This window comes from Mustela erminea, chromosome 4, assembly GCF_009829155.1.
Source record: "Mustela erminea isolate mMusErm1 chromosome 4, mMusErm1.Pri, whole genome shotgun sequence".
NCBI classification, from domain to species: domain Eukaryota; kingdom Metazoa; phylum Chordata; class Mammalia; order Carnivora; family Mustelidae; genus Mustela; species Mustela erminea.
Window position 1 is genome coordinate 137963471 of NC_045617.1, and position 72089 is coordinate 138035559.

Genomic DNA, 72089 nt, shown 5'->3' on the forward strand with positions numbered 1-72089 from the left:
TAACCATCACGTAGTGTAGATTTATTCCCACCCCAAGTGCATAAGGCCTGTTTAGCCGGGGAATCAATGAACTCAGCTGGCAGGGCTGGGATAAAAGAAGAAACCATGAGTCAGAGTGGATCACCTTCTCAGCGCCGCCCTGGCAAATCTCCAGGGTGCCTGGGCACCCGGCAAGTTTCCCAGTGGCAGCTGCTGGCACCATGATCTCCGTTCCTGACAGAGGGAAGTACACATCCTACCCATAAGCTGCTGGGCAGATGTTCAATTGCCCTCTGGGGTAGCCTGACCCTGCCTGAGCTGAAATAGGAACAAATAAAACCTGGAACCAGAGATTCTTCTTATATCTCACCCAAAGTTAGCATTTGTGGCAGGTTATCAAAGAGTCCTGTACAATGTCTTTCCCTGGGGGATTTTAAGAACAGGATGGCTAGATCCTGCAGATTTTGAGATATTTTGGTCCTTAAAATAACACAACAGTATTACAGTTTTGGGTCTTTCAAAGTGTCTTGAGGCGAGACAATGGATTGGGTGCCCTTCTGCAGCCCTGTGTTCCTTGGATTCGTTTCAGAGGAAATAAACACGCAGTGAGCTCCCAAGCAACAAAAGGAAGGAAGAGATCGCCCAGGAGAACAGGCTAAAACAGTGAAGGAGAGAAAAAAAAGAGACCCTATTAGCAGGATGAACTGTGTGCCCGACCAAAGTACCAGAAGTGTGAGAATCTGCTGGAAACCCTGTTTGTCCCCTCATGGTCCTGGTCCTGGTCCTGGTTTTGCCCCCATCCTGGGACCCACCTCTGGCATTTTGTGTTGTGGTCTTCTCTGCGTTCAAGGGTGGGCTGTTGAGCTCAACATGGTGGGATTACCGTTAAGTCATCAGACGCACCCTTGGATGTGGCTTTTCCATTTACAGTAATTAAAACCAACCACTCAGCTGCCTTTTTCTTTTGACCCGGTTCCTGCCTCCCCTCCGCTCTGGGCTCTGCGCTCTCCGACTCGGGCCCTGCGAGGAGCTACCGATGGAGCCTGCTTCTTCTACCTGCTGCAGGCAGAGCCCGGCTGCCAACACGGACAGGCCACTGCCAGGAACTTCATTATTCTTTTTGTTTTAATCCTCTTATGTGGATCCAAGTGGCAGTTTCAGTCCCAAGGCTTTGGCACAGCAACAAGTGGCTGGCGCGGGGGAGGGGGAGGTGCGGAGGGGAGGACTCGGGCTCCGGATGGGGTCCCCGCCCGCTGTCCCTCTGCCGTCCACCCCGCCGCCGCCTCCCACCGTCCCCCGGGGTCACTGCTTTGGCGCATGCCAGTGGGAAAGTCCTATTTTAAAGCACTTTGCTATTTTTAATCCCTGGCCGCTCCCTTCGCGGCCAGGGGCTCCCTGCCCGGGAGGCGCCCCAGGGCGCGGCTCCCTCCCCGCCCCGTCCGGCCCCCGGCGCTGGGAAGCCGCCCCTCTCCGCCCGGCCTCTCCCGCCGGCAGCGAGCGCTCGCACCCGCTGACTCGCGCGAACTCGCGCTCCCATTGGCTGCTGCCTGTTGCTAACCCACGTGACCGGCGCCGGCGCGCCCCGCCCCGAGCCCCGCCCCCGCGGGCTTCCGCTCCGCGGCGCGTTCCTGCGGGCGGCGCGGGGCAGGCAGCGCTCGCCTGCTCGACCCGCCGACAGCGCCTTCCGCGTGGCGCCCGATCGGCCGGCGGCGCCCACAAGGTGGCAGTGCCGCGCTGTTTGTGCCCTTAGCCGGGTCCGTGCGAGCAGCCAGGGCTGTCGGTGCCCGGGCATCCCTCCTGCAAAAGTTTTCATGAATGCAAATGCACTGGGTCCTGGGGCTTTCCCGGGCCAGCTGCCCCGCGGCCCTCCGGTTTCCGAGTGCCTCGGGGAGACTTGCACTTCGAGGCCCCGATGGCGTCTTCTTTGTCCCCAGCTCAGAGCTCCGGGATCTGGGGCCTGTAATTGAAAGCAGGTCCGCTGATGCTTTCAGGAGTGTTTATTTTTCTGCTGTTGGGCACGTACACTGAGAGTTGATCCTTACAGAGACAAGACACCCCGACAATTATTCTTTGTCCCTCTTCCTGAGAGCTTACCGCACCAGATAGGCAATCTGCAGCCTTCCTTTGCACTGGCGAAGGACCTAACGCACCAGTGTTTCCGATGGTGCTTGCAGGTCCCGAGTCCTGGGATCCAGACCTGCTTAGCAAGAGGAAGACAAGGGGAAACTCCCGCTGTCCCGGTTGCCCTTAATCCCCTGCACACGGAGAGATAAGCTCCTCCGACCTCATTTGACCCCCCTGCAGGCACCAGGCGCCCTCATTTAGCATGAGAGGCCTTGGAGGGTCGACTTTGTTTAGGCTCACTGGAACGTTTTTTTTCTTCCTTCACCTCTGTCCTTGGACGTGGCTGGTCCTACGTTCCCTACTGCAGCCTTACCCCTTCCACCCCCTCGCCAGAGGGAGGACCCATGTTTGCCTCTCTCCTTTTTCACTTTAAATAAAATGTTCTGAGGGTTCTCTGGGTCCACAGACCCTGGGAAAGAGGCAGGTTTGGGAAGAGGAGGGCACCTGCAGGTGGAAATGGGAAGAGAAACACCCCAGTTCTTGCACTGTCCATTTCCTGGCGGTCAGACCCTCCCTGCTAGGCAATGGAAGGCTCCCTCCACGTGCCTAGTCTGTTTCAACTTAGCATTTATCTGCTGGTAAGAGGATGCTAAAGGGTTACTCTTCCCGCGGGCTGGAGTTTCTGTGCAGACTCAGAGTGTGTGCAGGTGAGGCCACTCACAGTCTCAAGGGAAACTTGGCCCACTCCACGGAATCGCTGGGGGAGCAGGGCCATCATCCTTTACCTCCAGGCCACCTGATAGGAAGCCAAGGACCCAGGAGAGGCCAGCAGTGAGCAATTGCTTAAGACAGGTGTGCTTTTCTATCTAGGATAAAATAAATGAGGAGGGCCCTGGAGAACTACCTAAGCTGCTCCTGGAGTATGCGGGCAGCGCAGGGACTAATAGGACCTCAGAGAAGAGAGAGCGGTTCACAATCGTGAAGGAGATTTTAGGAACAGCCTCTAATTCCAAGAGCTGGCAAGGCAAATGTACACTAACCAGTCTTCCTGTTGGCAAGGTGGATCTACTTCCCCAGATTGGGGTGGGGGCAAGGCGAGCAACAGGGGCGAGGACCTCTGAGGACAGAGTGAGTGGCCAGCTGGCAGAGGCCACCCGTGGAAGGGGACTTCTGACCATGGGAAAAAACTCATCTGTACCGCACAGGAGAAGAGCCAACATTTGCATATCTGCCACCAGCCCCTCATCACAGGAGAGCTCTCCTTGAAGAGCCTGGTTCTTTGGTTTGTGAGAGACCGTAGCCACCAGCTTGTGTTCGGAGAAGGCGGAGGATCCAAGAAGGAACAAACATCGATCGTGTTTCCCTCCCAACCACAAGTTTCCAAACCTAAGTGGCCTATAGTAGTTGGTGGAGAGAGAGAAGCACTCATTTCAATGTGATGGTCAAGTTTTTGCTTTCGATTGCATCGAACTTTTTAATATCTAAAAAACGAGGCAAGGCATGAATCCCTGATTGTGACCAGGTGAGCTGGTTGATGAGATGTCCCTCAGCGGTTGGGGAATCATAATAATATGGATACCAGTGAACATTGACATCCTACGTGGCATTTCACCCGTGTTAGCTCATGTCATTCTGGCAACAGCCTCGAGGGATGAATGGTTTCATTCTTTCTGTTTCATAGATGAGGAGGCTGAGGCCCAGAGAGGGTAAGTAAATAATGCCAGGCCCACAGCGACAAATGGCAAAACTTGGATTTGAAGGTAGACTTCAGAGCCTAAGGACAAAACTAAAGTGCTTCCTCATCGCTCACCTTACCTAACTCCAACGCTCAACTCCGTCCCCGTCTGGCACACCCCTTGCCAGCTGATGGAGCCTCTCCTGCTCTGGCGTGTTTTCTGGGATGCGTTCATGACAGGGACCTGGCCATCACCCTCCGCAGTGGGCACGTCTTCTCAGGAATCGGCTCCGGCACCTGCAGCACGTTTAGTAAATACCTTCGGTGCTGGCAGCTGTTCCTCTGAAGGTGAATAGGACCTTTGCAACCATCCTGAAGCCATTCGGAGTCCGGGTTAAAACCAGCGATCAACCTGAGAGAAGCCAGTTTTGGTAAAAGGAAACAGAGTACACTCACGGAATGGGGCTGGTTTTCTTCTGTGGCTTAAAAACAGGATCCGAAGGTCATTCTCCAAAGAAAGTTCACCCAAAAGGTGAGTCACGGCAGCCCTACTGGGTTACATACCTACAGTCCTACTGGAGCATGTATTCCAAGGGATAGAGGCAGCACAAGACTCATTTGGAAATATACATATCTGTTTTGTCTAATCATGCCCATCACTTTATATCAGTTTCAATTACATTCTTTCTGTACAGCTGATTATAAAATGCGAGGAATGACACTATCTTTTAGTTCTTCATAGTCCCTTTCACCCCAAGTATATAACTTGGTGACATGCAGGTAGTAAATGCAGAGTTAAGTATGTTAGATGAGGAGCCTTGTGTATTGGAAGAACTTTCTAGTTGAGTAGAATTCAGAGGGGAGTCCAGATGAGTTGGAGTGCCGGTTTGAAGAAAAGTTACCACGGCAGAGAGTAACGTGAGAAACGCTTGGCCTCCCGCACAGAGCATCTCATGGAGGTTTTACTGTGTCTCATAGAGTTTATTTAGTGGGGTCATGCGAGATATAATTAGAAAGGGATGTTTTATGAGCAGCTTAGATCTTTACCTTCTAGGTCAGTGGCTTCTAATTTTTTTTAATCATTAGAGATTTCCCCCTGCTTCTCCTCATAAAGACCCCCTCCCCCCCCCCCCCAAACAAAACACAGTATATAGAACAAATAAAAGTAAAAAGTATCTGGCTGAGGTTGTGGGGGAGGGGGCCTGGGGCTCGTCTCCCATAGTGTGCTCCTTTGTACACACACCAGCTACCTCTGAGGAATCCCAGGGCTCTTGCCAAGCAGTCGAACCACTAGTGTAAACGTCGGGGAGCCCCTGAACTCTGTGTCCCTTTTGCATCTCTCCAGAAGTACATAGTTCCTAGTTTCCTGACACTTCCGGATCTGCTCCTGACAACATTAGACCTCTCTTCTCTCCAGGGAATACTGTGGGGTCCTATCCCGGTAGGATACCCTGCCCAACAGCCACTCCCCTTTCTTGCTTGCTAACAGAACCCAAGTTTAATCTGGGCAGTGGTGTATGCAGTGACACTGATGAATCGTGATTACTCCAAGGCAGGGATTGGCCAAATCCAGCTGCCAACTCTTGTAGTAAATAAAGTTTTATTGGAACAAAGACACTCAGTTGTTTACCTCTTGTCTGTGCTGCTTTCATGTTCTGAGAGCAGAGCTGAGTAGTTGTGGCAGACTGTATGGCTTGCAAAGATGAAATTGTTTACTATCAGGACTTTTACAGAAAAAGTTTGCAGGCAACCATGGTGATTCCATTCTCCTTTGCCAGGATTAGGGGTAGACATATAATCACTTGGACCAAGGACATGTGGAGTCTGTTGGAAGCATCTGAAAAAGATTTTTCTGCCTGATAAGAGAGAGGAACGTGAGAGGAACATGAAGAGAAAGTTCTGTTGTTGTCCTCTTCCCTCGCATTCCATCACTTGAAGATGTGATGGCTGGAGCTGCAGCAGCCATGTTGTAATCATGAGAATGAACGTGACTGATTTCTTGATGGTGTTGTCAAGTCACCAAATCTACCATAGGGCTATTTAGTTTCAGACTTCTTGTTAAGCAAACAATAAAAATACCGATGGTTTAAGCAACTCTTCATTGGGTTTTTGTTACTTGCTGCTACATGTAGAAGAACTGGGTCATTTTGTTTAAAGCCTAACAGCAAAGGGCAGAATGTTTTCGTGGCAGTTGTGCAAAGCAGTGGAACATTGAAAATCCAGTTATGATACTAGTAATGATAGCTAACAAGTCTTGAAAACTTACAGCATGCCAGTTGCTATACTAAGTAGTTTACATTTGTTTTCTCATTATACAACCCCATGGGCACATTTTCCTTATTGTCTCCATTGACAAATAAGGAAGAAAGTGAGGTTTAGAGAAGTTTAATGATTTGCTCAGTTAGGTGGCAAAGTTCAAATATGAAGCCAGGTCTGCTGACTTCAAAAGTGATGCCCTTTCTATTTTTAAAATTCAAGTTAGTTCACATATAGTGTGGTATTAGTTTCAGGGGTAGAATTTAGTGATTCATCAGCTGCAGTGCTCATCACATCTCGTGCCCTCCTTAATGCCCATCACCCAATTACCCCATCCCCTCTTCCCTCCCCTCCAGCAACCTACTCTTTGTTCCCTAGAGTTAAGAGTCTCTTATGGTTTGCCTCCCTCTCTGTTTTTATCTTATTGTATTTTTCCTTCCCTTCCCCTGTGTTCACCCGTTTTAGTTTCTTAAACAGCACATGAGTGAAATCATATGGTATTTGTCTTTCTCTGACTTACTTATTTCACTTAGCATAATACCTTCCAGGTGTGTCCACATCATAACAAATGGCAAGATTTCATTCTTTTTGAGGGCTGAGTAATAGTCCATTGTGTATGCATACCATCTTTTCTTAATCCATTCATGTGTTGATGGACATCTGGGCTCTTTTCACAGTTTGGCTATTGAAAAGCCACACTCATAATCATGAGTCTACACTGCCATTTCTATCCAGAGACCTGAGTTCACCCACCTTGGCCACTTAGCAGGTGCTAAGTCACTTAGCAGGTAAATGACTTAACCTTCTTAAGCCTCCATGACCCTCTGATGATGTGAAGGTCATGCCTTTCTCAAAGTGAGAATACTTCTGCTATCGTGTCCAAGACATGGGTTTCACTGTTTTTAGTGTATGTGCTTGGTTCATTAGGGATAGGTGGATGGCAGTAAATGAGCCTCAGGGGTAACTAAGAAGCAGCCAAGAGAATAGCTAGGGATGTAAATATAGACTCAACTTAGGGGACAAAGGCACACCAGTTCCCTGAAAACTTAAAGGAGGCTGGCCTCAGACCTGGAGAAGTGTTCCTTATGGTTAGTGGTGGCTTGAGCGCCCCCCCTTCTAGCCCATTGTCCTGGCATCAGGTGCTTTGAAAAATTGTAAGGAACTAAACAAAAAGAAATTCCTTAAGTTGTTGGCATCACTCCCCTTAGAGTAAAACAGAGCTACCTCGCAGGAGGGAGCATTCTACAAAGTGTGGGTCCCGGTCTGCGTTGGTGGTATAGTGGTGAGCATAGCTGCCTTCCAAAGTGTGGGTCCCTGGGGCTGATGGCCATCAGGACGTTGGTGTTTTTCTTACTGTGCTAAGACCGTTGGCCCACAAAGAATGGAAGTCTGAAAACTCTGAGGATAGATCAGAGATTACCTCTGTGGTTCTGGGCTCCATTAGAGCGATTTCTTCCCTGAGCGTTACTGTACAGTTTTTATTGGGAAAGGGTAATCAAGACTGGTTCGCTCAATGACCTTATGGAAAATATATGAAATAAAGAGCTTAAAAGCCAGATTTAATTGTCAGGAATATTTTTAAGAGAGACCAAAGGAGAGCAAGAAAAACGACCCTAATGGCTTGTTATGCAACATCCAGATGTTTGGCCTCAGACAGGCCAGATGAGGGAGTGACTTTTTCACTCTTCATCTGGTTGCTTTGGCCTCGCTATAGACACCGTGAAGGAGAGGGTTATGTAAGAAGCTGGCTGGCGCGGCCTTGTCCTTGCTCTCCACTTGCCCGTGCAGAGACCCGTGAACACTTAGCTGTGAGTTCAAGCCCAGATGCGACAGATTCTTAACGAACACGTTCCTTTGACCCAGCATAGGTTCGAGAAGCTTCTGGAAATCGTCTAAGGAGGGCTCCAGGTAGACAAAGCAGTGGGTGAGTGAGACTTTCCCTTCTCCTTCAGATGTTTTCAGGCTCGGGTAGATCTGGCATCGTTTCATTATCAATATATGGATCTAACATCGTATTAAAATATGCTTGTGGGCTTTTAAAAAGTGACAGCTGCTCTTCCGAGTGATAGATAGATGTCCACATTTCAGCATGCTTTGTTTGTCAGCCTGGACATTTGTGCTTGCCAGAAAGGCCGGTGAAGGGCAACCGGCACGGTTCTGCTAGAATCCAAGCACCCAGACCTGATTAGTGTAAGCGTCTGTTGAAAAAGCATTTCCGCCACGCACTAATCTCTACATATCCTGCGGGGAAATCCTCTCAATCCTATACCCGATAAATAAATCTGGCGAGTGAATAAACACTCTGTAAGGCTCTTACTGATATATAATTCCACCTGTTATGTGAGTTCTGCTGGCCTCTGAGCTCAGTCAGCCTCGTGCACCTTGTAGACTGACCCGGAAGAAAGCCCGTCAACGCAAACAAGTGTGCCTCGACCTTGCCAGCACCAAGCACTTGACTCCAGCCTTTCACAGGCATCGGTGGGGGGAGGTGTCGAGGGCTAATGCTGACGTCCCGGATTATGGTTGTTTTTATTTGGTGCTTTTGGAATGCTTGAATACTCCACAAGGCGTCATATAATACTGCAGATCCAAAACCTCATGCTCTGTTCCCTTCTGGCTTTCCACTTAGGGCGAGGGGAGGGGTCCTGAAGAGGCTACAAAAGTCCTTTTTAAAAAACTAGAACTGAGTGTCCGTGCAATTAGTCTGTTCTGTACGGCCCGGGCCGTCTCCCGACCCACCTGCAAGAGTCTCGGAATGCTGCCCCACTACAGTTTGCACAGGACTATGTTAGAGTGATTTTCCAGTAGGTTCCTGAGAGCACAGGTGATGCCTTCTCGTCTTAGAAAGATTGATGCCTGGCACATTCATTACTCATCGACTATTCGTTAGTAATTAGCGAATGCTGAATGAATGAACTTCAGTTCTTTGTAAGTTTGTGTGTATATGTGTGTGAGACGTTGCCAGAGAATGACAGGTCGGTCCTGTTCAATTAGGAATTTATTTAAAAATGAATCAGGAAGATTCTTTGTCAAGTCCTCGATACGACCCTCAAAGGCAGTGTGCACTACACCAGCACCCTCCGGGGGGCGGGCCTGCTGGATCTGAAGGAAGACTCCCTAGATGGAGCCCCAGCTGTCTGGATGCACATGTGCACACACTGAAAATACCTTTACAAACCCCAAAGGACTCAGGCTCACTGCTTAATATGTACCATCAGTGACTACGCGAGATGTGGAAACAGGTTTCCAGATGATACTAGTTGAAGAATCCGACAGACGGATACCTTAGCAACGAAAGAGCTTCTATTCGTTTTCTATTGTTGCGTAACAGTTTACCCCCACACTTAGTGATTTAATACGACAGATATTCATTATCTCACAGTTTCTGAGGGTCAGGAATCTGGGCGGGGCTTAGCTGGCTGGTCTGGCTCCTAGTCTTTCAGGAGCCTGCAGTCAGAATGTCAGCAGGGCCCAGAGTCACTGGAAGGTTTGACTGGGGCCGGAAGATCTGTTTCAGGATGGTGCCCTTCCATGGCTGGCGGAAGCCTCCGTTCCTTAGTACGTGGGTCTCTCCTTAGGCTGCTTGAATGTCCTCGCAATGTGGCCATACATTTTCCCCAGGGTGAGTGATCCGGGAGAAGGAGCAAGGAGGACCCTGCGGTACCCTTTATGATCTGGCCTCTAAAGTTGCACATCACCACGTTCGCCTTATTCGGCTCTTTAGAAGTCCCTAAATCCAGCCAGTACTCGAGGACAGAAAAACGAGCCTTCACTTCTTGCAGGAAGGAGCATCAGAGACTTCTGTGGACATATTTTAAATCTATCACGGAGCTGCTGTTTTTGGATTTGCCAGGTATGTTTCTGCGCACTAGCTGGCCTTTCCAGATGTGTGTGTTAAATATGTAAATCCTGCTTACATCTGGAGGGAATCCACACCGAGCTGCCTGATATGAGAAACAGGTTGTCTGGAAATCAGGACCTGTGGTTCTGAGTGTTTGATCTCATACCTTCGCTTTGAAACTATTTCTGTTCTCTGTCAGCAGCACGGAGAAGTCTTTCCCCAAGATCCACTGGCAACGTCTTTAAAGAAGAACAACATTAGCATTCACTATTAGCCATGCTTATGGGTTCCACAATTTCATTAAATTCTCACAGCCACCCAATGGGCTAGACGTTCTTAGCATCATCTTTATTTTACAGATGGGGATTCTAGGGGCTGATGTCTTCTGCCCAAAGTCACCTAGCCAGTAAATGGTAACACTGGGATTTGAACCAGTCCGTCTGGCTCCAGGCTCTGGGCTCTTATTTTCTCCAGTGTATTAGACTGCCCCCTCCTTTAGCTGGACCGACTCTCTGCAGCCAAGACCCTAAAGCTGGTCATACGTATGTTGTGCAGCTTCTACTTTGAGTCAGACCATGTCAGAAATCCTCTGCCACGTAGGAAGGGGTGGAGGTCTGGTATTTCCAGCCATCACCACCACTGGGCCCCAGTGTAGACCTCCCTAGAGGCATGCCTCATTCTGGGTTTTGGAAACCATTCTGTTTTCTGCACCTTCAGGTTTGGAAATAATAACAGCTCCTCACTTGAGATGGGTGAGATAATGACACCCCCCCCACTCCTGCCCCAAGATGTCCATCCTAATCCTTAGAACCAGTGAATATGGCAAAAGGAATTCTGCAGGTATAATTAAGGATTTTGAGACGGGGAGATTGTCCTAGATAATCCAGATGTACCCCATATGCAAAGATTCTTAAGAGTGAGGGTCCAAGTAGGGCAGGGGCTAGAAGATGCTCTGCTCCTGGCTTTGAGAACACTGGAAGGGCCACGAGCCCCAGAAAGTGGGCAGTCTCCAACAGCTGGAAAGGGCAGGGCAACAGACTCTCCCCTACAGCTTCCAGAAGGAGTGGCACCCTGCTGACATCTTGCTTTTAGCTTAGCGAGAACCGTTTCAGACCTTGGACCTCCAGAACTCTAAGATAATACATCTGTGTTGTGTTAAGCCAAAAAAAAAAAAAAAAAAAAAAGAAAAAGAAAAATCTGGAATGAGGATGAAAATCCACTCTGCTGTTTTTACATAATATGATGACAGACAAAGAGACTACCCCACTACTTGCTATCCGAGAAGATACAATTATATACATGTAGCCCAGGCTTATTGGAGTTCCAGGCTGTGGGATGCAAACCCTGCCTTCGAGAAACTTAGAAACGCTTTGGCAAGCAAGGTGTACCCGCACAAAGCCAGCAAAACATCTTTATTTCCGGGCAAATGTGTGCAGTGCTGATAATGAGCGTGGGGGAAAGCACGGAACCAGGTGTGATCCTCGAGGATGGCTGGCCACCGAGTGTCTTCTGAAACTCTTGCGGTCACCCTCTTGCCGTATGAAAAAGGCCAGCAGGAAACCAGCAAATAACCTGCTGAGAGGCGGTCCCCAGGCACACAGCATACTGCAAGGGAGGAAACAGTTCTTGACTCTTCTCCTTGGTCCCCCTCTCCGTGACAGAGAGCACCTCCGCTGAGTCCCCTACCACCTCTGCTGTCCCCGTGTGTCTGTGTTATGCTCCCACCCTCTCCTCAGCATCTGTGCCATCCTGCCCAGGGTCTGTAAGGGTCCCGAGGCGTGACTCATGCTCCCAGCTTGGTGCTGGGTGGCCCAGAGATTCTGATGGTGCCTGGCTGGCCTCAGTTCTCCCTTGCTCTCAGCGTGGGTTCAGCAGCCTGCGGAGGCCAGCGTCCACAAGATAATGAAGCTTCCTTTTCCCCATTGCAGTTCCTCCCCAGCCCGACCCTTACCCCCTCCCCCCAACAGGCGTGCAGAGGGATGAGCGGGACGGCGAGGACAGACCACGAAACCAGACCTCTGCATCCAGCTGGTGTCCGGATCCGCCCAGCTCTGCAGAAGGCCTGGGCTGAGGGTTTAGGAGACCAGGACAGAACGCGCTCTCGGTATTCTGCTACAGGAACCCTAAGAGTTACTGCCAGGCCTTGGAAATAATTAATATACTTACTACTCAGAATCACATCCCCGTGTACACACATAGGTCCCAGGGCACGCGGCTTGGCTATCTGTCACATTTTCCAGGAGGCTGCCCGGAGCCCCACGCCTGCTGGGATGTTTGCAGCTGATGGCACAGGTGTCTAACCACGTTAGCGCTGAGCCTGCGGCCGGCTGTCACCAGGGGTCCCCCCAAGAAACCTTTGTCTGTTTCTCTAATATTGAGAGCTGCACCCTGGGCTCCTGCTATGTGGGCGTCAGATATAAATGATTTCAACCCCGGTCTTTGAGTGAGTAGAGACCAAGCCCACGAGGACAAGTATTTCCTGGTCTTTCCAGAGGAGTTGGACCTCGTCTTGCTCCTCTGAGGCAGAGGGACCTTTCTTTGGTTTCTCAGTCCTGATAACGGAGAAGGTGATCTGTCTCGGAGGCCTTATCTCCTCCAGCATTTTCACCACTTTTGCAAGTGGGAAGGAGGATATTCACATGTACTATAAATATGCCGGGTCCTTACTAAAAGATTTTTTAATTTAAAGTGGAATTTAGTGTAGGAAGTTTCCTTCTTGGACTCCAGCCAGTGAGTTTTCGGGGATTACCCTAAGGATTTCGTTCTGAGATGGAGCCACTTGGAAATTACTCTTACGGGGAGGGGCTCCAGTAACGCAACGGGGCTGTGGAGTAACGGAGACATGAGAAGAAGTGTTGGGACCTGGTCCCAGTCGATGCTGCAGTGGGAGGGGAGACCCTGCTAAGTAGAGCTGGGTTCATTAGGTAACATGCTTACCACTTCTAGTCTTCTTTAAATGGTGCATTTTCTGCTCTCCAGCTTTCTGATGTATGATGTGGCTTCCAGAGGGAGACAACAGCTACTTCTGTCTAAGAGCGCGTGTCCTGGAGTCGGCTGGCCGGGATTTGGAATGCAGCCCCATCTTCCCTGGCTGGGACCCCAGGGGCTTCCCATCTCTGAGTCCTGGTTTTATGAGCCGGGACGTGGTGATACTAACAGCCACCATCATACCTATCTCCAAGGCTTTTGTTAAAAACTAAATCATGATAATTTCCATGAGTGGTTTAGTCCCTGGCCCATCATAAGCAGCCCAAAGGCTATCTTTCGTTATTTGTAAGAGTAGCAGTCATGTTGTCCTGTTTTTGTAATGAATTAGAAGATTGAGGGTGCACAAAACGGAGATAGTGCTGAGGAGGGCAACATTTTTCAAAAGGGGCGTAAGGCACCCAGAGTTTTAGATAAAGATCAGGAATGAAGTGTTTGCTCTGTCCCTGGGAGGCCTCAGCACTGGGTTCGGCTCTGTGCGAGTTTATTACCAGCTGCAGAAGAAGGCTGTACCTTCTTTGGCTTGCACACACATGGAAGTGTGTGTGTGTGTGTGTGTGTGTGTGTGTGTACATATGTATCCTGCTTCGTGTCGTGTACCACGGCAAGATGTAGAGAGAAGCATTATGGCTGTGAATAAAAATGTCACAGAAAAAAAGATTTCTCTTCAGTCCTTTCAAATGGACCACAGCCCAGCGAGGGGCCTTTTCTTTCCTCAAAAGCCAGCTAAAGGCATTGGGCCTGATCATTTCTCAACATGCTTTTTTCTTCTTCTGTTTGGATTGTTCTAAGCATGGTCCCCAGGCATCTGGAAAATTAAATGAGAGAAATAAAATAATTCATCCTTTTTTTTTTCCCCTTGGAGTGAGGACCTACAGAAATAAAGGGAACCAAGATACTTACAATAGGATCCCTGTAGGTTTTAGGGAACAAAGAGTGACAACAATCACGTATGGCTTGAAATAGCTCCACTTCAGGGTAGAGCTATTCTACAAGAGAAATTATACCGGTGGTATTCTCAGCCACGTAAAGGAAGACACGATCTCCACTCACCATCATAAAAAGATTTGCTTTCTGATTGCAAGTCTCTCACTTTGGCTATGAGACAGCACCTGCCAGCAACATGGAAGACAATGGAGTTGGAAAGGGACAGGGAAGTTGGAGAACAAAGAGGGGGACTAATGATAGTAATTGGAGTTAGCACCTCTGATTCATGAGGTTTTCAGTGTCACTGGTCAGGCCTCTTCAAAGAGTGGGCACAGTCGTGATCTGCAGGCGGGTTTGGGGAAACAGCTGAGCAAGATGGAGAGGGAGTCCCCTGGTGCTCGTCTGTGCTTTACTGTCAGTCCTGAGAGCTGACAAGCACACGAGGACAGCTGAGAGCAGGATGCTCCCAGCACCCTGTCTCAGGGGAGCCCCAACTGTTCCAGCAGCGTCTCTCACGCCATGGAAAAAAAACAGGTGGAGAATCAAGAATGTTCGAGGAAGAAGAAATTGTGGTCTCTAACCTAGGAAGGCTTTTTTTATGCCTTTGGGAAACTGGGGGGAAACCAGCGGGAGTGGGGCCGAGGGATCAAAGGTGGGGAGAGCCGGGCAGGACCCATTCTGGCCACTCCTCACGGGCCACGGGAAGGAGTTTAGATTTCTGTTGTAAGTAAACCGAGGACTTTCAAGCTGGGGCATCGCCAGTTTTCCGATATATATATATATTTCCAATGAGGAAGGTCTCGAAGGAAATTCAGGGCCCTCTCTGAAATGATTAAGTTTTCGACAATTCTCATCAATACTTCCCCCAGGCCAGTTGGGATAATAGAGGCCAGCCCATCAGCCAAGATCATCAAATCTGCTGGAGGGCACAGCAAATGAGAATTTGGAATGTCTATCATTAGATTCCATCTAACAAAAAGCTAATGTTTTTGTTAAACTGTATTTGCCGTATATAGACCCTAAAATAAATTTAGGGTTAAGTGAAAAAAGAAAAGGGTAGAAGGTGTAGGGTTCTTAGGGCATATTCTCATGGAAAGGAAGGTTTGATATTAATCAGGTGATATGCCTGTGCACCTCGTTAGGTTATTATTAGTATCTAAAGGGAGCAGAAGGCAATGACGTCTTTTCTTTACCATCTTCCAGTGCCAACGGATCTTTATTTGAAACTGACTTATTTTCAGTAGGGTGGGGGATTCTTAACCCAGTTCCAGCTTAAGATATCAAAGAGGAAGTTCACAGATGAAATTTCACCTTCAGAGATTTTCCTGCATTAGAGAATTCCAAAAGTATAACAAAGCTGGAGACCTTTGAGAGAGCACCTGAGAGTTTACGAAGTCTTGCAAATGCCTCTAAAGTTTTCCCTGGGTCCTTTCGACACTGGGTCCAAATCCCATTATGATGATTTGTAAGACAGCAACAGACCCTACTCATGGTTCCACCTGTTTGAAGTGAAAATGGGTACAATATAGTGATATACTTTTATCAGTCAGCCTGGGTTTTGTATGCTGTGGTAACAAACAGCCCCCAGTGCTCAGCATCTTAACAAAAACAAGGCCTTTTTCCTCGACAAGTCATAGTGTGCAGGCAAACTATGGGCTTTGCTCAGGGCTGTTTTTATTCGAGAACCTCAACGGAAGGAGCAGCCCCATCTGAGACATGCTAGCCTCATGGTGGAGGGAAACACCAATGTGTGTTAGGCTGTGTGTTGATTTTGCGTGTTCTGGCAGAAGCAGTATGGGCCACTATGGTACACATCTCATTGGCCACTGCAGATCAAATGGTTAAGCTCAAAGTTAGCAAGAGGGGAACAGCCATTGTTCTGCAGAAATGCTCTGTAAAGAGGTGCACTGAATAGCATATACAAGTAACAAAGGCATGAAAACGCCATGTTTTACTTTCCGCACTTCTAAAAACCAGCTTTAAGGTGGCAATCCTGTAACAATTTTACACAAATCGAGCCGAAAACGTTCAGATACCATAATTCAGAATATGATCTAGTCCCTGAAAATTAACATCACAAGCACTGCTTTTGAAGGGTAACTTCCGAAAGTCTGATATGAGCAGTTTGGCAGTGATTAAACACAATTTCACCAGAAGAAAAGAACATTTAATAAAGCCAAATTCTCAATTCCTAATCCGATCTTGTGCCAATCTCTCAAGAATTCGAGACTAACTGCTAGGAGGGCTTTAATGCAGAAAAGAAAGGAGAAAAAAGAATCTTGTATTTCTTTCTACAAGTTCAGGTGAATGAGAAGCAAAGAATATATTGGTAACATAATTTTCATTGACTTTATGTTCTATTTAGGAAAGTGTGAATTATGTGTTTAGCTATGGAATAAGAAACTTTATTTTTACCAAGTGGAAGAGAAAACAGGTTTGTGTGAGTCCAGGAAAATATACGCCAACCATCAAAAACACATCACATCCAGTCAAGGGTCCATTGCAAGAGTATAGTGCTCCCAAGTGACCTCTTTCTTCTGCCCCGGTCTGGTCCCCAGTCTATTTTCCATCCAGTAGCCAGACTGGGCCTTCTAAAACTCAGAGTAGAGGACCCTCTGCTCAGAATCTGCACAGAACCCTCGGAGGAGTCTTCCTGCTCCCTCTGAACCACATCCATTTCTGTGGTCCGTGGCATCCTATATGACTGCGTTTTTTCCATCTGCTACTACTCACCTCCATCCTCGCTCCACAGCAGCCACACTGGCCTTGATATTCCTCGTCCTCTAACCTGCCAAGCCTCTGCTGCCACAGGACCTTTGCACGGACTGTCCTTTCCACCTAGGGCACTCTGATTCCAGAAATCCACGTTCCATTTTCTTTTGCTTTATCAAGGAAGCCTTTCCTAATCACCTTAGATAAAACGGCACCTACATCTTCTCTTCCTTCTTACCCTGCTTTATTTCCCCTCCTCAGCACATGTTGCTACCTGACACTGTCCGCATACATGCTCATTCTTCATCTCTCTTCCCTCAGTTAGAATCACCAGGAGAGCAGGGACTTCCATTCCCTGTTTTACCCCTGGTGCTAAGAACACCAGGCGACTGGCACATAGTAGATGCATAATGAAATCTGTCAGATGAATCAAAGGAAGGAACTATTGCTACTATTCCTAATTCCATCAGATCTGTGTAAATATTTAATGGGCCATTAGTACAGAAACTAACAAAAATGCATTTTCCTGCCTGGAAGATCCAGTCCGCCAAAATGTGACATTAGATGTTTTGAAACAAAACAGAAAACCGCAATCCTTATAATTTCCCCTGCTTTCTGTTAATTTTCTTCTGTAAAGTCTCCGTGTTTACAGTACCAGGAAGCATGGCAGATCACAGAATCCTGAATAATGGGTGGGATGAAAAGTCACCGGATACGTTTCCACACGAGCGATAACCTCCCTTTGTAAACTGAGCACAGTGGATTATGGTTAGAACAATTAGGAGACAAAAAGAATAGCAAACCGAGGGATAACGGGAAGAGACTCCAGGTGAGTTGCTCGGAAGCAAACCCAGCAGCTCACACAGGTGGGTGATACAGTTACTAGACCAACTCTATGAAAGTCTTGAACAACCACCAGGCTAGGACCAGGTGACCACAGTCAGCAGACTTTCTAATGTGGCCTGGAAAAGTGAGTCTCACCTTGGGACTTCTGTAACCGTTGAAAAATCTCATCCCGACTTTCCCTGTTCCGTTTCCGTCATGACAGAGGCTGCCCCTTTCCTGGACCTTGCTGTCACCCTCCGGTGAGCTGCCACCACATCAAGGCTTGCCCTGTCTGCAGCTTCTGTCTGCGTGGGGAGCCAGTGAGTGATCCTGTGAGGGGAGGTGCTGGGCCCGGCTTCCTGCTCTAACTCCGAGCTCCTGCGGGGGTGAGGCCCATATCTGATTTTTGTTTTCTCTGTCCCTTGGCCACTTGTGATGACACATGGGAACCCTTATGACAGACCTGTTGAGAGAATGCATGATGGAAAGAATGAGTTGAATTTTTCTTTGGGGATTTCAGGAACCCATTTACATGATTAGTGAGTGAGCTGCTTTAATGACTGAGAGTAGAGGGGGTCGATTAGGACCTCGGACCCCAAAGCTTGGTGAGGTGGCAACCAAAAAGGGAGGCCTTGCCCCATAGGATGAGTGGATTCTCATAACGCAGCCTCAAGGAGGAGACCCAAGCCCCTGTGGCGTTGCTTGCTAAGCTGGAATGCACGGTGTGTGCAGGTTTTGTCACTGGCTGGGAGGGCTAAGAAAAATCTCTTCTCCAGAGGCCGCCCAGGTGACTAGACCAGGTAGCTCTGGAAGGCTGGACCCTGGGGATGGGCTCAAATCACCGTCTCTTGTAGCAAGCCCAGGGGCAAGGTGCTTGTTGTCAAAGGCGGAGAAAGGGAATTCATGTGTGTAAATTAGGTAATCTAGTTCAGAAACATCGTGGCACCCCACAGACATGGACTCACTTAGCCTTGGAACGATCTTGCTCCACTGGTGTTAGTATCCCCCTTTTAGAGGTGAAGAAGTCACTACTCAGAGAAGTTGCATAACTGTTCCTATCAGTCAGGGCCCTGGAAGGAAGCCCACAACCTACCCACGAGGGTTTAACAGAGAAGAATCTGAGGGAAGGTGCTATTTACTGAGGTGTGGGCTGGGCTGCAGGAGAGGGCTAGGAATGGCAGCTTCTGGGGGTGGATAAGGGTGGGAAGCCAGCACTAGCCCCAGGCCAGAGCGCCCAAGGCGGCTGGTGGCCGAGCCCTGGGGGCCTGTGCAGAGGGAAGCTACAGCCATCCAGGATGCCATGCAGCCCAGACAGACCCCTGTCCTCACGCCAGAGTGAGGAGACAGCGAGGGCAGTGAACTCGTCCTCCGTCTCCACTGTCCTTTTGGCCACAGAAAAGCCGGAGGAGAAGTGGGCAGCTGATCTGGCCCCTGGAAGAGGGGCAGGGCAGAGAGCGGATCTGGGGAAGGCAGTGATGAGAGCCTGGCTTCCAAGGGCTCCCTCGGGCAATACAATACAATATGCAGAGGGGGGTTTGCGCTCACTGGAAGGGTGCCATCTTGGATTGTTTGCTGAGAGAGGAAAAGGAAGAGTTAATTCTTTCTTCTCCTGTCATCCTTCACACTTTTGTGTTTTAAAGCTTTCTCTTCTCTCCTTTCCTCTCTCCTGCCCTCCACCCGCCCTCCCTCCCTGGCTCCCTCTGTCACAAACCCACTAGGCCCCACGACACCAATAAACAGGGCCGGACTCCCTCCCTGAGGTACTTACAGCAGCATCCTGTTCTGACAGAACTTATTCCATTCAGGGCACTCTGTTTTTTAAAGGCCCAAGTGCAGTTTACTTCAGGATTTCATTTTTTTAATAGGCCTCCATACGGGGAAATGCTCGGAGGCCCCCCAGGCAAGAGCACAACCCCAGGCCACAGCTTCCTTCTCCAAGGGGGCCGCACACCCAGACTCGCCTCCATCTGCTGACAGAGCCCCAAGCCTTCCCTGCTGTGTTCATTCATTTATTTTTGAATAGATTTTCCACTTTACCTCACACCAAAATGGACTTATGTCTTTCTGCTGCCCTTTTCTGGAGGCCTGTACACCCATGAGTTTTCTTGGAAAAGCTGGTTGCTTGGGACCACACCCTGTCAACAGGTGCCCCCTTCCGCCCCCTTGTTGAGCCAGGAAGACCCTCCCCGGGTTGGCACAGGGTTCGGGGGGGCCTGGACTCCCCCTTGGTTCCCTTTTCTCCCTGTGCTGTGAACCTGGGCAAAGCTCTGATGCCTTTCTCTTCACCCCCATGTATAAAATGGACATAATGACCCCTTTTCCTTTTAACAGGAGTGCCAGGAGGCTTTGGTGCATTTCTAAAGTACTCAGAGCCCCTCACTGGGCGAGCAGAGAGTGCTGGGCACTCTGTGGTTCTCATTACTCGCAGAGAGACACATTCACTTCAGCTCACTCCGCGCTCCCCTCATTTCCCGGTATTATTGACTTAAGTACTCTTCAAGAAGAATTTCTCCGAAGCTCCCATGTTGACATCCCACTAGTGTTTTGAGAGCCAGCCTTGCTAGCTGCTTGTTCCCTTGGATGAAAGCCTGCAATCTCTCTATTAAACAGTCTGCATTCAACGAGAAGAAGGGGAAGTGGGGGACGGAGCAGAAATCCAATAGCCGCCCCCCCCCCCAAGAAAGGTGGTCATCCTTTTGCTTCTCAGCGTTTCCCACAAGGCAGGTTGATGTAAAAATACCTCAGTGCTGGGAGAGTCTTGCTGCTGGACTAGCTCTGGCCAGGCTGGGGACTTTGCGTTGTAGTGACTCCATCTCACATCTTTCCCAGCAAAGCATTTGGCCTTATACGTCTCCTTCTCAAACTCTCTGACACTATTTCCCTACATCAACTCCTTGCTTCTTGTTGCCAGAGAAACCAGAAGACAGAAGGCAACTTGGAGACCACAGGGTGCGTCAGTCCTCTGTGCTTTTTGGGGAAGAGGGACCGATACTTCTAAGAGTGGAAGCTAGACTTCTTGACACTTGGGGTCATATTAGGGCAAAGCAGCAACACCTTTTTCAGGCAGTTCATTAACGTCTTTGGTAGACAAACTAGGGAGATAGAAAGGGCACCCATCAAAGAATCTGGGCTTCATCTGGAGCCAGCTTTCTCACGTTGGACAAGTCATTAAACATCTCCAGACCCCAGTGTCCTCAATTATTTAAAAAAAGAAAGAGAGAGAGAGAGAGAGAGAGACAAGAATATCGGTGTCACAGGATTTTTTTGAATATCCATTCATCAACTCAGCAAATATGGAATGAGTGTCCGCATGTCAGGCATGGGCACTGTGCAAATTCTGGGGCTATTGCTGTCTTTGTTTTCAATATGTTTCTGGTCTAGGGGAGAAAAGGACATAAAGTTGGCAAAACCAATAGTGTTTGATGAGTGAGGACAGCGTACCACTGCAGGAGTGTGAGGGGAGAGAGATGAGTCCCAGGAGGGGTAATCAACCCCATCTTGGGTGGTTAGGGAAGGCTGCCTGGAGGAGGCCACGACTGAAGTGAGAACTGATGAGTGGAGGAGGTTGGCAGGGAAAGGGATGAAGAGACCCGAGAAGGCATCGCCCATCAATTCAGAACATCCAGAATGGAGAGAGGGGAAGAGAGGTCAGGATGAGAGGCACAGGCGGTGGTGGGGAGGAGGGTGGGTGCCTGGAGATTCAGGCAGGAATGGCGTTAACAGGTTCACGCATCATCTGGAGGCAAGTCAGATTTGTGTGCTAGAGAAGTCACGCATTGCAGTGCCGAGATTGAGCAAGAGAGGATACATTGGATATTTTCTGTTTGCTTCTCCAGACCCACTTGCTACCTTTCTCCATCCCGCTCCTTGCCACAGTAGGCTGACATTTATGGACTACAATGATAGACAGCTCTGCCCTCTGATTTCCAGATGGTTCAGCCCACAGGAAGCAGCAGCAGGAGATGGGACGGTGGGAAGATGGAGAAATCAGGATATCTGTTCCCGAGTCTCTTCCCACCATGGACTCAGATGGGCAGTGGCTGTGCTCCCCAAGCTCCTGCCTGGCAGACCTTTCTCTCAGGTTCGACCCTCTCTCTAGTGATGTATAAAAACAGCTGCCTTTAGGTCCTCGCACCTATGGCTCAACGCTGTTGCTAGCCCTAGATGCTTCTCCATCCCGTGGTTTCTCTTAACTCTGCCAAGAACCTCTGTAAATAAGGGCTCTTCCAGTGCCTCTGCTGGGCCCTGCCCCATACAGAGGACTATGGCTGGAGCAGTATGAGGCTATTATGGCCACACGGGCCACACAGCAGATAGCGAGGATGTGGCTGAAGGGAGTCAGTGGATTCCAAAGATCCTCAGGAAAGAAAAACTGTAGGAGTTAGATGTAGAGTGGGGGAGGGAAAGCTGTGGTGACTTCTAGGTTGTGGCTTCTGTCCCCGGGAGGAAGGTGGTGCTGCTCACTGAGGGGCAGGAGGGTTGGAGCAGCAGGAAATCCTGAGAGGCTTCACATGGCAGTCCTCAGCAGACTCGAGAGTATGAAAATCTAGGGTTTGGAAGTGGAATCTGGGCAGGAGATTCATGAGTACAGAGGTGTAAGTTTTGGAAGGGCTGGGCCAATGGACTGGGGGTCTGAGAACAAGGAGGAGGTCCAGGAGGCTGAGCTGCTCTACCTGTGAAGTAGGAAAGGATGAGCAGTGGCTGCAGACATGAGTACGGAGAAGGGCCCCTGGCTTCAGGAGCAAAGGCATGGTTGACTTTGGTTGACCTTGGCAAAGTCCATTTCAACGAGAGTCCCTGGAGACCAGAGGAAAGGCTCATGTGCAGATAAGCTGGTGACATAGGGGGCGGACACATGGCAATTTGTTCTCTGTGAAGGAGTTGCTGAGGTCTGCTGACAGGGCAGGAAGAGGGCAAAAGAAAGGAGACACTCATGAAGCATGAGCCTGTCTTCTCTTTCCTGCTGTTTGGTGGGAACCTGTTGCTCCTTGTTCCGGGGGATCTGTTTCCTGGGACAGGAGGGTTGAAGTAATAGGAGCAGAGGTAGACACCTCCAGAAGCTGAGTACTTCGGTGGTGGTCCCGGCACTTCCACGGTCTCCCTTTGCTTGCTTGCACTTTGAGGGCCCTGGTTTCCCTTTGTCCCTCCGAAGTTCTTCCAGGTATATGAAAAGTGATGGGGCCAGTAGCCTCCTCATCCAATCAAACTCTCTTCCCTGGGCGGAGGCCTTTCCTTTGCCAAGGAGAGATGCCAAGAGAGAAATGGAAGCACAAGATAGGATTTCAATTCCATAAATATTGAGTGTTTAGTATACGTAAGTCTCGGAAACTACTCTATCACAAAATGGCCTCTCGGAGCCCATTTTTGGGTTCCCAGCCCCTATTTTGCTTTTTTAAGCTGCGGTAGGATGCACATAACATGTAATGTATCACCGTAATCATTTTTAAGGGTGCCGTTCCGTGGTGTCAAGTATAACCCCACTGTGGCAGAACCAACCTCCAGAACTTTCCTGGTCTTGCACAGTGGAAATTCTGTACCCCCGGCTCCTGGCAAAAACCGTTCTCCCTCTGTGTCTTTGAAGCTGATTATGCTAGGTGCTTTCTGTGAGTGGAATCAGGGAGTGTCTGTCCTTTTGTGACTGGCTTATTTTACTCAGCTGTCTTCAGGGTTCAACCATGTCATGGCAGGTGTCAGAATATCCTTCCTTCTGAAAGCTGCACGATAGTCTGTTGTAAGTAGATTCCGCATGTTTATTCATTCACCCATCCGTGGACCCTTGGGTTGCTGCTAGCTTTTGGTTGTGGTAGTCAGTTTGCTGTGAACATGGATGTACAAATATGGGTGGGCGTCCCTGCTTCTATCCCCTGTGGTATGTACCTGGAAGTGGACTATCACAGGATATATTTTGCACTTAACAAGGTATTTGATTATTTCTTTTTCAAAATTTTGTTTAAGTTCTAGTTAGTTAACATAGAGTATATTATTGGTTTCGGGAGTGGAATTTAGTGATTCATCACTCACCAATAGCACCTAGTGCTCATTGAAATCTTGCCATTTGTAACGATGGGGATGGGGCCAGAGGGGATTATGCTGAACAAAATAGGTTAGAGAAAGACAAGGACCATGCGATTTCACTCATATGTGGAATTTAAGGAAGAAAATACTTGATTATCTCAATGAAAGTTTAAATCTCAGTGACTGAAGATTGCTAAGGAATGGAGATTTTAAAAATTATATATATATTTTAAGGATTTTATTTACTTGTCAGAGAGAGAGAGGGAGCACAAGCAGAGGAGTGGCAGGCAGAAGGAGAAGCAGGCTCCGCGCTGAGCAGGGAGCCTAACGTGGGACTTGATCCCAGGACCCTGAGATCGTGACCTGAGCCGAAGACAGATGTTTAACCGACGAGCCACCCAGGTGCCCCTAAATTATAAATTTCACTTATGGCCTGCATTAATTACCTCTTTTCCAGTCCATGTTATCCGGGACCTCTGAAACCTACAAGAGACTTCCATGAGAGATTTCTGGAAGACTAGAATATTCCTTTGGAACTTTTTTCCTCCTCATCCAGGCATTTATTTCTTTTGGTAGCCACAGGGAGCAATTTCTTTGGTGACAGGCTTATTTCATTAGCAGAAAGGCATGGTTCACCTGCCTTGGTGCGTGTCCGAATTTCCTTCCTTCTCCAGGTTGCACATCCCTTGTTTTCCATGGTAGTGTGTTTCTTAGCTCACAAAGGTGTTTCATACCCATTTTCCTTCTCATCTTCATTTTCTCCACATGGCAGCTGGGGAGCAGTCATCATGCCCACGTTCCAGCTGAGGAAACGAGCCCCACCGAGCCGCCCCAGAAGCACACGGAAGTGCAGGCTTGGGGCCAGGACAGAGGCTTGTGCTCTGCGGCATCTCGTTGGACCTGCCCGGGGGGAACACAGATGTGTGTGCAGGACCCCAGCACCGTCACGGGTGCACTCTGCATAGCAGGTCCAGGAGTGGCCAAGGGGGGACCCCTGAGAGAGAAAACAGTTCCAGTGACAAGACAGAGTGTAGGGAAAGCCAAGAGCAGCAGAGGACCCAGCAACAAGCCCACTCTGGCCTGGGCCTCTGGGCTCCTCCTCACCTTGGGGGTAACTCACTTTCCCTCCAAGACACAGGAAAGAGGGTGTCACCAGGCCAGTTCCGGGAGCTAGGTGACAGCAGAGCACTGGGGACCAGCCAGCCCCAACAAGGTGAATCTTCAAAGTTCATTGTCAGTGATTGGAGCGGCCAGATGGGAGAACCAGGTAATGAAGTAGGGATTTAAAGTACGCCGCGCCTCATAAGGCAGTCAGTGGTGTTGGAAGCTCTCTGAATTAAGAGAACTACCGTCCTTTGGGAAGAAGTCTATTCGGGGCATCTTGCTGGGGTTGGTAGGGATTACCGCTGAAGCCAGTGCAATCATCTCTCTCTTAGTATTCACGTCCAGGCCGTCAGACAGTCCTCAGGCAGAATAAACCTTTTGTGCTTTGGAGAGAGCTTGCCCATTGTGGACATGAGCTGTGTATTGGACCCTCCTGGTAGTCCGGCTTAGAGCTCCCACCCCTGAGACAGCTGCATAACCCATAGGACCTGGGCTTGGCCAGCGGAGGAAATGAGCAGGGGGACGCTGCCTCTGGGTTTCCATGGGGCAACGGCTTCATACTCTGTTCCATCTTTCCGTTCAGAGACTGTTCCAGAACCTTTGCCACTTGTCATCTATTCTGGTTAAAGGTGGGGGCTACTCATTATCATTTATGGGGCACACATTTTCCAAAGAGTTAGGAAGTCGTGAAATATTCTAACTAGTTTGTAGTAACCTAATCCAATCTAGCTTTTAAAATATGGAAGACCCTTTTTTCCCTTAGGAGCATCACTGGGAGCCCCAGGCACAAGGAGCTGGTAACACATGCAAGCACTAGTAAAGAGCTTTTAAGGAACTTCCCATGTCTCAATTTGGTCGTATGTTAATTTTCTGAAGAGGAACTGTGTATGTTTGCAGATGATCAAGATTCAATAAGCTAACAGAAGAGTGACCTTAGAGGCAACTTAAACCAGTGCTGCTTCCAACACGGAATTCCCCTCTCTAAACTTTCTGACAACTTTTTCTCAAAAACCGCTGGTACCGAGGGGCTCACAACTCCGTTTCATTTAGGAGTTTACTATTAGAAAACCCCTCTTAACTTCCGCTTCTAAGGGCACAAGGAATAAGCCCCATCTCTGTTTTACAGGCTTTTCAGATGAGGAAATTCATACGCATCTTTCCCCAATTTCCTTTTTGCTAAATCTGCCACCTTCGGATCCTACAACTTTCTGCAAATGCTGACTGTTCTTTGAATGTTCCCTTGCTCTGGGGCTGCCAAGACAGCTATTAACAGCACGTAAGGGTAAGTCCAGCACCAAAGGCTATGGGACCCTCCCTTCCTTCCTATCCCATGACAGCACTGTGAGCACTGGCTTTCTCCAGCATCATTCTCCTAGTGAATCCTCACTCTGCCACGTCCTCCTTTGGAAATGTGGGCAAACAAATAAACTCTAATGCAAGTTTCCTCATCTATTAAAGATGGGGGGGGTTCATGTGGACCCCACAGCCTCACAGAATTACGGCAATTGAGATCATACCTGTTAAGTGCTTAGCACAGACCTGCGACATAGTAAGTGCTCAGTAAATATATCTGTTTGGAGAACACTGCATCACAGATGATGCAGTTTGAAAGGCTGGGTTCACATGTCAGTTCAGGTTCAAATTTTGACCCCATCACCTATGAGCTAAACAGCTTTGGGTAAGTGGCTTCGACTCTCAGTGCCTCAATTTCCTTACTTGTAAAAGGGAGACTTGCATTGTTATAAGGATTAAATGAGCTATTATATGTAAGAGATCTTGGACAGTAAAAAGGGTCGTGTAAGTGAGAGCTATTACTATTGTATCTTGAAAACACATTCTCTTTTTAAAAGGAGTAATATCAGAAGTTGGCCACTGTTGAAGCCCTGAGTACCAACATGTCAGTTCCTATAACCTTCATCATCTTATGCTCTGTATAGAGAGTGTTCTATTTATATTTTTGCATCTCAAACTATCCACTTAGCAGCGTATCTTGAACATGGTAGTGCTTCCAGAATTCCTGATCTTTGTAATCATATCTATCTTTCCTCAAAGCTATTTAAAATCTCCTTTTTAAGCTTCTCGATGATTTGACTACGTTTCTCTCCAGACTCAGCTTGAGGATTGCCCTTTCTGAAAACTGCTTGGATCCTTCTAGTAGACTCAAGCCTTCACCCCGTCACACCTATCTCTGATATCCTGGAGGCACTACGCTCCTCATATGTGTTCTATATCTTTACAGAGCTGTGCTAATGGACTTTTCTGCATGTATTGGATCCACGCACTTAAAAGTAATACCTCACTTCCTTTTGCCCCCAATGCCAATTGGTAAGGAATTATTCCTTCTTCAGAGGCACTTAGTGTAGAGTGGGTACTTAAAAGTGATTCCGGAACAAATGCCGTTCTTAACCTAGCCCAGCACCCTCATCCGTGATAAAAGGGATAATGCTGGAAAAACTCGCTTAAAGTGTGAAGGGATTATTATCATTACTTCTTTTTTTTTTTTTTTATTTGACAGAGAGAAATCACAAGTAGATGGAGAGGCAGGCAGAGAAAGAGAGAGAAGCAGGCTCCCTGCCGAGCAGAGAGCCCGATGCGGGACTCGATCCCAGGACCCTGAGATCATGACCTGAGCCGAAGGCAGCGGCTTAACCCACTGAGCCACCCAGATGCCCTTATCATTACTTCTAAAGTAGTGAAGTTACTTTTCCAAGACCGTTATGTGTTCTATACCCCAACTGGAACTTGTCTGAAGAAAAATCAGAGTTATTTCTGGAAGAGAAAATAGCCTTCTTTATTTTTCTATCTTATTAGAGTTTAAAGATTCGATTATTTGCTAATATAAAATACAAACTTACAGTTTGTTTTAACAAAATGAGACTTAAGACCAGGTGCATAACTTCACACTGCTCCTAAATATGTCCTCTAGGTCATCTTAATCACCAAAGGAAACATTGAATTATTTCTTCCTATTGTCATACCTTCCAGTTCCCCTCCATGCCTGCCTCTCCACGTGATTATTGTAACTTGGTTTCAACAGCAATGGAAAGACTTCTCATTACTTCCTTCTAGTTTTCTTGGCTTTTGTTGACAATTACTGGGGCCACCAGCCACATGTGGCTACTGAACACTTGTCATGCGGCTGATCAGTGACGCGGTGTGCTGTTAAGTGGAAAACATGCCCCTGATCTGGAAGACTTGGCATGCAAAATAAATAAATAAATAAAAGGTGGGATATTAATTTCAGCTGATGATATTTTGGACATACTGGGTTCCATGAAAAATATTATTGAAATAGCGGTATTATTCATCTATTTCTTTTTATTTTTTTTTAACATGGCTACTGGAAAATGTAGAATTATGTATGGGGATTGCATTATAGGCTACCCTAGACTTTATTTTTCTTGCTCTTGGGGTTCTATACCAAATCTGTCAACAAGCCTGACACATGGCCTCTTGGCTTTTTATTCCTCCTCTTCCTTTCCTTGATCACTGGTCCAGACAATTCCTCTCCTCTGTCACAGCATCTCCCGCACCTGTCTGCCTCCAGCTACTCTCACTCCGGGCCCAACACAGCCGCCAGCAAACAAACCAAATAACCCGAATAACGGAGAGTTCACCTCATTCAAATCCCCCTTGAGATTAAAAAGAAAACAAATAACAAAACACACTCTGTGAATAACTGCACTGTAAAAGAACTCTGATGTGCTAGAAACGAAAGAACCAGCCACTCACTTAATTTTATATGCTGCTGTTAACATAAACAAATGCCTCTCACCCACAAATGAAATGCTCCTTGAGAAAGGAGTGGGAAGCCCTTCTCAAGCTCTAGAGGAAGGAATGGAGTCTCTGTCTGACCTCTAAACCACAAACAGATACACAAATTCTTTTTTCAGTTGACTTCAGTCTTCCAGACAGACACATCCTTCAGCGGCCCAGGCTCCCTTGTAAGAAAGCTTATGTACGGGACACACACATTTCTGGAACTGGGCTCTGAGCTTTGGAGATCATGACTTGACCAAAAAAAGAAAGAAAGGGAGAAAAATTTTCCAGGAAAAAAACCCCCTCTCCACCCAGTGAAAGAGCCATTGGCAAGAAGCTAAGACTGGATGTGGCCACACCATAGATTAGATCTTGGGGATGACAAAGAATGCAGAAAGGTGAAGACTGATCAGTTCTTATGCTCTTCATCCATCTCTGCCTGTCCTGTGGCAGGCAGAGGGACTCCTGTGTGAAGAAAGTGCATCTGGGCTTGGGCAGAGACTGGGGACACCCTGGAGGACAGAGGATCTGTTCTCTGGCCAGCCATGCTTCTCTTCCTCTGAAGGATTGGCCCATCCTCCTGAGCCCCTTGACCCACCACCTCAGTGAAGGCTGGAGGACACCCTTGATGTATGCAAAGACTGTGCTCTTTCTTAACCTCCACAGATCCTAGGGCTTCTGGCTCAACCCACCGACTGAGAGCCACTTCAGAGAGAAAGGCAAGCCCCTAACTTGCCTTTCTCTATTGGGTTCTCAAAGGATGACTAGAGAACAACAAGATTGATTCTGCAGGTTATAAACCCGACTCATCTAACTGCCATTTTCAAACTTGTGCCTCATGAATGTGTCCCTCTGACTGGTTGGACATGGCGGGCTTGGAGAGCAAAGCTGTCACTATGACAGTAGCTCCTTTTCCAACAGTGACCACCAAATGCAGTAAGTGAACTACCATGCAGAACTCAGAGAAGAAAGTCAAGGGATTCCACTGGCCGCATCCCAGACATGAATTTCCTTACATCCATGTACACACTGACAGGAACATTCCACATTTCCATAGATGTGAAGCTAAGCAGAAGTGGAGGCACAGGTCAGCCTGAGAGGAGTGTGTGGTGATGTTGGAAGGAAGTCCAACACCTGCCTTGGTGTGGCTAGCAGATTTACAGGAGCCTTCGTTTTTCATTCTTTTTTTTTTCTCAAGCACCAGCTGGCAGAGCCAATTCCTTTCTTTCAAGGGCTGGCTCTGTGAGTCACTGCCCATCTGCTAGTAGCAACATGAAGGAGGGGAGCATCACACAGAGCACTGGGTGCTTGCCCCGATTTTCTATGAGGATGCTACAATACTCACAGCAGGACCAGCCATCTCAGCCTGCACTGCACTCACTCCCCAACGCCTCCCCAACAAAGGACAGTTCATCCTCTGGGATGGGTCCTTCTTGAGACTGGCTTGCGCTCCTCATGCTAATGCAAATGTATTTCAGATGATATTGGATTCGCGCTGAGTGTATCACGCTGACTGCCTGGTGGATTAGATTGTACTAGAATCCATCAGATCTTGAGATCTTGAGACCATAGTTGCCTAAGAGCAAAGAAGCGATGTTTCCTCTGATAGAACAGTCTTAGTCCCATTTTGCAGTTGGGGGAACTAAGGCTCAGAGAGAGTTCTGTCCAGAAGAAGCCAAATTATGCTGCCATAACACCTTCAAAATCTCAGGGGCTTAAGACAACAAATATTCTTCCCCCAGACTACAGGCTTGGGTGGTTCTTTAGGGCAGTTGTCCTTCCCATGTGGGTGTGGAGACTCAAGCTTCCTCCATGCGGTTGGATCTGCCATCTCAATACTTAGGTTTCTTAATGTGCCCCAGCAGGAAAAGCAAGAGATTTCCACTAGGGCCATGAAACTACAGTGTGTTACTTCTAGTCACATGACCCTGGAGAAATGCTGGAGCTGGGAAATGTAATCATCCCCTAGCCGGGGAAGGAGAGGAGATCCAGGTATTGGTGAGCACTGCTGTGACCGACTGAGAGGCGAGCGACTCTCACTGTCCTTGTTCCATCTCTTATTTGTGCCCCCCCCTGTCTGTCTGCATCATTCTTTGCTCTTGCACATGGGCTTTCTTGAAGTTTTGTGGTCTCTGTGTTAAAATAAGGACCCTGACAGTGAGCAGTGTTAACAGAATAGAGTCAGTCATCTGAAGCATCTGATCTCCCTCTCTCTTTGCCTCTCTCTCTCTCTGTCTTCCAAACTTCCCAGGGAGAGGGCAAGTCGGAGCAATTTGGGTTACCTGCCCTTTTTACACAACTCAGTTGTGCTTGGGAAAGAGGGGAGGAAAGCCACATGATAGGAATACGGCACTGCTTGCTGCAGCCTTGTAGATAGAAAGCGGATAAAGGGTTATTAGAGATTCTAAGTGACAGAATGAGGTCCATCTAACTCCAAAACCCTTTACATTTACTACACTTATGGCCTCCTAGATATTTTAAAAGTCAAGTAATTAGAAGAAAGTGTCTGTATACACAAAAACATAGATACTGCAGAAAACCCTGTTATCTTTAGAATTACGATTGTATGTATGAGTTAGTCTAAAATTAAGGGAAATATTAGTAGGCTTAGCAGATTTTATAGTATCCAGAATTTGGTGTAGCCATCCCAATGCTATATCATAAAGATTATTTCTTTTCTCCTCAAGGGCCTAGCATCCAGATTTACTTTCCAATACAGTAGTCACTGGACATATATATTTATTTAATTTTAAATTCATTGAAATGAAAATTTCAGTTCCTCAGTCACTTTAGTCACATCTCAAGTCTTCAGTAGCCATGTGTGGCCAGTGGTCGCCATATTGGACAGCTAAAATATAGAATATTTCCATCATGGCAATATATTTATTGGATGGTGCTGGTCTAGACCTTAAACTCCCGAGTCTCTGTATAGAGGAAACATACACTCACCTATGTTTGACATAGCACAAAAAGTTAAACCAGACTAGAATGAATCAGGAAGTTTCACAGTTAAGAAAATAAGTTGTCAGTAATAAAATTCAACTAAACCACCCTAAAACTCCAAAAGAAAAGATGGCAGAAGAGGCAAAAGAAATAACACTTCATTGTCCATGATAGGAATGGTTTGCACTTACTAAAGGGAGAGGTAAGCCATATTAATTATCTACACAAATGTTATTGGCTCCACTGTGGGTGAAGTCCCACGCCATCCCTCAGGATGACCACAGAGTCTCCCACACAGTCTCCCGCACCAGCAACATTCCTCCTCTACACTCAGTGTGTTTATGTGTTCTCCCCTCATCACCCTTCCTCCTCCTTCCACCAGCACTCATCCTATCTGTTCTTTCCACTGCAAAGCATTTATCCACCTTCGGTCCTCAACTTTCCTAACTCCCAAGCCAGGTCAGAGACCTAAATGTGATCCTTTCCAGAGGGTACCCTACCATTATGTAACCATGAGGGCAAGGTCAGAATGGAGGGTCATGGATTGTGTTTGTGATAATCAAATATTGAATGGCCCTCTGAGAAAGGCTTGATTCCCTTTCATAGGATGTACCACTAAACATACAGGGTACTAATGAACACAGAAGGTAAAGTGACAGTGTCAAAGTATGATTTGTGGAATGAGAGTTAAAAGGTGTTAGTCAACCAAATCATACTCAAATAAACCAAACCAAACCAAACCAAACAAAAACAATGGTTTCCATGGTTCAAAAAAATCAAGGGCAATGCTAGAATAGGGAGTATATGGAGAGCTTTTGATATGCAAATATATCTTGTGAATTTCCAAGTGGATGTACTAATACACCATCCTTCCTAAACTTATTGATCGCAAATCTCTTTAGTTTTAGAGGGTTTTCTTGCTGGGCACAAAATTCTGGCCTAAAGTGCCAAGGCTGGGTTTCACAGGTGATATGACCTTGAAGATAATTTCAAAAGGATGCTTCTACCAGAGTATTTTGAGATTTGAGTGTGTCATTGTAATGAGAATGTTCCTTATTTGTTCATGCAGAAAAGTCTAGTTTGAGCATATGTTATGTTGTAGTTACCAATAAAAGTTACTTTCCAACTTGGTATGTTTAGTTAACAGAAAAGTCTGGAAGTAAAAAAAAAAAAAGAGGAGGAAAAAACAGGTATAAAGTATGAAGCTGCAGAGAGAAAAAGCTAACTCTGAAGGCTTGGCTTTAAGCATTTAAATGTCATGTCTAATGATATGATGGCTATCACCTTTTGAGACTGAGTGACAGTTGTTAAAGGAATAGTATAAGAAGTTTTTAGCCATCCTTGGGGATGAGATAGTTGGGCCAAATCTAGGCCGGCAAGGACATAACTTTCTTTCCAAACCACCCCCTAATGCGTGTAGTTTGGTCAGGTTAAGCCACAGCTAACATGGTACTTGGATGCCTTGTAGCACATCTCCGTGCTTTATTTTCTTTCTTGGCTTCATGGCTTTTGCTACAGTGGAAGGGTCTGTGAAATTTCTGCATTTCTTCAGATTGTGAATTGATTCTGAAAAACAAGCCAAGTTCTGAGGCTTTTGGCTATACTTATCTCAAGAAACGTGATAGGTAAAAGAAACTATGAAGTAACCATTTCTAAGAGTTAGATGTGTAATTCTAGAATAATTTGCCTCAAAATTAGGAACACTCACATCATGAATGTTATTGAGTGAAAACAGAAGCTACCACACAAAAGTACAGCTGTCAGGAAATACCAGATTTTGGTCATGTCTTATGAACCCAGCTTCATGCTGTGATGGTCAGCAAATTTGCCTACAAGACTACACATATTAGAACACACTAAATAGCAGGCAGAAATATTTGGAACTTAGTTTTGGACACAAAAATGGATAAGGAGATGAAGAAAAGGCATTTCACAAAATTCAAGAACCATTTATAGAGAAAAATTTTTAGCAAAAGAAGAAGAGAACCTCTTAAATATGAAAATGGGCAAAGAGAAAAACCCACAGCTAATATCACACTTAATGAACTATTGAGCACATTGCATTTAAGATAAGAAACAGGACAAAATTACCTGTTTTCATCACTTCTATTCAATGCTGTACTGGAGCTCTTGTCCACTGTAGTGAGGCAAGAAAAAGAGACAAAAGGTATAAAGATTGGAAAAAAAGAAATAACTTGTCCTTAGATACAAATAACATGATTGTATACATAGAAAAGTGCAAGGAGTCTTAAATAACTTCTAGAAATAACAAAATAGACCCACAAATATATGGTCAGTTGATTTTTTATTACAAAAGTGCCAAGGACACTCAGTGGAGAAAGGAGAGGGTTTTTGTTTTGTTTTGTTTTCTCCAACAAATGTACAGTAAAAATTAGATATCCACATGTAAAATAAAAAATTAACTGGTCTGTATCTCACATCACAGAAAACAAAAATCAACTCAAAGTAGATACCATTGGCTGAAATAAAAACCCTTAGACTATTAAACTCTTAGAAAAAACACAAGATGAAATCTTAAAAGATTTTTTTAGTTACAACAACCAAAGCCCAAGCATAAAACAAAATGGTAAATTGGACTTCGTCGAAATTAAGAACTTCTGCTCTTAGGAAAGAACTGTTGAAAGAATGAAAAGAGAAGTTATATACTTAGAAAAAAACATTTAAAAATCCCACACCTAATAAAACGCTTTTATCCAGAACATGTAAAGAACTCTCAAAATTCAAGAAAACACGTAGTCTAAGAACAACAACAACAACTGGATGAAAGACTTGAACAGGCATTTCACCAAAGAAGATAGAGAGATGGCAAGGGAGCACAGGAAAAAATGCTCAGCATCATGAAGGAAATGCAAAGTAAAATCACGATGAAATTTCACTAGAATGCCTAAGATTAAAATCTGACAATATCAAATGTGGACAAGGATGTGGAGCAACTGGAATTCTCATTGTTGTAAAAGCACCTGGGGAAACTCTTCAGCAGTGCCATTTAAGGTAAACATATGGTTTCCCAACAACTCAGCATTCCACCGCCAGGTAGAAGCTCAAGGAAAATGAAAGCACATGCCAATACAAGATTTGCATGAGAATGATATATCAACTTTATTCATAACAGCTCCAATCGGATACAATCCAAATGTCCATCAGAAGGACCATGAATGAACAAATTGTGGTGTGTTCATATAACGAAATATTACTCAGCAGTAAAAAGAATAAACAGTTACCTGCCACACATAGAGACATCTCAAAAATACATTGAGCCTATAGTTGGGTAAGTGTCTTGCTTTGATTAAGTCATGATCTTGCAGTCCTGGGATTGAATGCGACATTGAGCTGCTCCCTCAGTGGAGAATCTCTTGTCTCTCCCTGGGCCCCTCCACCCCTTGTGTTCTCTCTATCTCTCTCTCAAATAAATAAATAAAATCTTTTTTTTTTTTAAAGATTTTATTTATTTTATTTGACAGAGAGAGAGAGATCACAAGTAGGCAGAGAGGCAGGCAGAGACAGAGGGGGAAGCAGCCTCCCTGCTGAGCAGAGAGCCCGATGCGGGGCTCGATCCCAGGACACTGAGATCATGACCTGAGCCGAAGGCAGTGGCTTAATCCACTGAGCCACCCAGGCGCCCCAAATAAAATCTTTAAAAAATATGCTGAGCCTAAGAAGCAAGATACAAAAGGGCATATCATATGATTCCAATTATATAAAATTCTGCATTAGGCAAACTCATATGATGATAGCAATCAGAATAGTGGTTGCCTGTGGGAAAGGAAAGTGGAAATTTCTGGGATGATGGAAATATTCTGTATCTTGATTGGATGGTGGTTATACAGGTAGGTACTCTTGCTGAAACTCACTGAATTGCACACTTAGCATTTGCACCTTTTACTACATATAAAATGTACCTGAAAAAAAAAATGCTATTGACTCTAAACACCAACTTCCTAATTTTAATGAAGTACTCCATATTAGAATTTTTTTTTTTCTGTTGCTGGCATTGGTCTTGTAGCTCGTGAGGGAAACTAAATTGTATGTAAAACTTCATCCCACTATGCAAGAAGTCACTGGTGTGAACCAATCTTGTTTCATTATGGACACAGCTCCTTATGCATAGAAAGAGCAGAGTCGTTGGTAATTACACTACCATCAGAGCCAGTTAAGAGCTAAGGCTTTGGGTTCAGTGTTCCCTAGCCATTTGACTCTGGGTTAATTACTTAGCTTCTTTGTCCCCTTCTTTCACCTGCAGACAAGAGGCAGAAAGCCTACCTCTTCGAGGTATTAGGACATCGGATAAGAAAATGTGCGCAGATGATTAGCACAGTATCTGTTGACAATATTAAGAATAAGATGAAGATGGGTTTTCCTATAGATATGTAATACTCTAGAGGATTTTGGAATTTTACTTAGAAATTTGTCTCAAAGTTCCCAGAAACATTTTCTTAGATGTCTTTCCCACTAAATGAGTAAGTTAGTTTGTGATAAAGAAAAAGAACTTTGTCTGCTGGACGCATGTCCCTCACCCTTCCACAGGAGTATTCCTACCTCTCTCTCCCATCTTTATCACCCAGGCCCACCTCTTACCTCCTGAGGACTGGAGAGGTTCTCAGAGTCTGGTTTCACACAACTGAGATGCAACACTTTATTTATTTTACGTGTCATTGAGATCTGGGTTACTTAAAGATAGTTTAAGGCCTAAGACGGACAAGTGTGGAACCCTAGCATCCATCCACAGAGCGGGTGCAATGTGCCCATCTCATGGGGTTTTGGGTGTCATGGTCTGTGCCCATCTGATGATACTCAAGGTGCACAAATACAACCAATCAAGGAGTTTCTTACCGAGGAGATAAGCTTCTAGAATTCTAGTTGTCTCCTGAGCTATACTGTGTCCTCCTTTGACCCTTCTCCTCAAGACCAGAGTTGGAAAACACCTTGTGTACTTACCACATTTCACAACTCAGGAATCCGTGTGACACTGCAAATTTGCTTACCCTTTGGTCCCAGTCAGACAGATGTGGGAATGGAGCTCAAGTTGTCCGGAACTCATAGTCTTCCCACATTGCCAAACCTGAGCCCAGCTGCCAGAGTTTTCTCTTTACCTTGGTCCCAGTTCAGGCCAGGTTCAGAGCACTCCTCGTACCCTGCTGTGTCCCTGGCATCCTAAGCCTCTTCTCCTCTCATTGACACCTGCACAGAATGGGGGAGGGCATAAGAGCTCACAAGTCCAGCAGACCTGAGTTCCAGTCAGTCTTCAACCACAGGACTTTGGGTCAGATCAAATCTCTCAATTTCTGTTTATATAAAATCAGTCTAATAACAGAATTTGCCTGGATTCCCTTAATGACATAACTTAGGTAAGTAAAATGCTTATCAAAGAAGGACCTGGAATTTAATGCATGTCAGCCATTTTTCTTATTCTATTTACTACTACTAATAATTTTTTTGTATTGTTCTCCAATTGTTGCATACAGGTAAGAACTTGACTCCTAAGTTAGATTGTCATTTATGTGGGGGTGAAGACAGTTTGTCTGTTCTTATTGCATAACCTACTGAAGTCGGGTGGTGTTGTGGGTGAGGAGCACCATCAAGAGAGCCTTCCTAAGTGACTCTGGGTGACCTGATAGGCTTCTTGCTGGGATGGATCTTGCTACATTTCTCCACATTCAACTTACATTATACATAAGGAGCAGGTGATCTGACCTAGTTACCTTTCTATTGCAAGGCTCTTCCCTAAAACCTGACTCGAGAGGCACATTCTTTCCATGTAGATTAAATATTTACAGGTGTGGCTGCTTTGTATCAAACTTTTATTTTCTTTAAAAAAATTGTTCTTTTTAGTAAGATCGGTTAAACTGCACTGGGGTATTCCTGTGTTCTTCCTTTTTGAATGAGGACAAGGGAAGGAGGTATCACTTAGCAGGTTACAAAGATTTTTTTTTTTTTTTAATCCTTCTAACTAGTTCAGTTACAATGTGTTTGTTGCAGGGACAAGATGGCCATCACCCTTGGAGGGAACACAGGGAATTGGGTGACACAAAGGTAAGGGCCAGCTGGGTTGCTGGAGGAAGTGTCCTCAGGTGACCCAGGCTTTTTCATGTGAGAACAAGAATGTCCTCACTGCTGAGGACAGCAGAAGGTGACATGATTCAAGTAAGATTATGAAATGGCTTCAGCGGGTGCCTTGAGTCTCCCCCTAGCCTCCTGCCCTCACCGGTCACTGGTGACAGCATACCCAGTGCAGGGCCTCCTGTGGACTGACCTGCTGGGGACAGGGACAAGGGCTCCTTTCAGCAGAGGTCAAGGTGGGCCAGTGTGCCTGAGCGTTAGCTTTCTGCTTCACACCTGTCAAGACTAGAACAAAGCTAATGACCTTGCAGCCTTCAAGACCCACTAGTGTTCCTTATACACCCAAGGAGAGATGCTCGAAAACATTTTTATATGCTTTTCACATCCTTTGGTAAGAGGCTGGTGTGGGGGTGACAGAATGAATAGCAAAGTGTTTGTTCCCTTGATGGGAGCCTCTATCCTCATCACGGGGCCCAGTACATTCAAAAGACCAGGGCAGAGGAACCCAAGATAAGAACAGGACACCCAAGAATTTCCAGAATCCATTTTCTTCTGCCCATGTACCACCAGTGCCCTGGGGGGGCTTCCTGGAGCCCCCTGTCTGTTCACATTCTCCAGGATTTCTGCTGTTGCTTTTCACTTGAGCTTCTAGGATTAGGTGTCAAGCTAAATCAAAAATTGAGATGTGCAAAAAAAGAGAAAAATGTAGTTTTTAAACTTCTTTTTTTATATTTGGTCACAATTTAACTTCTGTTTTGAGTCCCCGTTTAGCCAGGTGGTAAAAGCTTACTCTTAGCCAAGTTGGGGTCCTCTTCTCTTTCTTCATGGCTGAAGCTATCCTCCAGAAGGCCTGCAGCACTGAAATGTAGAGTCCTGGGGAGCTGGAGGTCCTCCTAGCCTGGTTGTTCTCCTGTCTGGCCTCTGCTGAGATGTCTTTCTTCCTTAACCATGTCTCTGCTGGGACTCCTTTCATTTCTGATGAGCAAACCTGTTCTCTGTCTCTCTTTTTGTCTCTCTGTCTCTCTCCCTCTCTACCATACCTCCACTACTCCTGGGAGCCAGAAAACACATCACCAGTCCCCGTGACCCTGAGGGAGGGCTTCTGAGAGGTTCCCCCAGCCCAGCCACCTTGATATACTTCACAGATATTTCTTCCACTCCTCACCGCACCAAGAAAGGCAGAATCAGGAGGGTGAGGTGGGAAGCCATGGCGGCTTGCTCTAGGCCCAGTGGTGCATCTCTCTGTAACTCAGGGGTTTCTGTCACTACTTGCCCTCACTTCCCTACTTGGCTGAGTAGAACTCAGGACCCATTAGCATCTTATTTTTCTTCCCTTCCCTTTCAACTCCCCTCTCCCTCCTCCTCAAGCCCAGAGATATTTGCTTTTACATCATCATATGTTTTTCAAGCCCTGAGTCTCCAAGGTTGCATTTAGTTCCCCTTCCCTTGTGATCTGGGGTAGGACTGCCCTAAGACCTGGATAACAGGAGCCCCTTTGCCTGAGGGAGCCCTACACTTTGAAATGTCTTCTTCTACCTTTTCTAAGTCCTCCTCTGGCCCCTGAAAGGTATGCAGGTCCCATCACCATTTCTCTCCTTTGGAGCACTGTCTGACCCTTTACACTGTTTAAAAGTCTACCAGATACCTGAGGGGTCCCAGATATTGCACTTCAAGGCTTCTCCAAGGCTCCCAGTGTGGGGCTCTGATTCTAGAAGGATAGCTTGGTGAGAAAATCACTTCCACCGGATTGAGCAGTATTTCTTTGTTAGAATTATGCGAGATTGGACCACCATGCTGGTACCACTGACATGCTGGTTTTAGGGGATTCAAACAGTTTATATGGACAGTTGCCCACCCCCAGCAGAAATATTTATCTGGCACCTGGAATATTCTTAGAGTGACTTTGTTCTTGTATCTTTTTCCTTCACTCAGGCAATAAGCATAAACTATCAAGGTAGTTCTAGAACAAAGGGAGGAGTTGTGGGCTAACAGAAAACAGGGAAAAGGGACATCAGCAAATGTACCCAAATATTGTGCTGTCATTCTCATGAAAAGCAGTCCAGCATATAGTCCGTATTAAAAATCAGAACATGGGGGCGCCTGGGTGGCTCAGTGGGTTAAAGCCTCTGCCTTCAGCTCAGGTCCTGGTCCCAGGGTCCTGGGATTGAGCCCCGCATCGGGCTCTCTGCTCAGCAGGGAGCCTGCTTCCTCCTCTCTCTCTCTGCCTGCCTCTCTGCCTGCTTGTGATCTCTGTCTGTCAGATAAATAAATAAAATCTTTAAAAAAAAAAAAAAGAACATGACTTACAGTTTAGTTCTAGTCCTGACTCTGCTACTAACTGTGTGATCTTGAGTAAAAAACACTTCTTCTCTGGGACTATTTCTTCGTTGTTATTTTTATTATTTTTTTAATTTTTAAAAGATTTTGTTTCTTAATTAGAGAGAGAGTGGGCGCAAGTAGGGGAAGGGGCAAGGGGAGAGGGAGGGGCAGACTCCCCACTGAGCAGGGAGGCTGAGGGGATACCAGGCTCAATCCCAGGACCCTGAGATCATGATCTGAGCTGAAGACAGCTGCCTACCCAACTGAATCACCCCAGCAACACCGCCCCACTTTCTTTTAAAAAAAAAAAATTTATTTATTGGAGAGAGAGAGTGTTTTTTTTTTTTTTAAATCTTTAAAATGAGATGGATGGATGGATGGATGGGTAGATGGATGTGTGAGTGGATGGATGGATGGATAGATGGATGGATGGATGGATGGATGATGGACAGACAGATGGATGGATGGATGGATAGATGGATGTGTGAGTGGATGGATGGATGGATGGATGGAAGGATGGATGTGTGAGTGGATGGATGGATGGATGGATGGATGGATGGATAGATGGATGGATGGATGGATGGATGGACAGACAGATGGATGGATGGATGGATAGATGGATGTGTGAGTGGATGGATGGATGGATGGATGGAATGACGGACAGATGGATGGATGGATGGATAGATGGATGTGTGAGTGGATGGATGGATGGATGGATGGATGTGTGAGTGGATGGATGGATGGAAGGAAGGAAGGGTGGATAGATGCATGAGTGATTAAGTAGATGAAACAACTTTCCAGACAGATTGGGGAGGAGGAGGAAGAAGAGCTGCTGGCTGTCCAGCTGTTGTAGCTCCATCTGGCTGCTGCAAATATCCAATTACCTCAGTCATCTTCCCTGCATCACCTCTTTGCCTACTGCTTTGTTTCAAGAGCAGCTCGGTGAAGTAGTTGAAAAGATTGACCCAGGCATCAGAAGACCTGATTTTTTTCCTTCTACAATGTTTCTCGTACCTTGGGTGACCTTTGGGCAATTCAGAAACTCTCAAAGTGTCCTTATCAGTAAAATGGAGGTAATGATGCCAGTCTTGTCTATCCTGCTTGGTTTTGTGGGGATCAAACATGACAGTAGACAAGGAAAATGCTCTGCTGTCAGGAAGCCCACATACCGGGGCGCCTTTGCTAGGTATTATTGGGTCATTCTTCTTTCCTTATTCTCCTTTACGGCTGGCTGCCTGTGGAGCTCATATGTGGCTTTTACAAAATGTTGTTCCAGGGAATTTCAGAGCTCCTGAAAGAAGCAGAGTAACAGAAATCACAAGACAAGGTTATGTTCCCATGTTGACTCATCACATGTCAAGGGAAAGGACTTTTTTTGGTTGTTCTATTTTTACTGTTAGGGCAGTGAAGCCCGAAGGTGTATAGTTATTGGAGGGGGAATAAACACCAGGGGCTTCTCTGTATGAATATGTGTGGTTTCCCGCCTGAACCAAATGGGGCAGTGGAAAATTTCCAGTGATACGTTGAGCCAATGTGTAAGCATTTGTGGGGTAAATCAGGTTATCTGTGGAGAAACAACGGTGATAAAGAGATGAAAACTAAGTTGCCCTTTTGTTAAACATCCACACGAAGTCTGTAAGAGAACTGTCGCACCTTATCCCTTTACCTTAAACCGGTCACCCTTGTTGTTGTTCTTAAAGAATTCCTATTTTGTAGTATCATAAAATCTTTCATGAATCTGTTTTGGATATTCCTACGGGTTTGGTGGTTCTCAAAATGTGTCCTTGGACCAGCAGCCTCAGAGAGGGAATGTGTTAACATGCTGTTCCTGGGACCAGCCTCAGACTTACTGAACTGGTAACCCTGGGAGCGGGGCCAGGCAATTTGAGAACAAGCCTTTTAGATGACTGTGGTAGAACTTTAATTTGGGAGCCAAGTTTCTATTTCATTACTTCCCCTAAATGGCATACCTGAAGGAGGATCTTTGTGGTCTCTACTTGAATATGTCTGGTGACGGCACCCTCACTTCTTCACAAGGCATCTGATTAGAAGCCCTAGTGATTAGATATTTTTTTCACCATACTGAGATAAATCCAACTTCTTGTCACTCTCACCTGCTGGTGTTGGCTCTATCCTCCAAATGCAATTCAGGGTGATAGCTGAATGGAGATCACTAGTCACTGCGCTAATTACTCACCTAGTAGGAGCTGGGTAAAAGTGAATACAAGAGGATACACTGGGAGGGAGGCCAGTGTGTCACTATCCCTCTCAGCCAAATAAAACAGCAAGATTAAGGGCTGTCCCTGGCATTTGCGGGATTATGATAAATATCAGTATTAATAACAATGGTGACAGTAATAATTACCCACGGCTCGATTTGGATGCAGGTCAAGAAACCATCCAAATCAAATTACATGTAAGGAAAATATGTGTATTCAGTGCTGGGAACGTTTTCAAAGAGGAAGACAAATGGATGCTGTGAAAAAATTTCACCTTCTATTGGGAATAACTTCTTTCCCTTCCAGGGAGGGTGTAAGAGAAAGGAGTCTCCCAGCAGGCTAGAGCTATTTTAGGGTGAGGTCCCAGCCCCACTCTGGCTAGGCGTGGAACAATGAGCCTTTTCCCAGTCACCCCGCAAGCGGGGGTGCTTCGAGTCAGTGGTGGTCTCCTCTGTTTCTGGTGGGCATTCGGGAGACAGGATGGTGAGAGCGTGTGCTGTTCTCACACTGGGAGGCTGGGACGAGGGTGGAGGCTCCGGGCCTCGAGGGAGAGGCCACTTCAGAGTCAGCCTCGCTTTCCCTAGGTCTAATCTCGTTCTCTTCTGACACCAAGCTCTCCCCTTTTGGGACTGAAAGCCTCAGCAGCAACGAAGCCCTGCCAGGACACGCTCACAAATGATTTTTCCTCCCCCCCAGTTTGAGCCTGGAGAGTGTTTACTTCCTGTCAAACCCCAGGGACCTGCTGATTTTTCCCATTACGGCAAATTGCTGCTCTTGGGTGCTTTGCATTTGTTATTAAGATGCAATCAGGGTTTCCTAACTGATTAGCAGCCTCCCCCCTCCGCCCCCAGTCCTCACACCTGACTTGGAGGCAGTGGCAGTGGAGAAGGGGGAACCCCTTGGCTGCTGGGTGTCTGGGGGCTCTCTGTTCTGTGTTGGGCGGGGGTGGCAGGGCAGGTGGGGAGGGCATAGGAAGGAGCAGAGAGGTGCTGGGAAGGAACTGGGGGTCTCTCAGTTTCCCAGGAATTGTGGTGGGTGCTGGGCCGTGTGACAGGCCTGGGATGCTGGCGGCTGATGGCTGGGAAGGCCTGCCCAGGGAGGCAGAGGCGGGCCTGAACGGGGCCTTCCGGACCAGTAAACACAGTGCTCTCCTCAGGCCGAGGGGCAGGGTGATGGGCGCACAGGTGGCGGCCTGCCCAGAATGGCATGTCAGTCAGTCAGCTCGGAGCGCCGCCAGAGACAGGCCCCACTCTGCCTCCCCACCTGAGCTCGCCTTCTCCTTCACCTGCCTGTCCCTGTCCAACCCACTGGTCCCCTTCTTTGGTTCTGTCCATGCTCACAGCCAACCAAGGACGCACGAACACCTCTTCACACCCTTCCAGGGGCTTCTGAGCACACACAGAACTGCCTCCGACTCCTGGACACAAGCTCCTTTTCTTGTCCACATCTGTGACCCCTTTTCCACCCTTGGGCTTGTGTTTGTTTTTTAAGTGTCTCTGTTTTTTTTTTTTTAATTTTTTATTTTTTATAAACATATATTTTTATCCCCAGGGGTACTGGTCTGTGAATCACCAGGTTTACACACTTCACAGCACTCACCATAGCACATACCCTCCCCAATGTCCGTAACCCCAACCCCCCTTCTCCCAACCCCCCTCCCCCCAGCAACCCTCAGTTTGTTTTGTGAGATTAAGAGTCACTTATGGTTTGTCTCCCTCCCAATCCCATCTTGTTTCATTGATTCTTCTCCTACCCCCTTAACCCCCCATGTTGCATCACCACTTCCTCATATCAGGGAGATCATATGAGAGTTGTCTTTCTCTGCTTGACTTTATAGCAGCAATGTCCACAATAGCCAAGCTATGGAAAGAACCTAGATGTCCATCAACAGATGAATGGATAAAGAAGATGTGGTATATATACACAATGGAATACTATGCAGCCATCAAGAGAAATGAAATCTTGCCATTTGCGACAACATGGATGGAACTAGAGCGTGTCATGTTTAGTGTCTCTGTTTTTCAAGTGTCTCTATTTTCATTCAACGAGTGTCTTGCCCTCACAAAGTCCTCGTTGTATGAGGAAAAGAGCCCTTGAGGATGGACCCAGAAGCCTTGCCAAATCATGGAGGAGTGAAAGGGTGAGTGAGAGAAGCCCAACAGGGCTGCCCTCATCCTCCAAGCATGGGGCCAGGATGTTTCCTCATAAGTCAGAGCTATGTTGGGGGTCCCTGTGAGCCCAGAGGACACCAGTCCTGTGTCATTTGATTTTCATTAGATCTGCTGAATGTGTTTTGTGAAGAAAACAAGAGAGAGTAGGAAGGTAAGGGATAACAATAAGGAGGTGGGATTTTTGTGCAATGCTTGGATTTGAAAAGAAAGAGACAGTTCCGAGTTCAAGCCCAGCGTGTTCCATTTACTGCCTCTGTTATCTGAGCCCTAGTTTCCCACTTTAAAATGGAGATGGGGCCCCTGGGTGGCTCAGTGGGTTAAGCCTTTGCCTTTGGCTCAGGTCATGATCTCAGGGTCCTGGGATCGAACCCTGCATCGGGCTTTCTGCTCTACAGGGAGCCGGCTTCCCCCTCTCTGCCTGCCTCTCTGCCTACTTGTGATCTGTCTCTGTGTCAAATAAATAAATAAATAAAATCTTTTTAAAAATGGAGATAATAAGTCTATGCCATGGGTTTGTTATGACCCAAAGAGCAGGAGGTGTATACAGAGGACACAGGTTGCCTTTCTTCTTTTTCTCTATTTTGGGGAAGGGGGTGGTTACAACAATGGCTTTTGAAGAAATCAGATCATGTCTGGCATCATTTAAAGATGAAGGTGAACCTTCCTGAAGATGGGAAAGGCTTGTGGCTGTCTTCTTTTCCCATGGTGAAAAAAAGTTCAGTTATATAACCTCAAACTTGCATTATTTTATCCTCCCTACGAATGATACTGCTTTTTCCTGGCATGTTATTTTGACAGCTCAAAATGGACAAATGCTAAGCATTGACCCAGGACCATCCCTGGCTGTTCAAGAAACCTTCCTGGGAACAGTTATAAAAGCGGGCTGTGGGGCACTTGGGTGGCTCAGTGGGTTAAGCCTTTGCCTTCAGCTCAGGTCATGATCTCAGGGTCCTGGGATCGAGTCCCACATTAGGCTATCTGCTTAGCAGGGAGACTGCTTCCTCCCCTCTCTCTCTCTGCCTGCCTCTCTGCCTACTTGTGATCTCTCTCTGTCAAATAAATAAAATCTTTAAAAAAAAAAAAAAAGCACGCTCGAGGGCCACAAAAGAGAGAGAGCAAGATGGTCACTGTCTTTGGCACAAGGAAGTATCTTGGAATGTGTTTAAGGAGAAAAACAGAGGATGGGCATTGTGTGAAGCACAGAGAAAACTTATGGAAGAGTTTTCCGAAGAGTGGACATGGTGAAATGGGCTACAAATGTGCCAACAGGTCCATTCACCTGGGGCAGGTAGAGCCACTGAGTCGTCCCCATGTGGAAGCTGTGAGGCATAGGGAAGAGGGCTCACAGACATACAATTAAAGTCCCAACTTATAATTAGAATCCAAGAAGTAAAGGAGAGAGTGAAAGAGAAACAAATTTTTAAGATTGAATAGCCCAGAATTTCCCTAAATTGAAAAAATTCTAGCCGCAAGTTCTAGAAGCTTAGTAAGTCCCAACAGAAAATATACAAGACAAATGCATCAGAGATATCATAGTCTGATACACCACTGCTGAAAACCAAAGACACAGAAAATCTTAAAAGTAGCCAGGTTAAAAAAAAAAAAAGATAACTACTTTTTTTCTTTCTTTAAAAGATTTTATTTATTTAATTAACAGAGAGAGACAGTGAGAGAAGGAACACAAGCAGGGGGAGTGAGAGAGGGAGAAGCAGGTTTTCCGCTGAGCAGGGAGCCAGGCGTGGGACTAGGTTCCAGAACCCTGGGATCAAGACCTGAGCTGAAGGCAGATGCTTAATGACTGAGCCATCCAGGCGCCCCAAGATAACTACTTTCAAAGGAGCAACACTAATAACCTTACTTCTCAAAAGAAATGATGGGAGTCAGAAGGTAATAAAATGATAACTTTAAACTTCTTCCCAGATGGATAGAAAAAGAAGTGGTATATATATACAATGAAATATTACTTGGCCATCAAAAGGAATGAAATCTTGCCATTTGCAATGACATAGATGGAACTACAGGGTATTATGCTAAATGAAATATGTTAGAGAAAGACAAATACCATATGATTTCATTCATAGGTGGGATATAAGAGACAAAACAAATGAACATAGGAGAAGGGAAGGAAGAATAAAATAAGATGAAAACAGGGGAACAAACCATAGGAGACTCTTAACTCTAGGAAACAAACTGAGGGTTGCTGGAAGGGAGGGGTGTGGGGGGATGGGATGACTGGGTGATGATTACTAAGGAAGGCACGTGATGTGATGAGCACTGGGTGTTATATGCAACTGAGGAATCATTAAATTTTACCCCTGAAACTAATAATACACTATATGATAACTAAATTGAATTTAAATAGAAATAAATACTAAAAAAAACTTCTGTACTCATAGTGGGTGATTTATCAGTGCAAGTGAATGGTAAACCATCAAAAGTCAGTAAGGCTGTAGAACAACTGAACAACAGGTCCAACAATTCGACCGAGTAATATATAGAGAAGATGAATCCAGGAAGTGCAGGGAATGCATTCTTCTCCAGTATGTATGAAACATTTTCCAAAATTGATGCTATGCTGGGCCATAAGGCAAATTTCAACACATTTCAAACAGTTGAAGTCACAGTCTATGGCTACAGTGGAATTAAGCCAGAAATAAATAACAAAAATGAGTGCAATGATGATAAAATATGGCCTATTAGAGTGTTTGCTTAAAGGAATTATATAACCTCAGCTGTATATATTAGAAAAGAAAAAGGCTGAAGAATAATGATGTAAGTATTTGTATGAAGAAGTTAGAAAAATAAAACACAACCAAACGCTTATGTAATAGAGATAAGGATTTAATGAAATAGATGACAAATGTATAATAGAGAAATGAGCAAAATAAAAAGTTGGCTTTTTAAAACGATGAATGAAATTAATAAACCCCCCAAAAGACTATGTATTTGTATGTGTGTGTGTGAGTGTGTGTATGTGTCTGAAAAAGGAGGGAGAGAATGTGAGAGAGTGTGTGTATGAGAGTGTGTGTGTTAGAGTGTCTGAGAGAGTGAGAGAGTGAGAGAGGATGTGTGAGCTAGAGAGAGAGAGAGTGTGTGTGTAAGAGAGAAAGAAGGAAAGAGTGTGTGGGTATGTGGGTGTGTGTGAATGTGAGAAAGAGGGAGAGAGAGTGTGTGTGACGGTGTATGTATGTGTGTGTGAGAGAGAGGGAAAGTGTGGGTGTGTGTGAATGTGAGAGAGAGAGAGAGTGTGTGTATGTGTGTGTGTGAGAGAGGGAGAGATTGTGTGGGTGTGAGACTTTTTATGTGAGACAGAGTGAGAAAGAGGGAGAGAATGTGTGTGTGTGTAATACATGTGTGTGTAAGAAAGTGAGAGAGAGGGAAAGAGAGTGTGTGTATGAGAGAGAGAGGAAGGGAGAGGAAGAATATGTGTGTGTATGAGAGACAGGGCTGGGTGAACACAAATTATTAACAACAGGAATGAAAAAAAAAAAGGAACATCTTACAGATTCTCCTTACATTACAAAATGAGATGATATCATGAACAACTTTATGCCAATACATTTGATAATTTTTAAAAACAGATCTTATCCAAATGAATACAGAGAGAAATAAGAATTCTGAAGAGCCCAGAATCTATTAAAATTGAATATGTTATTAAAAACTTTTCCCTTGAGAACTCCAGTCCCATGTGGTTTCCAATCAGAGTTTTTCTAAACTTTAATAAATGAATCATATTGATCTTACACAGTTCTTCCAGAGAATAAGAAAGCAAAAGACATGTTAAAACTTGTTTTAGAAAGCCAGATATAATTCAAAATAATGCAAGAACATCACAAGACAAAAAAATTACAGGTGAATTTCTTTAGTAAGTGTAAATTTAAATATCTGTATTAAAATATTTGCAAGTCAAATCCAGTGATGTATAAAAAGTACAAATCACAGCCAATTTGGGTTAGTTTCAGAGATACATAAATGAAAAAAAAGATACAGAAATGTTTAATAGTCAAAAGATAGAGATTGTAATTAATCATATTAACAGAATAAAAGACAAACAGAAATTGAATATCAAATAATGGAGAACATAGAATAGTAGAAATAGAATAAAGAAGACCTGGCCATCTCATTAGATGTAGAGAAAGCATGTGATAAAAGTCATTATGCATTTCTGATAAAATATTTATCAAAACAAAAATAGATGTCGTTTTCTTAATCTGATAAAGGGCATATACACAAAACTACTGCAAACATCATGTTTAAAGAGTTATACTAGAATTTCTAGCAAAAAAAATCAAATAAAAGCAATAAGGTTTCAAAGGGGAGATATGATACCATTGATATTTGTAGATGATATGGATGTCCATTTAGAAAAAGACAAAAGAATTCATAGAAAAATATTGGAGTTATTAAGTAAATTCAGAAATACCACTGGGTACACTGTCAGTATGTAACAGTCGATTGTATTCTTATACACTAACAACACTCACAGAGGAAATTAAACCCATACTGTTTACAATAGCATGCCCCAAAACTCAAATATCTAGAGTAAATCTAATAAATGTGCAAAAAAACATTTTGAGAGAAATTAAGTAAGATCCAAATAAAAGAGGAATATACTATGTTCATGGATTAGAAGATTCAATATTATAAAAGATGCCTACGGATTCTAAATACTCAGGATTTGGGATGTTTTATTTATTTTGCCTTTTTTTCTTTTTGAGGAAAGTGACAGGCCAATTATAAAATGTATATTAAAATGCAAAGGATAATAGCCAGGTACTCCTTAAATAAGAGAAATAAAGTTAGAGGGTTTATTATAGTAATGGATATTCTAAAGGTTCAACAATAAAAAGAGCATACTATTAATGAAAGATAGGGATATTAAGCAATGTACCAGAGGAAAATATTAAAAACAGACTCATTCATATAAAGTTACTTGACTTATGACAAAGCTAATGCATCAGTGCATTAAAAGATATTTTTTCCATAATGCTCTGAGTTAATTAGATATCCATATGGAAAAAAATCTTGATTCCTCTTTTATACTATGTATCTATATATATAACCAGTTCCAGGAAAATTACAGACCCAAAAGTGAAAGCTAAAATAATTCAACTTCTGGATGAAAAATAGGGGCCTATTTTCATAACCTTAAGGTGAGTAATTGTTTCTCAAACAGGATACAAAAAAGTAATAACATAAAATAAGTAGTTGTTAAATTCAACTACTTAAAAAAAAAGAATTTCTATTCATGGGGGACACTGAAATATCAAGCCAGAGAGTGGGAAAAGATATTGGAAATATAGCTATCTGACAAAAGCCACCTATCCAGGGTAAATAAATAAAGAAAAAAAAGAAATCCAATTAATTTGTAAGAAAAAGACAACAGTAGAGAGAAGGGCAAGATATCCAAAAGGCTAATATGCATACGTCAAGGTATTAAATCTCATTAGTCTTTAGTAAAATGGTTTAATTATAATATGACATCACTATACATCTACCATATGGCTAAAATTAAAAAGTCTGACAATACTAAGTGTTTGGTGAGGATGTATGGTACAACTGAAACTCTAGCATCCTATACACATGGTGTAAGTTGAACAACATCTTGAACAACAGCATGGCACTGTCAAAATCTGAACCTACACATACGACGTGACTCAACATTTCTGTTCCCAGTGGCTGCAGAGCCACTGCCTTATCTTCCTGTTCTGCTCCCCTGCAAACATCCCGTGCTTCTGATGGTCCAGGAGAGCAGTTCCTCATTGTGGGCATTGCAGTTCACTGTGGGCATTCTCTGCGGAGGGGGCCATCTGTTGGGACTTGCAAAACTGCAAGCCCTCCCACCAACCCCAAAGTGCTGCATTTCCTACTGTCTTAATTGGCCAGAGCCAAGCTGTGCTCCTCACAGACTTGCGGAGCAGGGCCCTCCCAGCATCATGTGCTCTACTTTGTAACTGATACCCCAAAGCAGTTCTGCTCACATCCCTAATTCTCACAAAGCCCCTTGGCTTTCTAACTACTTCCGCCTGCTGGCATCTCCCCATAGACCAAAGTCACAGACCCCCTACCGCCCCTTCCATCTCTGTCTTTGCTCGTAGACACCAGTGATTAACTTCAAAGTACAAACAGATGCTTACAGTTTACTTGCAACACTACTTCATTGGACACTCAGTTTCTACTACCTACATTAGGCGCATCAGGACCTCTGCTGCCTCGTGTGTTAGCTAGGAATGCTTTGGCCTACAAGTAACAGAAACTGCAAATAGTGCCTGAAATCTATAGGCATTTACTTTCAACTTAAGAAATCTAGTGTGGGGTGCCTAGGTGGCATGGTCAGTTGAGCCGCTGCCTTCGGCTCAGCTCGTGGTCCCAGCGTCCTGGGATTGAGTCCTGCATTGGGCTCCCTGCTCATCGGAGAGCTTGCTTCTCTCTCTCCCTCTGCCTGCTGCTCTGCCTACTTGGGCTTCCTATCTCTCTGGCAAATAAATAAATAAATAAATAAATAAATAAAATCTTAAAAAAAAAAAAAAAAGAGAGAGAAATCTAGTGTGGGGGGCGGGGGTGCCTGGCTGGCTCCATTGGTCAAGTGTCTGGCTTAGGCTCAGGTCTTGGGATCAAGCCCCGAGTCGGGCTCCTTGCTCCATGGGGAGTCTGCTTCTCCCTCTGTCCGCCCCTGACTTGTCTGTGTGCTAGCTCTCTCTCTCTCTCTCTCTCAAATAAATAAATAAATAAAATCTTTTTAAAAATCTAGAGGGAGGTGGAGGCTGGGGTATGTTCAATAGCTCAGCTGAATCTTCAAAGTAGCCAGATGTTTTTTTGACATCCTTAGTTACTCGCTTTCTGTCCCTTGTCCTTGCCACTTTGGGGTTGCAAAATGGCTATTTCAACTCAGACATCAAAACCATGTACAGGATGGAAACAAAGGGAAAAGATAGGATAGCTCACCTTTTCCCCTTGCCTGTCTCTTTTTTTAGGAAGAGAAGCCCTCCCCTACGCCAACCCTTATCTTCAGTAAACTTCACTGCATCTCTAAACCAAGTCCTACTGGTACTTCTACATACAAAGGACAGTGGAAAGTGGGTATGTGGTAGCTCAGAATAGCTTTTGCACCACCAGCCAACAGTGCCATGAGACACTCATTCAGAATGACAGATAAAAGCAACCAGGTTGCGTAATCCACCTACCACTTTGAATAGTCTGGAGTTGGAATTACCAGCTCAGTGTGTCTTTCTTTGGGGACAGATTATGCGTGCAACCAAGATTTCCCATGCAGTCTTTGAAATTATTTGATTTTACTGTGTTTGCAGTCCAAATGAGATTTTCCTTTGGTAAATATGATGGTTTCCTAATAAGAGCGCCAGATTGTTCCGAGTGGTAGCTTTGGACCGTCCTCTCTGCTACACTGATTTGAATGAGATTGAATTCCTCCACTGTCATGACAGGCAGTTTGATGGAAGAAAGGGCTGAGAAGCTTCTACTCAATCAAGTATCTGATTAATATAGGTGCTGTATGCAAATGGCTGACTTTCTAAACATTTGAATTAGATAAGACGCGCTTACCATCTCTCCTGAAGTGTCTAAACATTCCCTTTTTCTAAGCCTCTTAACATCATCCCGAAATGCTACCTGTTCTGTGTGGTAAGATGTTATCTTTTCCAGACTATTTTGATTTTTTTCCTTTTTTTTTCTTCACCCTAATTGCTTTGCCACCAGACTTCGGTGCTTCTGTGCCATTCTGTGCTGACTGTCTTATGGGGATGCAGCACAAGCACAGCTGAGAAAATGACAGGTTGCTGAATTTTTACACTACAATTAAGTCTCATCGCAAATATATGCCTCGATCTGGACATAGCCCCTCCCTGGGAGCAGTAGATACTTATTTATCGATAAGGTGTTTTTACAACCTGGTTCTTCCATCATGACGAGGTGGTTGTCACCAATCCTCTGCTGCCATGCCTGTACAATGAAATGTAGTGTGTCAGGAATTCTAGATTATCTTTCCAGTGGAGCCGGGGGAGAGGAATTGACAAGTTGCTCGTGTGTTTGCGTCTACCTGCATTTCGTGTGTGCAAACACATCGAGTGTATTGAAAATTGTTGATATTTGATGATGCCTTCTGTCAAAACATTCCATGGTCCTGCTTGTAACTCTCAATATGGTAAAGGTGTGATGTAGTGAAAAGTTAAATGCTTAAGGAGAATCCGAGGATAGAAGGGAAGGTTTAAGAAATGTGGGATGTGCTAAGTAAGAGAGGAGAGGCAAAGAAAAGAGCCTGCACATGGAGTTTTAGGGTACTATAAAGAAAGGAAATCAAATTTTTAAGATCCAAGTCTAAGAGATGGGCAACCCTACTAAGAGTTAGGAGGTGGGGAATCCGAGTTCCAAAACCATGTGGCTCTGTCCTCAGCCTACCATCATCTCCTGCATCAGCCAGTCACCAGAAAACAGAGCTCTGGTCTTGACATTCTGACCTTAGCTCCATCTGCAAGGACGTAGTTTCCAAATAAGGTCATACTCACAGCTTCTGGGGGTTACGACATGGGCATATCTTATTTGGGGACTCACATTCAACTCACTGTGTCCCTTTTGTGCCTGAGCTGGGAGTAGTGGAGAATAAACCCTTTGATGGACCCACAGTTGGGACTCAGTGCTGCGTCACCCGTGTATAGTATTAATGGTGGCAGATCCATGGTCCATGGTTGGTGCCATACTGGCCATTTCTGAGGGATGCACTCATTTCTATATTAGGTCTAGATCACAGGACACAACGTAACATGAAGGCGCTTCCCATTGGGTATGCCCCACGCCAGGACCATGGCACCCTCAAAGAGAGACCCTTGACTTCATGTTTCACTGTGGAGTGACGCAGTTGGTTATCTGACATATCTCCTCAGATGGGAGCTAGACGCTGCCTCACCTTGGGCAGAGTTTCCAGTCTTGGAACGCCTTCTCTTCAATACCTGATAGCTGAGGGGCCCGTGGAGGACATGCTTCTTTTTACACAGCTTCCTTTCCCTTGGAGCTATGTAGAAATAGACCCCTTCAAGTCGGGTGTCAGGGGTAGAGAAGGTGGGCCTGCCAGCTGTCTTCTCCAGCTTCAACGGGACATTCGGCCCCCCTTCTCCACACCTTCCCATCCTTTATTTCAGGGAGACAAGCACTGAGCACAGCTCACTTGGAAGCTCAGAGCCCGCAGAGCTGGGAGAGGGGCACGGAGAAGGACTCTCTGCTTTTCTCACGTATTTTCCGTGAAGAGAATCCGACAGCGTCTTCCCCATAACTCATGTGTAGCTTCTCCCTGTTCTAAGGACCCACTTCCAGGTAAGCAGAGTCCACATAAAAAGGAATCACAGAGCATGGCTACCAGGGTTTCCAAGGTGCTTAGTGAGGCCCCCACAGACACATACATTACAGTTGGGAAAGAGTGAAAGGTAAGAGAAGGACAAGGCTGCTGTGGGCTCAGCATACACATGCAAACATAAATGAAACCATCCCCTGCAGGAGAGCCAGGTCGTGGGCTTCTGTTTATGAGGAGGAGCAATGGTCGAGAGCAGGAGCAAGTTTTCCACGTCAGCGAGAAGGACACCCAGACAAGAGTCTGGATCCCGGGAGGCAGGAATGAAGGGTCTAATGAGGGGTGAACACATGCAAAAAAAAAGAAAAAAGGGACTGAACGGGCGTCTTTGATGGCGGGCCGGTGGAAGTTACGAGAAGAGCGTAGGGTGGGTTGTTTAGTAGACTGTTAAAAGCTCTAAGGCTCTGGTCTACATGGCATGAGGGAATGTGGGTGGGAACCCATGAGGGCAGAGCGTGCTTTTGCGGTGAAGGGTGCGTACATCTGGGAAGTCTGTGGCTTAACTATTTCTAGCCTTGCTTCTGAATGAGTGGGTGGGTTTCAGACCTGGGCTTAGGACATTTAACCAAGGAATGAAGTTCTCTCTGGTAGAAATTTCAGCCTCGAAGGGCTTGCCTCGAATGTGTAAGGAGGATCTAGGGTGTGACAAGAAAAATGATATTTATTGAGCACCTACTATGCGCCAGACGCTGTGTTTCGGGGTGTGTGTGTGTGTGTGTGTGTGATCTTCTGTCATTTTCACAGTGTGTCTTTGACACAGTTGTTGTTGCTTTTGGGGAAACTGAGAGTCCGAGAATGTCAGTGATTTGCCCAAGACCACACAGTTAGACGCCTGCGCCTGCTTCGCTGAAGGCTTGTTCCTTTGACATTTCCTACAGGTCGACTCTAAGCTGGACCCTGGCTCTCTCCCGCATGGAGCAGGGAGTGACCCTGCCTTTCTGTGGCTTCTGCCCCAGTGCCTGAGCAAGGCTGAAGGGACACGCCACCTGGGTTTTGTCTCAAATGGCATCTCTAGGAAGATTCTGCTCTGGCGACTCCACTTTCTGTAGAACCTGTCGCTACCTGTGGCTTTGCCTCTTGCCTCTCCAGCGGGCAGGCAGCATGTTGCCTTTGATCAAAGCTGCCACTCGTTCCTGGAATGGCCCAGGGCCGGGTGATAGGAGCTGACACCCCAGCACGCGCCCTGAGCAGGGGGTGCTCCGCGGCGTGGTTTCTCAGTGTGTTCTGCTCACGCTCGACTCCATTCACGCTGCCCGGAGACCGGACTCTCTCATCCTGCACATTCTTGCCACCCAGAAGCAGTGCTGGGATTTCTTTAGTTTTAAGGAAATGCATTTGAATTTCAAAGGTGCCTCCTTACCATGCAGAAGGAAGGGGTTGGGGAAGGGTGATCCCCTGGGTAGCCTGGGCTCTTCTTGCTGGGCGAATTTGGAGAAAGTTCTTCTTGGACAGCCTATTGACAATGTTGCCAACCGTGCCTTCCCGGGACTGGAGTGTGGCCTGGAGGGTCACAGGGTGATCAAAACGGACCACAGGACCTTGGGCAAGGCAGGTAGTGGGCAAGAAGAGGGGCTGGTAACCTTTCTAAACCCACAGTCCTTCTACGACGTCAGATCCGGCATTTTTGAGCTGGTTTAAGAGCTCCCCTCCTCCCTGTTGGCTTACTAGGATGTTTATTTAGAATTCACAGCCCACGGTCACAGCCAGTCTTTATCACAAGCGATACTGGACAACAGGTTAAATCGTCCAGCTCTCTTTTGTAACCGCAGTGTGGAACATAAGGGGAAGCTAGAAACTGGCATTAAACTGGATTTCTGGTTCTTAAAAAAAATTTTTTTTTCCTTGCTTCATTGATTATGAGGATCATTCAAAACCTTTGATAGAATTCTCCCTTGTCTGGCCAGTGGGCGGTTGTGATCGAGGGTGTGCAGACTCAGGGGACCTGAGAATTCGGAGAACGTGGAAGCTGCTCCCACCTGAACTTGCTCAGCTCCAGCACAGCGAGGGGCGCCGCCGCCTCCTCAGGGAGGGGACGTCAAGGCACAGCATGGTCCACGGGGCTCTAAGCTGCCTGAGGGCTGGGGCTCCCCTGTTCCTCACGCCACCCCCAGCCAGCTTGTCTGGGAAGATCTTTCTAGACTTGCCAGCTTTCCTCACCTCTCCGTTTGTCCTTCTACAGCATCGGGATGGGGGTCTGTGTTTGGATGCCACGAATCTCTTCCACGTCCCCCACCACGTGTTGTGGGTGGAGCCCCGCCTCCGAGGAGAAGGATTTGCTTTGCGTAAAGCCGCACCCATGCGGTCCAAGTCAGGAACAAAATGAAAAGGGGAAGGAAGTGGGAAGACTCCCCGGAGGCTGGGAGGGCGAGCCAGGGAGGGGCCCCCCCGGGCAAGACTGAGCCCCACCCGCAAAGGGATTAGCACGCGTGCAGCTTTATTTCCAGGCCTGCCAGGCGCCTCTTGCTGTGCCTCTGAATGGAAAATAGGATAGAACAATAAGCTGAACGTACAGAGTCTTTGAAAAGCAACCACGCCGAGTATGTCAAGTGCTGCTTTCAGACCAGAGGAGGCTTTTCTGGGCCCCGTGGCAGCCCGCAGAAAACAGCAACCCCTACCCGGCTGTGACCTCATGCTCGGCCCCTCTGGCCCACGGGCATTCCGGGTGTTTGCAAAGGTCACACATGCTTCTAGAAGGAAGGTGAGCTCAAGGTATGTGTTTCATGAATTATCTATCAGTCGGTGTACATTTCATGGGCTGAGTTAGCAAAGATGTATCTGTAGGTCTCAGTCCGATTACTCAGAGGCCGGGATATATTTCTGACTTGCTGTGGAGGGAGTCAGGCTGTGTGGGTTGCTGAGACTTGAACTTGAGGCCTGAGGGTGCTCTTATCTGTTCTCGACGTGCTCCTGATTTCAGTGAGTGGTGTCCTCCCGGGGTCTCAAGCTGGAGAAATCCGGAGCTATCCTTAACTCTGCCCTCTCCCCGCCCTCTCCCCCTCCCCCACACTGTTTGGTCCCCAGTCCTGTCTTCCTCTCTCCTGTCCAGGTCACACCTCTCCATCGTCGTCACTGCCTCCCTCCCCTGGATGAAAGAAGGCACCCCTCTTATCTTCTGACCTTTGCTTGGTTCACTTCAACCTCCTCATTTTTGCCAGATCTTTCATGTCCCTTTCATGTCACAGCTTCCCCGGGGGTCCTGCTGCACCCGGGAGGAGATGGGGAAGCATTTTACCAGCCAGACCAGGGGAGGGCAGGGGGTGCTAGGCCTCGGGCTGGCCAGGCCCCTGCTGGGAGCCTTAGCAAGGAGTCTCCTTATGCGTTCATTGGCAATTTGTACTCAGTGTGCGTTATGTGCAGGCAGTGTTCTAGGCCCTGGAGATTGAGGGCTGAATGTAAAACCCTCCTCGGACTTACTTTGCTGTGGACCCATGTCTACGAGAATCAAGCTCATGGGCAGAGGGATCTGCTCCCCTCCCCACCCCTCCCCACTGGGAAAGAAAGGCTGATGCCAACCAAAGGGCTGGAGGGAGCAGTTCTGGCCGGAGAGACTCAACGTGGCCTCAGGGACAGAGGTGGGGGACTCTCCCTGCCGTGACACAGATGCCTCCTGGTTGGTTGAGGTTGGTGTTAGGGGCTGTCAGGGAGGAAGAGTGAGGAACGAGGCCCTACAAACAGACAGGGGCACCTGGGTGGCAAAGTCACCCCGATTCTTGATTTTGGCTGACTCTTGATTTTGGCTGAGGTCATGATCTCAGGGTGATGAGATCAAGCCCCGTGTGGGGAACTCAGCAGGAAGTCTGCGGTTCCATCCCTCCGTCTGTCCGTCCCCTCACTCACGCAGGCTCCATCTCTTCCTAAAATGAATAAATAAATCATTAACAAGCAAACAAAACCCCAAGGGTGTTTCCAGAAATCTCTGGATGCCTTGGTTCCCACTCCAGATAACTCTTCCAATGGAAAGGCCCAAACTCTACCTCTCAGCTCTGAAATGCACCTGTGTCAGCCTTGGATCAAAGGCGCTACCATGGCAACCACGTAAGGCCCAGCCACAACAGCTCTGAACGAAGACAACTGGCCCAGACACTACCAGCCCATCCTCTCCTAAGGCCTTTCCGTTAGACATCAAATTACGATCAGCATCAGCCCTGACCACCAGAGACCCCTTGATGTTCCTGACGGGCCCCTACCCACGTCTGGGGCTCTATTCTCCATTCTTCTAGTGGCATGTGGGGCTCAGCTCACCAAGGATGCTCTTGGGCCTCTAGGGCCTTGGAAGAATCTGGGCTTCTTCAGTCCCGAGCTTCTTGCTCATCCCAGCAGTGGGGAGCCTGGCAAGGCCAGAAGTCTAAAGGAGGAGGCCCAGGAGTGTCTCTCCTGTCTTGCATGTGGCAGCTGGTGTTGAAACCACAGATTGCTATGGGGACCGCTCTGCTGTAACAGACAGAGACACGTGCGTGGTAAGGGAACAATGTCTGCTCCCATGGGCCCCCTTGATAAGCAGAGACACTTCTGTGTGGCTGGGCTGGAGAGCTGTCTTGGGAGTCCTGCTTGAACTGGAAGGACCTCCCTGCAGGGTCAGCGAAGAGTCGGGGAAAGGGGCCAGGAGAAGTTTCTCTTGGGGAAGCACAAGTCAGAGGCTGGGTGGGTCATAGCGTCTTAGGACACAGACACTGAGGCAAGACTTCAGAAGCAAATGGTTTACTTAGGAAGTGATGCCAGGAAGTTTGGGTGGGGGAGTGGGAAGAGAGACAGAAGGGAAGGAAGCCAATGAGGGGGCTTTATTAAGCCATTTGTCTCTGAGGGCAACTGGAACTTGATCCCACCTGGAAACTCTTCAGAACATGCCTTAGACTGACTCCAACCAAGGGGCAAGGAAGCCGGGTATTATCCAGCAACCTCTGCTCATTGCCGATTGACAGATGTGTTTTGAGGCATATGGGTTTCCTTGCATGGACCTGGAGGCTTTCCACAACCAAAAAAACCAAAAACGAAAACCCAAAATAAAACAAACAAAAAGAAAACCCCCAAAACCTAGATTCACTAAGTTTGCAATAAGCAGCCTCAGGTTGTACCGAGGGATGCTGTAGGGTCATGGGTGGAAAGCCAAAGGCATCTCGGCAAAGTAAGAGGAACAAAACCTAATGCTGCTGGTGAGGCCAGGCCAGAGTAGAAGCCCAAAGAGGGTCAGAACAGTAGTGGAACCTGGGGGAATCCCCTGAGTTAAGAGAAGATGATCACTCATCTTTTTAAATGGGGTGCGTGGGCCCCTGCTCTGGGTGGGAGGAGGTACCCGTCTGCCCACATAATGTACCCCATCACGCTGGTCTGAAGAGGGAGAAGCAGGACTGCTGTCGTGCCTGCCTGTTATGGACTGAAGTATGTCCCCCAACATTCATATTGAAGCTCACCCTTAACGTGACTGTGTTTGGAGATAAGACCTGTGAAGAGGTAATTATAATTATAGATAAATGAGGTAAAAAAATGGGCCCCTAATCTGACAGGACTGGTGACCTTTTAAGAAGAGGGAAAAGGACCAGAAATTCTCTCCTTCTGTCCACACACAGAGAAAAGGCCCTGTGAGGACACAGCGGCCATCTACAAGCCAAGGGGAGAGCTCTTACCAGACACCGAATTTGCGGGCACCTTGATCGTGGACTTCCAGGCTCTGAACCTGTGAGAAAATCAGTGTTTGTTGTTTAAGCCCCCAGTCTGTGGCATTTTGTTATGGCAGCTCAAGTAGACTAACACACCAAGCATCCCCCGAGAGTCTCTGGAATATGGAATACATCCTCTTACCCACAGAGTTATGGGATGAATTTTAATTCGCAGGAAACGCTGTGGCACACAGCGTGTATATCAAATGTTAAAGCTGTAACTAATTAGAGACATTTTGAGGTTTTGAATGGCCCAATCTACTATTCCTGTTCTACATACCCACAGACCTGTGGAGTCCGAGGCACGAGACAGGAGTGGTCCCGGGGCTCTGGTTTCCAGTAGGTCCTCCCCCGTCTCTTTCTCCACCTCCTCCACCTCCTCCTCCTCTTCCCCCTTCTCTTTCCCTTCTTCTGCTCCTTCTTCTCCTTCCTCAGACGGGTTGCCCTCTCTAACATTGCCGTTTGCTTGGGGAAAAAAAAATTAATAACAACCAATAACGATAACAAAAACCGTAAGTATATTTAGAAATAAACGAGAAGGGGATGCAGCTTACTTTGGTTTGTCTTAGGTTCTGGGTGCATGAGCCAGGGCTTACTTACAGATCTGTCTGTACCCCTTTATGGATTTCACAGGATGCATATGTTTAACTCAGCCTCCTAAGCAGGCCTCTCCGTAAATAAGGAAGGAGCCAAACTATAAAGACGGTGAAGAGTTTTAAGGCGGCTAAGTGGACAGTTGGGGTCTTTTCAACTTAGAATATTTTAAAAAAATGATTTTGTTTTTATCAGGTGGCTGAAAAAACCCAGGAGGTAAGAACATTCCACTCTTGGTGTTTTATGGGCACGGCCTATCAAGATTCTCCTTCAACCATTCCAAGATTTCACTCTTCCTTAGCACTGTCCTCTACTGTAAGCCACCATCATCTCCCACCTGGACCTTTATCTCAGTGCCCTTTCAGTCTGCTATCCGCAGGGTGGATGACCTGGAAGTACATGTAAGAACAGGTCACTCCTGTGCTCCTACCCTTCCATGGCTTCATGTCTCACAGGGGCTGCTCAGTGGCTGCCCTCACCCCTATCTCTCTAGCCTCCTCTCCTACTACTTTCCTGACTTACGCATATCCTGTGGCATATCCTGTGGCTCAGCCCCTTTGCTACATGTCTCAGAGCCTATGCGCCCACTGTTTCCTCTCTCTCTAGAATGTCCCCTCCCCCCAATATATACATCTCACTCATGTCCCCAGGTCTTTGCTGACATGGTCCCTTTTCACTGAAGCTTTCCCCAGCTGTCCTCTTCAGAAGTCAATCCCGCCCCACAGTACCTCGTGTCTTTGTTCTATTTTCTTTTCCTTTAAAGCATTTCTAATACACTGTGTATTTTTCCTACTCATTTTGTTTACCATCTGTCTTTCTTCAGTGAATGTGGTCAGTCAAGGGCAGGCCACCTGCAGAATGCTGGAGGCAAAACGTGCCTAGCCCGTGGTTGACATCCAAAGATGTGCACTGAGTGAGTCTGTGGAAAGCTTCAGGGCGATGGGCAGAAAAAGGAGCACCTGCTAAGCTTCCTTGAAACCAGAGGTATAACCTAGAAGCCCACAGACACATTTTATTAACTTGTACACTATTTCCAAAACTTGTATCAGCATCAGTTCTTGAGGAATTAGCACCTTCACGTAAAATCCAGATAGCTAGCATCATATACAAACTATGGCAAGATGAGATGGGTCTCTCTCCCCATGACAATAATGAGTGTAAGCATTAGCCACTCACTGCACACTTTGACGAGCACCTCCCTCCTGCTTCACTCACTTATCCAGCCACTGGTCTGGTCAATGGTTGAGTTCAAGGAGGCAGGAGAAGGAGGGCATGGGGTAGAGCGGGAGGGAGACGGAGCCAGCATGGGTCCCAGATGTGGCTTTACCAAGGAAGAGAAAGCATTCCCGGCATTCAGCTGCCCAGACTCCCACTGGCTGTGAGTTCCAGAGCCTTTGTCACATCCCGCCTCCCTAGCAACAGCAAACTTAAAGGCGTGTGGTCGAAAATGGCTGCGTGAAAATGCTGTTTAAAAAGAGAAAGGAAAATGTATCGTTAGGTGCACGTGACTCTCCACGTACATGGTAGACGTTTAAAGTGGCCAGAGAGCACCGTTTCTGCTCACTCGGTCAATCCTACAGTGTCAATGGCTAAGGGCACTAAGCCCATCTTACACGGGTTAACCAGGCGGCTCGCAGTATAGAACTGATTAAAGAAAGAAGACAAACAAAAAAGACAGGAAGGCACAGCTTCGGACATCTAAGGCGTTATCGTAATTAACAAGAACAGGAAAACTGACATTACTTATTCCTCACCGGGTATTACGTCCTTTTATATTATGCTCCTTACACCAGCTTCAGAAGTGACCAAGTCACCAGCTTCTGTTAGTAGATTTGGAAATAACAAAAGACCTGTCAATTAGTTGTATTATTGAGAAAGATTTCTCTTTCACTTTCACCATCAAAAAGATACAGAAGAAACCTATTAACACATGCAAGTTACTGTATGTCTTACTCTTCAGTTTTTTCAAAATTTAAAAAGCCCACATGCCTTCCACCTTAGCATCCCTCATGCTAGCTAGATGGTTCTGCTTTAAAGCCTAACCCTTGAGATACAAAGACCTGCAAGCCTGAGTAGGGTGAATGTCTGTATTTGATTTCTTCTCTCAGGTTATTCGATGTATACACTGGAAATAGAATTAGATTTGCACGCACAATGACACTTAGCCATTTGAAAAACACGAATACTGTGTCAAGCTACTTGGACCTTTGGCTTAGTTCTACGAAGAACGTACTGTTTCACATTGCTCAGCATCTTGTGTTTCCTACAGAGGACGCTGAAGATGTATTTATGGACTAATTATTGGGCCACTGTTTATTTGCAGGGGAGAGAGACTTCAGCTGGTCAGTCACCAAGTTTGCTAAGCACCTTTTATGTAACAATCACTGGGCCAGGCTGTCTTACTCATTTGGGGTTGCCGTCATAAATTACCAGAGACTAGGTGGCTTAAGTGATCGACATTTATCTCTCAGTCTGGGATCAGGGTGCCAGCTCATTTGGTTGCAGGTGAGAACTTCTTCTTGCTTATGCGCTCACAGGGCCTTCTCTTGACGAGTGCAGGGAGAGAGGAAGATGTATCGTTAGGTGCACGTGACTCTCCTGTCTTACCCTTTCTTTATAAGGCTGCTAATGGCATGACCCCACTCTTACGACCTCATCTAACCAGAATTACATCCCAAAGGCCCTACCTCCAAATGCCAACACATTGGTGGTTAGGGCCTCTGAATTTTGCAGGGAGATAGTCATTTGGTCCACAGCACGGGCCACAGGGAAGCAAAAATAAACGAGGCAATGAGATCCCCTGGGACTCATAGCTCATAAAGTGACATACAGGCAAATACAGAAAATAGAAAACAAACAAACAAAAAAATTAAAGTAAAGGGCCCTGCAGAACTGTAGAAGGAATGGTAGCTCTACATGAGCAAAGGAGCTAGAAGAACAGGTCGTTTTCAAGGCACTGGTACCCCGCTGATGATGGTGGTGGTGGCCGCTTGCCCCCCCATTGGCCCCCTTTGTCAACATTGTTGGGCCGTTGCCGCTCCCATTCTTGCTGTCACACTCAGCCTCACTGACTGGTCCTCTTGGGGCACAGGTCGGCCCAGTGAATTCAGCCTGGACAGCTGCCTTCTTTGAGGAGCCAAAATAAGTCCCTCAGAAGCAAGAAAAGATGATCTATTGAAGTATCTGACCAATATGGCAGCCAAGCTCATTCTTCCCAGCTATATTTCAAATAGCATCTCTCCGGCCACCTCTGGGATGCTGGGCTGTCTTTGGGTGGGACGAGTGGAGGAACGCTGGGCTGAAGGAGGAGGCAGAAAGGTATGGCAGGCTCCGAGGGAACAGTGGGGCTCGTCCCTCCACTGAGTGCAAACCAAGGCTCAGCACAGGGAAGCCCTAGGGGTTCTGCCCAGCTGAGTTCTGGGCATGCGCCAGAGGCCGACCTCAGCAGATAAGGGAGTGAATGGGTTTGGGAACACAGAAGACAGGAATGGTTCCACTTCAAGTCCTCGAACAGGAGTGGTCCCTTTAGGTGAAGTGTAAGAGATAAATGGCAGAAATACCTCCCTGCGTCTGTCTTGCTATGACTTGAGCTAATGTGATAAGGTAAGAGTGGTTTCCCAGGTTTTTTTTTTTTTTTTTTAAACCTTTGGCAGGTCTGGGGGCCAACTATCCATCCCTTTTCTCCGTTTCTTGAGGATGCCTCGAAATCCTACGGCAAATAGGACCTTTGCTGACACTTTATCAAGTCCCAGAGTTCCCTGGGACGCATATGTAAATCAAGTCCTTATCGCCCTCATCTTCTTTACTGCAGAACCATCTCATTTCTGCTGAGTTTTGGGTCACAGCAAAGCCCAAGGGCTGAGGACCCTCACCATCCCAAAGTACTCGATAATCATCAATGCTTCCAGAAGTTTCCTGCCACGGTCTCTTCGAGGAGCTTTGTCAATCACTATGGCCCTTGGAGCAAATCCCTGAATTTCCAGCGTCTACCTCTATAGCAAGAGGGGGGTCGAATGAGATCATTTCTAAGATCGCCACCAAGGAACAGAGAACACTAGCATCGACTCAGACCCCTACACACATCGGATCCTGCACAAAGGAAATGGAAAGGAAATGGGAAGGAGAGACATCGCGTATTGAATTTCTCATTAGCCCCACTGCCTGGTTCTCATTAGCAGGCCTTCTGGGTTCTGGGCACAAGGACCCGGATTTGTTTTCATGGCTGAATAGCACATGCGAAACGTAGGCTCTTTCTACTCCATATTACGTGAGCGCCACACTTTGCTATCTTATAAAGCAATGGGCAGCCCTCAAGGAAAACCCCACCAGAATGACGGGCTAATCCTTGAGGGGGAAAATATTGCTGTTTTGCCTGAGCATTTGCTCTCTGCTTAATTAATCCCGAAAACTTTCAGGCCTTAATGAGAATAATTAGACCTGACAGTACCGAGCTTCATGCACAACTATGGACAACAAAAACCGTGTTCAGTTTATAAGCTTCCCCGAGCTTGCTGAAAGACAGGCTAATGTTATTTACAGCAGCCCCAGTGAGGGGCCGGACGCAGGTTTGGGCTTGCAGTGTGCCTCGAGCTCCCAGAGGACAATTTCTCCGAGGAGCGGGGTCCTCTGGCCCCCCTCCCTTCACAGTTCTCACTCCCTAACAAACCGTGGTCTAGACAGGACCTGGCTAGAAATCCCCTTATTACCACCTGGGCCAGACTACATTTTTCATCACCTTGAACGTAATGCGAGCACAAAACCTCCAGGCCTCTCCCGTCCAGATAATGAGTCGAGTGAGTTGGAGCGCTGCTGAGTGCTCTCCTGTGCTCCAGTCCGTGTCTGCCAGCTTCTGGAAATACCTCATTTTCCAGAAAAGCGTTCATTTGTCAGCAGAGGGATAATGTTAAAACCTTAAAGACAAATCAGACAGAAGGCCGGCGCAGGAGAGGCAGGCAGGGTATGGCCTGGGAGAGGCGGCGGCGTTGGCTCCCAGTGCGGTTTCTTTGAGCCGCGAGCCTCCTGCCAGCCTCTCCGTCTTCTCCAAGAAAGGGTTTCAATCTCCTTTGAAACGGTTTGGGTTCATCATCCCCAGATGGAGGTTAGAAGCATTCCTCTGGCCCTGCAGGGATGACGGGGTTGTTCGTCTGCATCTGTGGGAGGCTTCTCCAAGGGAGAGGAACAACCAGACTGGGATGGAGGGGGGCAGGTGGTGATTCTCAGCCTTTCTGTAGCGCACACAGACTGGGAGACGTCTGAGAAGGGGGCACCGGCTCTTCCCACCCGGGGAGGTGACGGCTGGGTCCCCAGCTGTGGGGACAGAGTCCATCACCCTCAGTCAGTGGGGAATTATCGCAGGAGGCCTGGAAGCAGTGTGGGAGGTTTCCTAAACCATTCCCCAGATCTACGGCAAGAGTTAACAGCGTTCATTTGGAGAGATATCCTTCTCTGAGATGAAAAACCCCAGAGAAGCCAAATGAGTGCTCCGTGCTTCTTGGTTTCAGAATAATAGGAAATCCCTGAGTTCTCGTAGATCCAAGGCGTTAAAGCAAAGGGGGCATACCATGTTATTAGAGAGCCAGCATGTGGCCCTTTTAAGAACGGAACTCACACACATCCACACGCACGCACACACCCTGCCCAACGTGAGGACAAGAACTTTGACCCTGTAAATGGTACTAGGCTAGAGACTTTGTTTTTAATTTTCAATCAAGGATCTAAAACAGACTTCAAAGGGCATTTAAGCTGACAGTTTTATTTTCTCCTTGAGGAAGAGGAAAGATGAATAAGCATAAAGCCAGATCATTCTCAAAATAATTGCAGGCCTGACATATCTAAATGAGTTTGTAGAAGAAAATACAGAGGCAATTGATCTTATTAATTAGAGATGTACCAGGATTGTAATACCCGCTTTTCCACGGACTGCCTGCAGCTGCTAAAGTAAAATAAAATAAAATAAAATCATAACCTAACCCAGCAGAATATAAAACAAGATTAACCACTTTCTCTTGGGGAGCACAGTCTCTTTCCCTCCCCGCCGTCGAACGTCAGCTGGAAACCCTCCCCTTGCGACGGCCTTCTCCCGCCCCCGTGGGTAACAGCCTGCAGAGAACGGCGGGGATGGGTTTCCTGTCTGCCCGTGGAGCCCGGGGTTTGCACTGTATTACGTGGTACCTTGCAGAGCGCAGCAGCTTGTCACAATTGATGGCACATGTAATCTGACAAACAAACAAACAAACAAAAAATGTGCTACAGGAAAATGGGAGAGTTGGTTTTTTAAGCCTGTATGTGTCATTTACCTGTGAAGGATGGCAGCGGGAGCCCGTGGCAGGGGGCCCGGCTCCATCAATTGCTCATTCTGTCTCCGTCCCCTCACCCCACCCCGATTCTCTTTCTACTAACAGCCGCTTAGCATACGGAATCGTCTCGCAGGGAACAGCTCGGGGACAGGATGCTGAGCCCCAGTGACCGCTCAGGGCGGCCCAGACCTAAGCTGTCGGAGCTGAACCTTCACTTTGGCTGGATTTGAAGCGAATATACATGTTCGCCGAATTATTGCGGAAGAAAAGAAGTGGGAGAGAGAGAGGAGGAGGAAGAGGAGGAAAAGGGGGAAGAGGAAGGAGAAAACGAAGGGAAGAGGTGGCCGTCTAATGAACGGTTTAGCTCTGAAGAAACAAGGCGCTCGTTCTGGGATTTTGAAGTCGGTGCGTGCGCGTGCACGCGTGTCTCTGTGTGTGCGCACGTCTGTGTGTGTGTGTGTGTGTGTGTGCGCGCGTGCACGCGCGCCTCTGTGTGTGTGCGCGCATACGTGCACGTATCTTTGGGAGCAAATGTGAGTTGGGGGATCAAAAGGGGAGTCCAGGCACGGCTGTGCTTACAGGTGTAAGGTGGTGGGAGCTAAAAGCCCGCCGTAGGTGGCTCCCCAGGGTGGGTACTCCAACAGGAACCTACACCTGCCCATCAAGGTGCAGGACTATCCCTCATTTGTGTTAAGGTGCACTGGGTACCGGAGTGGTCCCCTGGGGAGAAGCAGCGTGTCATGTGAAAACAAAGCTGGGCTACAGATTTGATATCAAAAGTGACCCACGTCTTGCTCCATCTTCCTACCTGTCAAGAGCAGAGACGCAGGGCCAGTAGGCTCCCTGCACATACTGGTGTACCGCCCCCCCCCCCCCCCCCCCGCAAAGATAAATGAACAAGTAGATCAATAACGTGAATCCTTGAGAAACAACGTTTACTCTACTATTCCAACGGCTTTGATTTGGCAGTATTGGAGTAACATCATCAAATGTCTTCTGAAATTCTGGATAATTTAAAGGATGCCCTGGCTGCCTCTGTGGGGTACGGGGGTCCCAAGCCCCATCCCGCCTTTGTCTCACCTCCTGGAAGTAGGGTCTTTGTTAAAGTGTGAAGAACAAACGTGACACCATGTCTCCTGGTGGAGGGACTCACCAGTTCTCACCTCCAAGTTAGCTAGGATGACGGTGGGTATGGGAGAGGTTGTGTGGCTGCCAGGGAAGGCCATGGAAAAATCCAGGCTCTGAGGGTTCTGCCTGGAGTAGTTGACGGGCCCCAATCAGGGAAAGGAAAAGAATGCTCCCAACAGATCAAAGCCCTGAGTCTCTTAAAATGGAAATGAACATTTAAAAAAGGCCTTTCTCAGGGGAGAAATATGCAGTAAATCAGAGCTTTTGAAAGACAACTGGGGCCTGTGCTGGTTTTTTAATAACTTGCCATTTAATAAATGTTCTATTTTTGACCCTTTAGGGAAATATACAACCCCATCTGAAACTTATGGGCCAAAATAATTTAACTTTTTTTTTTTTATCTCATTTTTAAAGTTTTGAGATGGAGACAAATGATCTGGAAGCTTTCTTTTTATGGTTTCATGATGAGGCGAGGTCATTTAAGAAGAGAGAAATGGTTTGCTCGGCACACCAGTTCAGACTTGGTGAGTTGTGGGCAAGGTAAGTCCAAGAGTTTGAGGTCCCAGGATCCATGAAAAGAAGCCAGTGCATGGCATGTTAAAGAAGTATTCCTGAATTTTCCTTTGTAAGATCTTGCTGATAATAGTGTAGAGTACACATACACTTATGTATTTATACACTGCCTCTCCCGACACACGTGTGTGCACATATATAGAGAATCTGAAGCCAGAGACTTTATTTTGTGCCTCTCCTGCACTGGTGAAAAGAAGGTGGTCAATATATGTTGGAATTCAGTTGTTCAGTGTTTTCCTCACCTTTCTTAATCCCGATGGTCCTAGGTACACAGTCCATCCACAGTGTATTCTTGCTGCTTTGTAAAATCTGACCTGTTCTTGACCATCTTTGGATTGGGTTGGACCAGAAAAAAGCAGCATCCTACTAAGGAGAGCCTTCATATTAAAAAAAAAAAAAAAATATATATATATATATATATATATACACATGTATGTATATATGTATGTATGTATACATTCATATACTTATTTGGCCTTTGTTTTGGGGATGGAGTCCCATTTCCTTGAGTGGGTGGAGCAGCCACTGGGAGAAGACCCCCCCCCCCATTTACTCAAACTAATCCCCATCACCCATCCTTTCTGCTGAGTCTTGAGAGCAACCTCTCCACGGCACCCAGCTGGGATTCCCACTAACCCAAGTCAGATTCAAGGGCTGCGAGAATTCAGGATCTGAGGAATGACTCAAAGACCACATGGAGTTCAGTTTTGCATGTTTTCTTTGAGTGCGGGCCAGCAAAGACCATGGCCTCTCATAATTTTTCTGCCGGGTGTGGAATAGTGCCACAGAAAAATGATTCATGAGAAGAAATTGTCGAGTTTCTGCCTGAAACTGAATGGAAAAAACTTGGTTGAAAAAAATCTCAGACATGCACACAAAAGACACATAGAACCAAATTTATGTCTTTAGCTTTGGGGAACTACATTCATTATTTCTCTCACTTGACTTGAAAAAGGGTAAAAATCTGGCCGCAAAGCTCTTGTTGGGTTATAAATAAGATTTTTGATTATGCATTAGAGTCTGGGCCATAATAGTAGCTAATATTTGCTTTGTGTTTCTCAGTTCATAAAGTGTTTCTCCTATATGCTTAAACTACCGATTAGGCCTGAATATAGGTATTATTCTTTTACCAACATTAACGGATAAGAAAACTAAATCTTTATGAAAAGCCACGTGGATAGCATCAGTACGAGCCATTTAACCAGAGCTCTCTGTGTCCTGGGACCTCCATTTCAGCCACAGGGTGACCTGTGACCCAACACCAGCTGGGTGTCGGTAATTCGGCAAGGTCCCCAACAAAACTGCCTTTGCTTCGGATGTTAGCTGCAAGTGACTGCGAATTTAGGAATTCACTAGAACGACCCACTGAACTCAGCAAAGTGCTAGGCTTAACAATTACCTTTTTCTTGTAAAGGACACAAAGGAGCATCCAGATAAGATTCATAGGGCAAAGTCTTGGGGAGTGGCTGGGGGTCCACTCAGCTTCTACACCCTCTCCTCAAGGAGTCTGGGTGTGTTGCCCTCCGAGTACATCAATATATTCACAACTAGGGAGCTCTCTAAGGCTCCTGGTTTTAGTTTTTTGTCTTTTTAAAAAAAATCCAGCTTTGATTCTGTAGGTACGTTAATCAAACCATTGGCCATGTGACTGAACACTATCTCCTGTCTCTTTCCCATTCCCATAGGTCAGAGGGCAGGCCTGAAATTCCAACCCTCTAATCATCTTGTTGGTTTGTCCAGCAACAGTCCGATCCTAAAGCTATCTGGCAGCCCTGTAATGAGTCATCTCGCTAGCGCAAATTCATTTCTGGTAGAAAGGGGTTTATTATGCATAACAAGAGGACATTCTTATCACTCAAGATATTCCTGTAGTAGGTGGGTTCCGACTGGAGCCCCCACCAACACCTGCCCACCACCGCCATCCCCCCTACCCCATCCTTACAGGTGCAAGCAGCCCCCAACCTTAGAAAGTGGATCTGTCTTCCCCTCCCATGAATGTGGGCTGGCCGTGTGACTTGCTTGGACAAACAGAATGCCAAGAAAGTGACATTCCAAAGTGTTTGAGTCAAGGTCTATCGCTTTTTCTCTCTTGGAGCACTCTCTTTGGAAGTCAGAGTCATGCTTTCAGAAAGCTCAGGTGAGATGTTTGAATGACCAGACTACAGTGAGAGGGACCCTGAAGGATGAGGGGCCATCTTGGATGTTCCAGCTCTTGCTAATCTCCTGGCAGAATAGAGCCCCATCAGTGACCCCAGCTGTACCAAGTGGGGTGGAAGAAACTCCCAGCTGGACAACTTCCAGCATTGTGAGAAATCACAGATCTTGTAGTTTTAAGCCATTAAGTTTAGGGCTATTGGTTATACAGCAGTAGAGAACTGAAACATGGATCCACTGTGACCCTTTTGATAGTGTAGAGTTTTGGCGACAGAACCTCACTAAATGCCCTTGCCAGAAACATCTCAGTCGCACAGTGTTCTGTTACATAGAGAAGAGTGCCAGAGCGAGGCTCACTGTAAGAAAAATGGAGAGAATCACATCCTGCATTAAAAAAAATTATAATATGGAGCCCAATTCATGTTGACTGTGCTTTCTTGAAGTTTTTTTTTTTTTTTTTTTTGGTATCTGGATTCCTTTCATTGCCTTCTGCACTTTTCTGAGTCCTCCTGGTTTACTAGCTTCGTGAGCCCAACAAAAAGACCAACTGTGAACGTATGAAATGTCTTCCTGCACAGGTCTTACTGACTCAAAAAGGTCTTGTTACTTATTACTGTTACCATTTTCATTGTTTATATTTAGTAGAACCTGTAATCACAGGCCCAATGATGCAGTGGTATTTTAAAAACAAACAAAGAAGGACATTTATGTTTCTCTGAGCAAGTTCAAGGGAAGAGCACCTCGTTGGAAGGGCAGAGTTTCTCTATGTAGTCATTCAGGGACCCAGGTCCTTCTGTTTTGGTGCTCTACCATTTGCTAGGGTATGATCAGTCTTGGTTCCCAATGGTTCAGGATGGGAAATGCCACAGAGGAACTGGTGTGCAGTGTTTTAATCCGAAGTCTGGAAATGACCCAGAGCACTTCCATGTTCCACTGAGAACTTAGTCTTATGGCCAAATCCAACAGTCACCAGCTAGGTCGTCCTGGGCCCAGGGGTCATTTTTGTTTTACTATGGAAACCACACATAGGGTTTCTAAACTTCTATAGGAGAAGGAATGGGTTTGGATAGATAAGTAGAAATATGGGGCACAGATGGATTCCAGTCTTGGAAGACAATCTCAAAAAGCAAAAAATTGACCTTTCAACCCCCCGCCAAACCCCAATATTCGAACCATAGCAGCAGCCTTGTAACAATTAGATGGGCTATCAACAAGGCTCATACTAGAAAGGCGTTAATCCTTTTTTTTTTTTTTTTTGGAATGTATAAAGTCTGATTATCTTTTAAAAAGCCCCTTGCTTTGTTTTTAGTTCTATCTAATACTCTACCCTGTTTATTACCTCTCTCTTCTCCCGAGAGCCAAGCCAAAGAGGGGTAAGAATGCCACAGCCTTGGGTCCCAAGGACATGTGGAGTCATTGGCACGCAGGAAGCCATTCACATTCTGCCTGCTACTTACTTCAAAATGACTCCTTGGATAAGTATGCAGAGCCATTTCCTCATGTTCTCACTTCGAACAGCCCTTTGCCACCCTTGTAGTTTCACCACTGTTAACTTGCGGGGGGAGGCCTGCACCTCATCTTCCCATTTTGCGGGACTTACAGATCACCGTATATCAAGTGGACGTCTTTGATTCAGGAGCATACATTTAAATGTTTAAAATCTGAGGGGTGTTCAAGGGATGCCATTTCACTTAGCAGTCGGCGCTAACATCATGTTTTGAAATGCTCCCCATTTCCATGATATAGCCAAAGCTTTATTTATCACCAGATTTGCATTTCGTGATGTATCCTTGAGCCAGCCAGACTCATCTAAAAGCAAGCTCATTTCATGCAAAGTAGATTTAAATGTGGCTGCTTCAAAATGGACCACCCTGTTTAAATGATCCTCCGGATGTAATTAGAAGACACTTGAGTTCTAAAGAGAGGGGGGGAAAAAAAAGACCAACTATGTGATTTCCCTCTTCCCTGGGTCATTTCTGGCCACGCACCAAGAAAACTGCTTATCAAGAAGCGATTTACGTTTCATGTAACTTTCCCACAAATAGTTTAACAGGAAGTAGTTTAAGAACACCCTGTCCCATTAGAACAGACCCCTAAGGGGCGCCTGGGTGGCTCAGTGGGTTAAGCCTCTGCCTTCAGCTCAGGTCATGATCTCAGGGTCCTGGGATCGAGTTCCACATCGGGCTCTCTGCTGGGCAGGGAGCCTGCTTCCTCCTCTCTCTCTGCCTCTCTGCCTACTTGTGATCTCTCTCTGTCAAATAAATAAATAAAATCTTAAAAAAAAAAAAAAAAAAGTGGGAAGCTCAGGGTGTTTCCAGCTTCCCGAATCCCTTATCTCTTTAGGCAAGAAAGAAAGAAAGAAAGAAGGAAAGAAAGAGAGAATAGGAAAAAGGACTAAGATCCTGTCACTTAACTCCACTTCCACCCCAGCCGCAGTGACTGACGGAATGCTGTTTAGGAGTG